This window comes from Prorops nasuta, unplaced genomic scaffold (assembly GCF_024137725.1).
Source record: "Prorops nasuta isolate Cenicafe-Biocafe unplaced genomic scaffold, Cenicafe_Pnas_1.2 PNAS00003, whole genome shotgun sequence".
NCBI classification, from domain to species: domain Eukaryota; kingdom Metazoa; phylum Arthropoda; class Insecta; order Hymenoptera; family Bethylidae; genus Prorops; species Prorops nasuta.
This window is the reverse complement of record NW_027116800.1, coordinates 11,377,085-11,438,175: the sequence shown is the minus strand read 5'-3', so window position 1 is coordinate 11,438,175 and position 61,091 is coordinate 11,377,085. Positions and strand designations below refer to the sequence as shown.

Here is a 61,091-nt window from a genome sequence, read left to right as displayed (position 1 = left end):
ATGGTGGGTAGAGCACTTAGGTATCATTCCGACAACCCAAGCTGGATTCAGAACCGATCATTCCTGCTCTGATTGTCTATCGGCTTTGACATTGGAAATCGAGAAAGCATTTTCTATGGGTAACGAGGTGTTGACATGCTTTCTTGATGTTAAAGAAGCCTTCGATAGTGTTCTCCCTGACATACTAATTAATAAACTTAGCGATATTGGTTGTCCGACAAACCTTCTGGCTTTCATTCAATTCATTACCTATGAAAGAGAAATTATCTCTACTGGAATTGACTCTTTTTCTGGAACAAGGAAAGTATTCAGAGGTCTCCCTCAAGGAGGTGTCCTCAGTCCGCTGCTGTACATAATTTATGTAAAGGACATTATGAAAAACGTCCCCAAAAATATTCATAATGTGCAATTTGCGGATGACCTAACGATCTATACTACGGTCACTAATCCTCGCCTTGCTAAGAAAGGACTGGAAGTAGCGCTCTGTAGTATCAGCAATAACCTTCTAGATTTGGGCCTTGAGCTTTCGCCAGCAAAATCGGTTCTTCTTCATTTTAACAGAAAGGGTATCAAACCAGGCACTGCCAGCTTGTCAATAGGATGCCACACTATTAAGTCGAGCCCCTCATCTAAATTCTTGGGAGTATGGTTGGACTATGAGCTCAAATTCTCTAAACATATAGAATACATAAAAAACAAATGCTTCCAAAGGTTGAATGTACTGAAATTTATTTCTGGCATAAAATGGGGAGCTAGCCCTACCACTTTACTTATGGTCTATAAGGGTTTCATCAGATCAATTATAGATTATAATAGCTTCATCTACTATCCCTATTCGGAATCGCTCTCATTAAAGGTGGAAAGAATTCAATTTGCGTGCTTAAGGCAGGTCATGGGATATAGAATTAGTACACCCACAAACATTCTACTTGGTGAATCTAAATGTATGGATATTAAAGAAAGAGCGAAGCTACTATGTAGCAGATTTCTGGCTAATAGGCTCTCCAACCATAGTTCTCTTTTAGCTCAAATTGTAGCTAAGTTAAAAATAGGGGAGACAGGGGCTAGTTGTTACGGGGGTAAGAAGTTACAGATGAAAAACAGGTAAATAAACATATTGTAGAAGAGCATCAATACAAGTAAATGCTTCTTATAACGTCCGCTAATGGATTAAGTATCTTAGTCGCACTAATATTGTCGATGAAGGAAGATATAGGAGTAGCTGCTGAAAATACTAGGTTTGTAAATTTTTCTTGTAAACCTTATTTTTTATTTTTTAATATTATAAATTATTTTATCATATAGCAATTGTGTATATTTATATAAATTTGAAGTTTTTTAATGATCTCAGTATATAATAGAAAAGCCAAATCTTCTTTTACGACTTTTTTTATGCATTAAAGATGTAATTGTGTAGTCGGGGCAAAATGTTATAAATTTTCGGGGCTAGATGTTACGTGTCACAATTGACCTCAAGTTATAGATACCTAGACTCTTAAATTTCTACGCTAAAATTGGTTTATGTTTAAGTCATCGTGTTAAATTATAGATACTTTTATTTAAAACCATAAAACTATTATTATTAATTTATTTTATAGAAAATGCGAGTATATAAGAGAAAAACTGAACGTGGTACACAACCAAAAGAATTATTTGAAAAAGTTGCTCTTATTATACAGGAAGACAATACAATGAAAATTCGCAGAGTAGCGAAAGATTTTGGTTTATGTCACATGACTCTGGCAAGATATTTAAAAAAAAGAAAAATAGCCTTAGATGAAGGAAAATCCATAGATTCTGTTACAATAGGGTATCGGCCAAACAGACAGGTCTTTGATAAACAGCAAGAGAAAATCTTGACCGATTATATAATTAAATGTAGCCAAATTTATTATGGGTTAACTCCAGAAGATATTAGAAAAATTGCTTATGAATGTGCGCTTAAATATCATATTGAAATGCCACAATCATGGCGAATTAATAAAGAAGCAGGTGTAGACTGGTTTACTGCTTTTTTAAAAAGACATAATTCTATGATTTCAATAAGAATTCCTGAAGCTACCAGCTTAAGCCGTGCTACCTCATTTAATAAGACAAATATTGATAATTTTTTTACAAAATTAACTTCAATAATTGACAAATATAAGCTAACTCCTTCTCATATCTGGAACGTAGATGAAACAGGAGTTACTACTGTACAAAAACCGAGAAAAATTATAGCAACAAAAGGAGCTAAACAAGTCGGATCTGTAACTTCGGCTGAAAGAGGTTCTCTTGTTACTGTTTGTGTAGCAGTCAATGCAACTGGAAATTCCGTTCCTTGTATGTTTATATTCCCTAGAATTAGATATAGAGACTATTTTATACGCGATGGTCCACCAGGATGTATCGGTGCTGGGAATAAGTCAGGTTGGATGACTGAAATAGAATTTGAATTATTTCTAAATCATTTCATCGATCATGTAAAGCCATCTATTTCGAACCCTGTACTTTTACTGTTGGACAATCATTGTTCGCACTTAAGCATCAGTGTGGTTGAAAAAGCAAAGAATAATAATATAATATTATTATCATTTCCACCGCATTGCTCCCACAAATTGCAACCACTGGACGTAAGTGTTTATGGTCCTTTTAAAAATTATTGTTCCAATAAGCAAGATGCTTGGCTAAGAAACAATGCCGGAAAGACAATGAGTATACACAATATTCCATCCATAGTAAAAGAAGCTCTTCCGATGGCACTAAATCCGGTTAATATTATTGCTGGATTTCGCAAAACTGGAATTTTCCCATTAAATAATAGTATATTTCAGGAAAAAGATTTTCTTTCTGCCTTTGTCACTGACAGGGTATTAACAGAACAAAATAATGAACAAAGAGATCAAATTTTACCAGTTGCAGGTCCATCTAATCCAGATAAAAATTTATCGCCTGGCCCTATTAATTTTAATCCAGAAGAAATTCGACCGTATCCAAAGGCACCTCCTCGAATTAAGAATACATCACGAAAAAAACGAAAATCTGCTATTTTAACTGATTCACCAGAGATACAATTATTGAAGGAAGAAGAAGATAAAAAGTTAAATAAAAAACGAAAGGTTAAAAGCAAAAAGGAAGTGTGCGTGAAGAAAAAAAAAGTAAAATATAATAATGAAAAAAAAGATGATGAATGCTTTTGTTTAATTTGCTATAAATCGTTTAATGCAAGTAAGCCTGGTACACAGTGGGTTCAGTGTATGCAGTGTGGAAATTGGTGTCACGTTAAATGTGTGAAAGGTGATGTTTTGCATTATATTTGTTTCAATTGTAAATCTGAAGACGATTCTGATTAATTGGTGCATTATTTTTGATCTAATATGTTTAAAACTTTGTAATAATCATATCTTCATTCAAGTTAAACAAATAAATTAGTTAAAAGTTAATAAAGAAAAATATAATTCTGTTTTATTTTATTTACCTTTGCATCCAATTTTAAAGAGACAAAATTTATCACTTTTTACCCCCTATGATGTAACAACCTACCCCAAGACTGGGGCAATAAGTTGCAAGCAATATTATTTAAAAATTATTAAATTAAAGACAGCCTAATAGGTATATAAGAATTGCTTATAGCGGATAATATAGTGTTATGATGTAGAAAGAACAGCATTTGATTTTAATTTAAAATATATGATTAATTAACTAGTTATTTTAAATATAATATAAAATGTCACAACTATCCCCTGCCTCCCCTACTGGAGGTTCAAGGCAGCTCCAAAACATTGCTACTGAACCAAACTCACTCAATTTCTCATCTTCTCCCATTGATGTATCCAAATTGTCCTATCTCCCGGGACCTGATGGAGCTCAAATGTAAATCAGTCCATATTAGGATTAATCTTGACCTAGGACTTGAAATTAAAGATAGCAAGCAACCGTCTCAGGTCTTTCTAGAACACTGTCACAATCGGGTAGGATCAGGTGTTTCCTTCTTTACGGATGCTAGCAAGACACAGCCTGAATCTGTCTTTGGGTCAGAACCTGGTGTAGCGGTGGGTTGTGCGGTCTTTTCCCCAGAATTAAAGCTATCTCTCAAATGGAGCATCAACAATGAAGCCTCAATTTTTACGGGTGAGGCTTTTGCATTGTTGAAGGCTCTTGAAATTCTGACTGAAGCCAATCTTTCTACAGCATATATATACTCTGACTCTTTAAGCGTGCTACAAGACATTGCCAATCCAAAATTTTGTACTAAATTGAACCCTTATGTTTTGGAAAGTAAAAAATTGTTGAATGGACATCTGAAGAATAAAAACATTCTACTTTATTGGATCCCCTCACATGTTGGTATTAAAGGGAATGACATAGTAGATAGACTGGCTAAGGAAGCCTGTAAGACTCCCCCTTCTAAGGACATAACTCTGCCATACTCTGATTTTTTCAATAAATTTGGTAGGAGAGCGGCAGCAAATTTCAAGAATTATCTTTTCAAGGAGGCCTCTTTAAAGGGAACCATATATTTCGCTAATTATTATAAACACGATAGTACACCATGGTTCAAGGGGCTTAACCTTAGCAGGGATTTCATTACGTGGGTTAACCGAGCCCGATCAAATCACTATCACTTGAATTCCTCCTTGGCCAGGATAAAAATAACTAAGGATAGTTCTTGTGACTGTGGGAGTCCAGTACAAGATCTTAACCACATTCTGTGGAACTGTGCACTAACGGAAAATTCAAGAATACAATTGGTATCCAGATTACAGGTTCTAAAATTCTTTCCCCCATACTGTATAGAGGAATTTCTTTGTATGCCCAAAATTAAACCTCTTTTGCTGCTTTTTGGATTCTTGAAAGCTTCCGGATTGATTTGCTAACTTCCGTTTCTATATTGTATATAACTTATGGTAACTCATGTAATACAGTGATAGTACTTTAGACTAAATTAACTTAAGCATTGTTATCGTTATGCTAATAATCCTATATGGATTCTAATGCATTATATAAATAAAAAAAAAGCGTTACCATAGTACGTGCGTTAAATTAGGCTGCTACTTAAATCTTCAAACGCTTTTTACATTAACTTATCTCAATGATAAAATTAAAATGCAATAATTATTTTATAATGTAAAAATTAAATTCCAATAGCTTAAATATATACTGTAAATATAATCTAAAATGTTGATATAAATATAAAAGTTTTAGTACAACAAAAAGAATAAAGATAGACTTATTTCCGACTATCTTACATGTATTTTTCTTTTATTTGCTATAGATGCAACTAGACACGTATCGAAAGTAATATATTTGTTTCAGCATTGTAGTACTAATGTGCTATCTCCTATTTAAAAACTGTACTTGCTAGTATGTTTCTGGTTCTCATCTATAAGATATGAAAATGTTTTTAATAAACAGGGATTTAATTTGATTAGTGTTATACAGAATGAAATTTGACTTTACTAGTGCTAACATAATCTCAACATTCGCAACTACTCATTAGTTTTGTTCTGAGTAGATCAAACGTATTAATTTGTCTTTATAATTAATATAATAATATTATTAAATAATTAATCTATATTAAAAATAAAAGTTTCATTATATCAAATTAAATAAAACAATTAAATTTATTCAGTAATAATCATTATTTCCATTTAAATAATGAAATCTTAATTCTTTTTTCATATTATACTAATATCAGGAAACCGCTCTACCTCTCATTGTTAACATTCATTACTCTTTTTAATCGTCTATTTGTAGTACTTAAGATACATTGGAAAGGAGAATGCAATGTACTCTGGAGGGGAAAGCGCAATGGCAAATCCCAGTCTTTTTCGTCTCACGAAAAATACTTTTACGTTGAAACCATACTTCAAGCTCCATTAGAGGGTGAGCATATCATGCATGAGAATTCAATTTCAGCTTACGTTTTAGCTTCAATTCAAAGTTAAAATTTGTTTTCAGGAATGTTCCTATTTATAATTCCCAGAGGGAGCAGTACGTATCAATTTAATTTTCGACTACCAAAAAATATTCCTTGCAGTTTTGAGAGTAACTTCGGCAATATTAGGTATACCGCCAAAGCGACTCTCTACAGGCCTTGCGCATATGGCTACGAATTCAAAACAGCTTTCAGCATTGTAGCCCCACTGGATCTAAACAACTACTCTAAGCTTTCTGTTAGGAAATACTAACAATATCTTCGATAATTAATATAATAAAATATACCTATAATATTGTTAATTTAAATTAGCAAAACAAAAATTAAACCAACGCGATTTTTTCAGCTAGGAGTTAATGATGTTATTCATAAGCAACTGCGCCGGTATCTTTGGTGCAATGATGAAGATATAATGATTAATGTGATAATTCCTTTTACGGGGCTCGTTCCTGGTCAAGACTTAAAGGTAATGGTTCAGTATGACATACGATCTGACGCCACGAAGGTTGATAAAATTAGTGTTGCGCTTTATCAGGTAAATAGGACTATTTCTCTTGATAGAAAAAAAGGTATATTAACTATTAATGTATATCCACACTTATGTTGATTATTCATTTTAATTCTTATAATTTAAAGAAGCTAATTTTTCGTGCGGACAATGGTAGGGAAAAGCAAGAAAAAAAACTTCTAACAATGGAAGAAAATTTTAGTCAATATACGGATGTTGGTATAATGTTAATGAATTTGAATATTCCTCCTTTACCACCATCTTTCTTGCAACAGTGTGGCATAATTAATTTGGACTACTATACCGAAATAGTCATTAGTTTTAAGGGATGGTAATTATCTTAAAAATGTACGGAGAGATTATTTTAATTAATAAAGTACAATATGTAATTGTTTGAATTTCAGGCACAGTGAAATAAAAAAAAGATATCCTTTATTGATGGGGACCGTTCCAAATTTGAATAAAAGTGGGATTCCAAATTCACCGAGAATCGAATTTAACAAGCGAATTCCCATGCTCACGATTATACCAGAATCAACTGAATCAGCTGAGCCTCCGTCAAATACAGGAACACCTGTTAGCTTCTATTTATCCCCCAACCAGCCAAATACTTCCGCAATCAACAGAAATATCCGTAAATATCTGCTTATATGTTGTAATCATTTAATGACTAACTCGTGTATAATACAGAGAATTAAACATTAACTATATTGATTAAAACATATGGCTTTAGCATCACCATCCTATCAGCAATACTTTATGAAAGTAAACAATATCAAGGAAGATGATGATTCTAAGTATATTCTTGGAGCGGATATTCCTTTCGCACCAAAATATCCAGTATTCAGTGGATTACCAGAACGTATGTTATTTTTATTTAACATAGATGCATTGTTAACTGATTGCAATTATCGATGTCAAGTTTTAGTGACATAATGTAACGTTAATTAAGAATGTCTCTCTCTCTCTCATTGAGTTTCTAAAGAATAAATATATTGCTTTATTTAAGTACCTTCGGTTGGAATGAATGAGAATCCGATATTTTTTCCTGGCAAATAATAAACATTGAATTAATCCATTTTTTTTTAACAATTAGGTTTAATATTGGTATAAGAGTTCCAACAATCGGTTAGTCTGATTGTAATTTTCGCTTTGCAATGATTGAAAAAGAAAAACTTTTCTGTTTAGCAATCATTCAACCGAGGAAGTGAAGCATGAATGATTATCATATTATATATGTTAACTACAAAAGGAATATATTTGTTTAGATTACGTAATCTAATAATTTTAATGGTACTATGAATATTACCTACTGTGAAGGACTATTACACAGCTTTCTTTAGGATACTCACTATATGAGAGCAAAGTAGTACAGGTACATATCGTGCTCAACATAATCTAAGTATGAAATATATGTTTACTATGGACTGCATTAATTATTATGACCCTGATTTTAGAAAGAGATCTGTATATCATGGAACCACATGCAAAATTAACCTATAGACAATGCATGAAATTAGTAGAAATGTACATGTGATTTGCCGGTTAGATGGCTAGTAGAATATAAAAAAATAAAATTATTGTGCGAACAAGAACATCGCATTTATAGTTTGAGCTAATGCGAGTCAAATTCTGTCTATTTCCTTACAATAAAATAGCTATAATTTATTGTTAGTAAATGTAAAAAAAGCAATATAAAATAAATGTATTTTGATGTGTTATATATAAGTGTATACAAAATGAACAAGACATAAATATATTTTAATGTAAAATAAAGATGTTTGAAAACTTAAACGTAAGTTCTAGTTTTTAGCAAACGACAATCTAAGAAATATATATGCATTGCATTAATATTCCAATAATTTCTTATTGAGAATTTCGAAAGTATATGAGTACCGGATCAAGGATTCTGGACACCGGGCTTCTCACTGTAGAGTCTCTCTCTCTCTCTCCCTCTCTTCTACGGCTCCCACTATATCCATTCTAACAATGCGGGACTCGTATAAAACGACGGATCCTGCCAGCCCGTATCCCACCTTTAGGATAATTTCATGGTTGGAAAATTGATGCACCATTGCCTTTTCCATAAAGCAAATATGGGAACTCTCTTATTGTTGTCAACCCTGCTTTCGGCATCCGAAAGTTACTCACTTTGAACGGCTAATTGTAGGCCTCATTACGATCAACCGTCCTTCCAAAACCTCGCACATAGTGATAACAATCCGGGGCCAGGATTTAAATCTCTGGAAGCGCAAGTTTTCACACTTGCGCTATATCTGTACATATACAGTTATCACGCTCTTCGCTTTTTGTGAATCTTTTTTAGCCGGGACGGTCCAGCATATTGCGCTATCCTTCTAAACTGCGGACATATTAAAATAGGACAGTAGGACAATACAACTTTAATTTCTTTCTAATAGGAAATTTCGGCATTTTGATTACAAGTACTTGTTTCTTCTTCTTGATGCGAATTGTATTTATATATATCACGAGGTTGTTGACTCATGCAAGCATACTAGCTGATTCGTATAATAAAAAATTAAACGTTTTATTAAATCGAAATTTTTATATTCGAAATAGCTTTATAGAAATGACCGAAATTATTTCGTAATTTCAGTTGCACTACTCATGTACATTTCTTTATTTTAATTAACACTTTTAAAAAATTCGCAAACTTTTATAACACAACAATGGTATTAGAGTTGAATCAGGTTTTTAAATATAAATTATACATCTCGTTAAATGCTACCCAAATTTGGAATGTGTATTTTAAATTAAACGTAGCAAGACGAAAAGACCTGATCTACCTTTAGAGGATTGAACCCTTCAAATAGCCTAGTATTTCAATATCAAGTGTGAAACATAGCAAATGTGGTTTAATATCAATTTTCGTATAGCGTGATAGGGTTACCAAACAGATGGTACATTTTTTTTTTATTTGATTGATATGACTCAGCTGTTTTTTTTATCCACTGTTTCGGTTTCTTTTTTAATCAGAATTATACTGTCGTACAAAGAACCGACGAGACAACCGCAACCGAAAACCCAAAATATTCGATAGATAACGTAAAATCCAACATGGATTTTACCACATTCCAGCTGATCGCATCGAGTGACACCGAGCGGACATTGTTGTTCGTTGCGGTTTCCATATTGTAACGAAGACGCTTTTGTACCACCCATGATTCAATAGAAGAACTTTTTTTAGTAGAATCGGTTGGAATCTGCAATGTCCTTGCGAGAAGCTAAAAAATACACAAATATTTTTGGCACTGCGTAGATTTTGATATAGACGAGTATAGTCAGTGTGAAACGAATGTTGGTGTTTCGCATCAATATCGTAACACTAAATGCTAATAGAATTTGATACAAATAAAATTTCACAAGCGCTAAATAGATACCGATAGCACATTACCATTTATCAAACATATACATTGCCTATAACAAAATTTAAAGAATTTAAGGTAAATTATTTTAGAACTTAACCGAATAATGGTTAACTCATGTCAGATCGATCAATTTTAATAGAATGAGTGATTCAAAGAATGAAGTTCTTTTTAAATTGAAAATTTCTATTGGTAGAGCTAACTGACGGCCCTCTCTTAGTGATCACTTATTGCTTGGAGAGTTCAGAAACTAAGAGGCAGTTTTACACAGAAAGGATTTTTCAAAACTCTTAGTGATTTTTTAATTAAACACTAAATAAAAAAACTTATATAAGAATTTTATTCTTAAAACGATTTAATGTATATAAATCTATAAATATGTGTCATGAATTAACCAGATACTATCTATAAACTTTCAAATGTTATGAAATTTATACAAGGATTTCTAAGTAATTGAAATACTCTCTCTACTATAGTACTTACATGATGTCTTAAACGACACACACATCGCTGAGACTCTTACAATCTCCAATTATTAAATACAGATCAAGTAATATAGTTATAAATGAGGAGCTGCTTAACCTTATTCTCTCCATTTGTTACCAGAATAACCCAATCTAAGACGATTAATTCTCTTTTGTCTCAGTAGATATATAATTCGGCGAGAATATCTTGTAAACAATTTAACGATAAAATCATGTAAATCAAACCTTATCAAATTATCTGTTCATCGTGGAAAGCTATTATATAATATGTAAACATACTTAAAAATCAATAAGCTTAATATAAAAAAAATTATCTTACTAAGCTGAGAAAAATGATGGCTATTGAAAACTTCATATATCATAATCGTACACATATCACATTTAAAAAAAATTTCTGTTGTATGATTGAAAGCTTAAATATCTTAAAGTATAAGTAATAAGGAGCAAGACATTAACAAGTTTATCACTATCATATGGAATTTAATTTATTTACGTTCTTTTTTTAATTCAGTTATTCTCGTACAAAATTAATATTTTTAATACAATCTACAAAAAGTAATCAGGATTTTAATGGTAAAATATATGTGAATTAAAGAAAGATATTTTAAGTTTTTATTAAGTAAATACAGTAGATAACTATATTAACTTATAGGAGAATATTTAAATATAAAAGTTAATATCGGTTCCTCATTTCCTTTCTTCAAAGAGTTTTGATGAGTTATTATGTGAATATGAGTTTAAAAGTAGAAATATACAAAATTGAAAAATAAGATTACAATAAAGCAGAAATGGAACAAGAAAATAGAGAGTATAGGGACTTTTTCGAGGTTAGTATACTAGTAATTGCAATTGAAGGGGTTAAAAGCTGCGCGAGGGCTTTATACGAGTCTCCCCTCCACTCTCCAGCACCACCAGGCACCACCACCACCATCGATTTAGTCTGCAGAGACAGTGCAATAGGGTAGTAGGTCTACTGGCTTGAGCCTATAATTTCGTGCTTACGAAACTCTTTATAATACTAGAAAATTGTTTGTATTAAAATAAATTAAAGAGCCACGAAATGTCATTGCTGTTAACATTTAAAATCATGTTCGATCGATGTGACGCTATATACTTACGCACCAGGCGAAAACGTTACTGGACAAATCTTTATCGAATTGCCAAATCCGAAAACAGTCAGAGGTAAGTTCCAGTTCACACTTATACGAAGTGCTCCACACATACAGGGTGTTTCACGTAAGGCGCCCCAGCTCGAAATGAGGACTCAGAGGGCATGGTGGGGGCAGATGCATCTAATTGGCCGCGGAGGGAGAGAAAAGGATTAACGTGGAGAAGGATAGAGCTATCCTTTACTAGACGATACGCCTAGCGTATCGCTGCCCCTCCCTTCCCCGCTCACATCAGTCATGTTTGGTCAACTCTTATCCTCTTTCTCTTACTCTCTCTCTCTAACCGCGGCCAATAAGATGCATCTGCCCCCACCATGCGCTCTAAGTCCTCTTTTCGAGCTGGGGCGCCTTACGTGAAACACCCTGTATATAGGATTTAATTTTTTTTACTGCACTATAGAATTGATATAAACGGTAACGTAAAAAGCAAGTATACGTTTTTCTCAATACGCAATTTGGGCTCAACTTAATCCTCCAGTGCAGCGCAGCAGCAAGCGAAAACTCTCTCGCCTTTATTCACTCGCTTGACCAAAAATAATATACCAGTTTAATTAGGGATGGCGATTCCAAATTTGGTGACCTAGTGCGTAATTTCAATCTGTTGCAAATAGATGAGTTTATCAGTTTTTTTTTTTATGTATCAGTGTTCATTTATAAACTTTTCGATTGATTATTTTGGAGAGTATGAAAGATATAAATATTTTTGTTTAAAGTACGTATTTCATGGAATCATGAGGGAAGTTTAACCTCAGCAATATTTTTTAATTACGTAGAAAATCTTAAGATTACTTGAAGATCACCTTGATTTTTTTAAATGGAACACCCTGTATATACACTTTTACATATTCATGTAGCTGATCATAAGAGTTTTCCAAAACATTATATCAATGTACCATTTCATTAAAATATACTTACGAGATATTTAAATTTGAATTTATAATATATGAATCTATAGGGGGAAGACTTGTAGTTTAAGCCTCTTTATACCTTGAGACAATTTTTAATTACTCTTCAATCAAAAAAATCTTCTAGTTGAATAAGCATACACCAACTTTGCCAATGAGATTTGAAAGATAAGGTATTCTATGCATAATATAAATATAAAGAATATTAATAAACTATTTTCTGTAGGTTATAGTAATATGAAAAAGATGTCCTAAGTTACACGAGACTTTTCTACCCGTGAGGTGCGTACACTGAACCAATACACAACTTTGAAGAAGTTTATACAAATGTACAGTTGCAAAGTTAAGTAAGAACTTGTATTAAAAAGTAAAAGGGTTTTGAAAAGCTTTTCAGGTCATTTATAAGAATATGTGAAAATAATGGAGTGCTCCTTTCAAAAATAACCAAAGTGACCTTTAAAAGCTTAACAAATTTTATCGTTCTATTTTTTTTTTACTTTCATTAACCTTCCTTTTTAATATCATAAATACATATATGTCTTTTTTTTCTTTCTCATATTCTCTCCATATTAATCATCTGAAAAATGTTCAGTTAAATTTCTGGTTTGGCGCTTTTTAATAAAAATTTTATTTATAGCGTGCAATATTAATATCAAAATTGTAATGCCTTTGTTGAGAACACAGTGACTATGATTCTTCGTATGAAGATTCAACGAGGCATTTGAAGTTTGTACATTTAACATCTCACTTTTCCATATTATATGTCTCGATAAATTTGTACGCGTGATAGTTGTGTAACTGATTCACACATGCACATATACATTAAACGGTCCAATTATATCGTCATGTAGCTTTATTAAACGTTTTGTTACGACAGCACTGAAGATCTGCTTCAAAGGAGAATGTACTCATTGGACCATAAACGGTGTTAAAAAGCAATATATGTCTCACGAATGTTACTTTTACACAGAAATTATCATTCAAGATGCACCAGACGGTAAGCAAATTAGAGAATATAATTTCGTGTCGTCTCACAATTAGATAAATGTCCAAGCTTTGTTTAGGGAATTCATAAATTGTGCTTCCTCGAGGAAAACACACGCATCGATTCATATTTCTCGTTCTACAGAATTTACCTAGCAGCTTTAAAGGTATATACGGTTATATCAGATACATCGCTAAAACAGTTATATATTGACAGACCTTGGAGATTTCACCACGAATTCAATCTAACCTTCACCGTTGTATTCCCATTGGACCTAAACTTGTGACCTGACCAATGTGTAAGAAAATGCCAAAATTATCCCTATGGTAAACAATTGTACCAAAATAAAAAACAATCAAATGAGCTTATTATTATCAGAAAATTCTTTAGCAAATGTTTAGATAGGAATAAATGATGATATTCGTAAACGACTATGTTGGAGTTTTCTTTGCAATAAAAGCAAAATAATTGTTAATATAATAACTCCTTTGTCTGCTTATGTGCCAGGACAAGCAGTACGAATTACAATTCATTTCGAAGTTCAATCCGAAGACATCTAGCGTAACTAAAACAACTGCATATTTCAAACAGGTAAATTAAAATAAAAGCATATTTTTCTATTTGTTATAATTTCATAATTTCTTTACTTATCGAAGAAACTGCATTACTATTCGAGTAATGGTAAGAAAAAAAAGGAGAAAGTTACCCTAACTAAAAACAAAGATTCTAGCCCATTCAATAAATGTGGAGTGGCCCTCTTAGGGTTAAAAATTCCGTCCAAACCGCCTTCTTTCTTGAAGCACTGTCGTTGTATTGATTAGAATTATTACCTTCAAATAATTATTTGTTTAAGTGGATGGTAATTGATTAAAAAAATATTTATAATATTAAGTAATATAAAGCTAATTAAATCTCAGCCATTGCAACGTGAAAAAAAGCTATCGTTTATTAATCGGAACGGTTCCTTTTACGATAAGATCAAGCACACCGAATGCAGATATAATTGATCATCCAAGTTCATCGTTTCCCATTCCCTTCGCTCCTTTTAAATCAGATGAACCCAACATAACTAAAAGTACCCACTAACTTATCCAGGATCAACTATTGGCTTCAATATACCCTTCATGACAAGATAGAATATTCGTAAATCTCTCGATATTGAATCCTCGTTCAATTCCTATGTTGGAATTAAACATTCATTATATTAATTCCCATTTGTAAACATAGCACCGCCATCTTACCAGGAATGTCTTACTAGAGCCGATAGTATCAAAGAATATGACGATTCTAATCATGTTCTTGGAGCAGAAACTCCTTTCACATCGAGATAAAGAGTCTTTAACGTTTTACGCACATGTAAATTTGATTAAAAAGAATTAGTAATGCTAGAATATATATATAATTTTTTTTCGAAGGCTTTTCCCAAAAGAAAAGAGTAAATTAAGGACGTCAGTTTCTGGTTTAAAAAGCTATTTGGATAATAAATATGACTTTGACAAACTTTAACTATCTATATTCTGTATTAAGTAGATATGAAAACATATTTTGCCTTACGTAATCTGCGGATGAGTACAATATATGTGATTCTTGTTCATCCTTTTGTACAGACATATTCTAATCTATTTATAAATATATAGTAATCATATTTGATAAATGTATATTATACGTAAAATATTAATTTTTTAGAATGAATTATTATAATCAAATAAAGAGGAAAAAGGTACAGTTTGTATTAATTACTGTAGAAGAAGCTTCTATTTTGCTATAAATTGATGTACTGTAAATATTATGTTGCAAGCGCAACCAACTCGATACAATAAATATCTATTATTGTTAAATAAAAATGTTTCAGAGACTTGCGTATGTTTTATTTCTCACAGATCCTACATTTTATCCTGTATACATATAAAATCATATATCTGATGTTTTAAATAATAAATTTAATTATAAAATTAAGAACGAAGTTGAAATATAATAGTTAATCAATTGGAATGTATTATAAGCTGATTGAAATAAGGTTTTCGTTGGGGATACTAAAATTGGCAACCACAATTATAATAAGTTCTGGCAATTGAAATTTACGTCGTGATTTGCAGATCGATAGTGGGAATGATGGATGACAAGCAGAAATTTTAAATCTCGCTAAATATTAGTGGGTACAAAGCAGTATCCTAGGTTTGAACATATAATATACAACAGTTAGTGATCGCTAACAGTCCTTTTTTCAATTGTTTACCATATTCAAAGACAATAAAAACAATCCCAAAGAGTTTTTATGATAAACGTTGTACAAAAATGTATAATAATAAGTGGAAATCTTGAAGAAAAGCCAACAGGTCATAACAGAGCGTAAAACACCGGACAAGGGACAAAAGGGCAACGGGGCTCGATAAATAAGCCGTCGAGGAAGCTATAGTTCCTCCTGTTTATGGTATATGCGCATTACCGAAATTAGTCCCAATCAACTCACAGTTAAAAGCCAGAAGGCTCGTTACATTATTAAGAATTTTACCAATTAAAAAATACCTTTTTGACTGTCCGACAAAGATAATCAGCGATGCTAGGAGAGTCTTTACGCACTATGCGTTTCGAATGTTTTACTACATTTATGACATTAAACATATTTTAAACGCAATGGCATTAACGTCCAAGGCTAACAGGCAACGTGAACGCTATAATAAAACAATAGAAACCGCAATGACCACTACTCCAGCGGAAAAGGATCCACTTTATTAGGATAACGATGTGAAATAGGTACTAAGGGTAATGAATACAAATGTGAATAAAAGCATATGCGTTACACCAACACAAGTGTTTATTGGAAACGAACTGAAATCTCTGGCTGAAGGATAGTGGGTAAATGAGGTACGGGAAAAACAGAATGGGTTGATCTGAAGCAACTAAGATAGATGGGGAAATAAATAGAAGGATCACAAAGAAGCAAAAATAATATTATGATAAAATGAAAAACGCTATATATTAAAGCTTTTAATAAGAACGATCTAATTATGGTAGAGATAACGATCGAGACTGTTACTAGGTGTAATAAAGAGCTGCATCGTAAGTTTCAAGGATCCCTTTTCGTGTTACCAAGATTTTAACTAACGAAAGGTAACGAAGTGGAAGATTTGAAGGAAGAAACACGAGGGAGGAAAACTCTGCGGTTGAACGGATAAAACCGTGGATAGCGGTAAAAGGGGATATAGCTGGTAGCTTGGATAGTCTTACGGATGAATTTCGTCCTTGAGAATAATTTTTAATAGAAGTCAAACATTGCCTGAGCAGGGTAAACGATACTCAATTATTGAAACAACAAACGTTGCTAGAGAGGCAAGAAAACCAAAGGATTATTGGGGAAATAATATACTTTTAAAATAGTGACGTCAACGTCATTCAGGGCATCAGTGATAAACGTTACTATGACAAATAATTTCAGGTTAGATTAAATTCGAATATGCCATATCTACGCGAAAATTTGTAATAAGCGAAGATTTCAAAGGATACCCAATAGGACATAGCAGAGCGAATGACGCCGAATTAAATACGAAGGGGCCCGATCATCTTAGGGAGGGGACGAGGGGGCATAGACAAGCACGACAGCCGATAGCGATGTCTGCTGGATAGGCATTCGAAATTCGGCATAGCGGTTAGCCTAGTAGTCACGTCGAGACGAGAAAAGCTCGCTGTCGAATACGAGATAAAGCTTTTCGATAAAAGTTAACATTGTTACACTTTTTTTATTTTACACGTGATATATAAGAAATTTTAATATAGAGTTTTTATTAAAATCGTAATTTCTGTAAAGCACCTACATAGTTGATAACAAGTATTGCAACAGTACAAGTGAGACTTTAATAGAAATTAATTAAAATGGATCCCACTTTATTCCAAATTGAACTAGACCGGCCCTCAGCTTGTTACGCGCCAGGAGAAATAATTGAGGGAAGGTTATTGCTGGAATATGTTGGCGTTGGGACACAGCAAATTCAAGGTAAAGCGTAAACTTTTCTAACGCTATATTATAAATCGAGGTAAATATATATATGTATATATATACTTTTAATAAGTTAAATTTAAAATAGTTTCTCATGCGCAAATTAATAGAAAAGGTCAAAAATTCATAACTCACCGAAAGGTCTCTTTGGCATATCCTGCATTTTTTATACTCTCTTCTGATATAATATTATTAATAATTCACTATTTATTTATTCAATATTCTTCATGTGGTTCTAAAAGGTGTGGATAAACTGTTTAAGTTCGGCTTGAATGCTTAACGGGCAACCCGTAGAAATGTTGTGTTTGTGTTTATCTTCCACTAACGCACATAGAGACAAATGATAAAATCAAATAAGCACGGATATCTAGTAGAACATCGTTCCTAATAGAATTATATTGTCCGTTGAATATTTACATAAATTTGACGAAACAAAATAATTGACAATGTTTTGAATTTATCCAGGGCTCAAATTATATTCAAAAGGAGCTGCGAATATCCTTTGGGTAAAGTCCCCCGAACCTTCCGATGCACTTCATCAGGGCTTTAGAAATGAAAATTTTACAGCAAATGAAGAATATTTTACTATTTACCATTACATACTGATTTCTCCAAATGGTAGGTTTAAAATTTATTTTGCTTTGAGAATTGAAAAAAAAAGAAAAATAAAACGGAAAGTAAACTGAAATAAATAAAAAAAAATTTCAGATCACACAAGTATCGAAATACCGTGCCGACGTACAGCTTATCCTTTTAGGATGCAGCTACCGGAAGATATACCATCATCTTTAGAAGGGGAGCATGGCTCGATCAAATACCATATCAAAGGCTTAATTGAAAGAAAGAATGCACCGGAATACGAATGTCAATTGTTTTTCACCGTAATCAGGCCAGTTGACTTGAATAACTATCCCCACGAATGTGTAAGTTATAAATATATCGTCTACAATAAACGCATGTTATCCAATGCAATATTAATATTATAATTTATCCACGAAAGTTGCCAATACATGACGAGTCCCAGGAAAAGTACTGTTGCTATTGCTTCCACCGAGGTCAAATTAAAATGATCATAAGCACCGATTCTGCAGGTTTTGTTCCTGGCCAGACAATGAGAATTTCAATTAAATATACGCTGAGTACGCGGAATGTCCATATCACAGAATTCGGTGCTAAATTGGAGCAGGTATTAATAGCAAATGATATAATTATTAGAGTTTCTTTAAAAATAAAACAATGATGTTACAATGATTTCGCGTTTGCTTGAAGATATTAACGTATAGAGCAACTAATCCAACCGAAGAGGAGATTAATGAAAAAAATATAATTCAAAGAGAGAAAATCAGAGGGATCTATAGGAACGACGGAACGATGGACTTACATCTTTTAATTCCAAATCTACCCTCATCGATTCAAGAACATTGCCGTCACATATCAGTAGACTACAATTTAAACGTGAAAATCTTACTTGCTGGGTAATAATCCAATATTGTTTCAAATGATTAAAGGACTCTGATGCCCAATGAAGAATATAATGAACAAAATATCATTGATTAAATTTGTGGAAAGAGTTGTCTTCAATCATTGATATTTCCATGCTTAATATTCTGTTCCTCGTGACTTTCATTGTACAAAGTCCTTAAGGTCTACGAGTAATCTTTTCTAACTACCATTGTTTCCTTTTGCAGCCATACGAACGTGTACAAATCATACCCTATACTTATTGGTACCATAGCTCTAGGACAAACAGCTGAAAGCATGGGAAGCTATCAGCCGCCACCCAGATATATGCCTCCGCAAAGACTCGATCCAAATGCACCAATCCAACTGTCAAGTTTGTTGCAACGAGTTGAGGGAGAAGGGAGTGAGGCACAAGCATCATCATCATCATCATCAGGACCACAACCTCTACAAGGTGCAGACAATCCTCATTATAATCCAGGGCCCTATCTTGATCCACCTGCAAATACTGGGCCCCCACGAAAAGGAGCAAGTAAGTTACTACAAAAAAGAATTATAGTCATTTTTAATTATATAGGGTACTACAAATGATTTCAGATCCACCGACCTATGATGAGGCCGTATCAGCGACTACACGGCTAACCTAATGATTTAATCTCTTTTTTAATCAATTGTGTAATTTCTTCTAACCTTTTAATTTCAATGACGTATACACATCTTGCTGTATAAGCAAATAATAATATATTTGTACATTTGATTCCGAATGCAATTAGTGCAATAATGATTTTAGCGCGAATTTTTCAAAAAAATAAATAATATAATAAGGATTTTAAGTCAAATCAAATTTACTACCTCATAGTCTTAAAAGTACTGTTAATTATTCCTTAACTGATTTTTCTCAAACGAATAGTTTTTGAGATATTTTGCTATTCCGGCTATTCTGGAATACACTGTATGTATCTATGTAAATTTATTGTTTTCTCTATTAATTTTGCCATAAGGCTGGTTTCTGAGGTTGAACAATTTTTAAGAATCATAAATTATATAATGAACTATGACAAATGTTTATTTCATCATAAATACACCACCAAAACATATCAATATATTGAAAACTATTTTTTTAGGTCTGTAATAAGGGTTGGACTTTAAAGGGTTGAAAAGTTGTATTATACATTTTATGTTTGATAATATGGTAAAATATTTATTCTAATTGTATAAATGTTATTTCAACCGATGAAATGCCTGAATTTTATTTTTTTATTCCGAAGGGTTCTTTTCAACCCTTTAAAAGTAAAAAACACACCAAGAGTATATGACTTTTATTATGAAGAGTAAAATAAGCTTATTCCTAAATTTTCAAAAAAATCCAACCTTTCCTCGGAATTCGGAGGTTTAGGCCTTTTTTTGGATCTACTCATTGGACTATAAATATAATTAATTTAACATAGATTTTAACATGTTCGGTAAAGATAATCATTGTAGTAGCGATTTTGTGATAAAGTTTATGACATTTTCACGTTTATAAATGTAATTTTCATTTTTTTTTAACCTTAGACTGCCGGAAAGCTACAACGGTGACGTTAGACAAATCTCGATAGATCATTCACTAAATATTTCATTAAAATTGATAAAGTTTTCAGAAAAAAGAATCATCTTTTACCGGTTAGGTTGCTGAAATCTACACGTTAAAATAATGGTCCTTTTTTCTCAAAACTTTATCGATTCCAGTAGCATATCTAGTTGATAATATATCGAGGTTTTTTCTAACGCCTCTATGTAGTGGCTTTCCAACAACCTAAAAGTTAAGTCATTTTTATTAATCCTTTAATTTTAATAACGTATACACATTCTGCTATATAAACAGATGAAAGTATAATCATAACATTATCTCTAAATATAATTAGTCTAATAACGACTTTAGCGTATTCACTAATGATAATTAGCATAATAACGATTTTAATGTTTTCTCTAAATGTAATCAGTGCAATTACGATTTTAACATTTTCTCCAAAGATAATCATTGTAGTAACGATTGTAATATTTTCTCTAAAGATAATCATCGTAATAGCGATTTTGTAATAACGTTTATCTACATGTTTCACGTTTATAAAAGAAATGTTTGTTTTTAAAGAAAGATTGAAGAAATAAAGCACTATTTAGCAAAAGGATAATTTATTAAGGTTATTGACAATACGAATAGATAAAACAGAGATATATTTACATGATTTATTTTATACTTCAACACCGTATCATTATCATCATCGAGTCATATTATGCGACAACAGCATTGGAAAAAAAGAACAAATACTTAAACTTTATAAAACCGAAGGAAATATCAAATACATATAAAGGAATTAATTTTAAGAGATTTAGTGTTTAGAGTGCCATTCAGATAGAGCTTTAAACAGATTATTTTTAGCGTAATATTACAAAATGGCTATAGCGTCGTTTTTCATTCGATAGAGCAGATCGATGATAGCAAAAAGCTTGAGTAAAAGCTTTTATGACAGATAAATTTCAGCTATTATGAACGATTACTGTAACTTTATGAAGTATATAACGTCGATTTTATATAATAAATCTGCATAAATCGACAAATGCAAATTAGATGTCATCCGGTCAATGTGTCTATAGGAACTGAACCAAACCGCTTAATGCGAAAAGCTATCTTAAATAAAAACTATGATCATTTGTATTTGGGCCAGTAAAATCAATTGTCCATAATTGCTCATCTTTGTTTCCCCTTTAAACGTCATGTATAAAATTTCGTAGTTTTCGACCATTAAGTAATGCAAAGCCAGCATTTTCCTGATACCTACAGGTACAATCTTAAAAGAAAAATACAGATAATCAAAACTGCAAAAGAGAAATAAAATTAAAGATCACTCTTTGCTTAGTAAAATTCACGAATTTGCTTATCTTTACGAGGCTGCCCTCAATAATGATATAGAATAATAGAATCTAACAGCGTGTAAAGTTAGCTGGCGTGTGCTAAAAGGTGTTGCAAAAATTTATGCGAATAGAAGATCTAATTAGAATAGTGTATATGTGGAAGCCTCAGCAATGTAGCAAAAGTCCGTAATCATAAAAATTGAAAAAACTGTAACGTTGGAAAGTCAAAAATTTGAAAAGCAGCATTATTCGAATGCATGATCGCATGCACAAAACAATTAAAAAAGCTCGGGAATTGTTTAGCATTATTTAGTTCAAACGAATTCAAATGTTCCTGACTCGATAATGTTTCGTGACTTGTTTTGTCTAAAATTGCAATTGTCCTGCGATTTTAACCGAGAGGGCTTTAAGGGAACTGTGCGCTCCAACCTTACAAAACTTTACTTCGCTTATATTACAATAATATTCCCTCAGTTGAAGACAATCAGTTCTTAATATATTATTATCATAAATAAATTTGGTCTATCGGTAATAATGTGAATACGCCGGTACAAATACTGGCAGTATTTGGTTAAGTAAAAAATCACAATCACCAGAAGATGTAGCCATGAGACTAAAAATTGTGTAGAAAAAAAATTGCAAAAAACCTGCCATAATGACATAATAAATATAGTGCTTTCATAAGTATTGAAAATATCCTCACACATATCAGACAAGTCACAAAGCAAAAGGAATGTGTCGTACATGTTACGTCTTCCAGTAAATCTGATTAGACATTCTTTGAGTATATGGCCGGGGTATTTGCAATCTCATAATAATACGAGGTACAGTCTCTCTTTCATATTTTTCTCTCTTTTTATACATACTCTCTGATAAAATCTAATGCTCCGATATTAGATTGGCAATTACAACAATAACCATTGAAACCTACATATAACTCACAGCAAGAACAATCAAGAATCTTGCACCTTGTGAGTAAATGTGTGTCGAAAAAAGGGAAAAACCAGGTAGAAAATACTGTGAGCCAACGTTTAAATCTTATCCACTTTTGGTTTTGATAATTTAGAAGAATCCCAAATTTTTAACTGATCTACGAACATTCCCCGTCACAGCAATTTGTTGTAAACTATTATGTGACCCACATGTTCATTTTTGTAAAACTTTGCATTTTTTCTTTTAAAAAAATAATGAATGTTGTTGCATCCCTGTGACGCATTGGTTTCAAGACAAACATCAACATTTAGTCACTACCGTATTTCTATACATACGTTTGGTACAACGATAACATTAACTGAGGTTATGAAAAGGCATAATTTACATTGTCATTGTGTTGATCTAAGTCATGAACCAGGGGACACTCTGAGCTGTGCATGATTAGTATATGATTGTGTACATGTATATGTGTGTGTGTGTTTAATATGTGTTTGCGCAATCACTTTACATTGTTACACTTTTCTCAGTCCACAAGCTTCCCGAACACCTAAAAATTTATTTCATAGATTGTCAATTTCTTTTTAGTAATATTTCCATAAAATAATAAATACTTGTATATTATATAAAGCTTACCATGGCTATAAGTATAAGTAATTAACCTTCTCTTTTAATGGCACCTGGAGCTTCAGCCAAGCCTTTTACTTTAAGCCGATCGGCAGTTTTAAGAAAAGCTGGTAATTGGTCTTGTGAAACATTTACTTCTCCTGCATACATGAATTCAAGGATTGCTTGAAGATGACTGTACGCAACATCTTTCAAAATGATAATTGGATGTTTGGACGGATTTTCCTTCAAATACATATAATAGATAATGTTTAAAACATGCTCTAATAATATTATATTCTAATATAAGAACAAACTCACCTCTAATAATGATTTGAAATAGGGACTACATGCTGATAATACCATTTTATGTGCTTTACATGTCTGACCATCACATGCGAGTGTTACATCCGTAAAACTTTTCTCATCTCGCAAATGTTTGAAAGATGACACCATGTTAGATTGGAAATCATTCCACTTGAGAAAAAACTGTTGCTGTTCACCAGCCATCTTCGTCGATATAATGTCACTATTAGTTGCAAAAGTAGACCCTAAAGAGATTTTACAGATTCAGTTTAAAGCTGGATCTAATCTCAAAACAAAATCATTAAAAATAATAGAAATTTCGGAACAAAATTTAATGAAAAGTAATTGGTGTTTGATAAGAAAAAAAAAGACACGTGTAAATTAATATAAATATTTCACGCAGATTTGGAGTTACGTATTTTTAGGTTAAACGAACTAAATTTTTATATAGCTGAACTGAAAATGGATCGGGCGTTATATTGATTAAGAGAGGAAATTAGAAGACATTTGGTTTGCCATAGCCGCGATAATTAACTCGATGAAATTGTATAATGGATGCTAGGACGTATTATTTGGATTTCATCACAACAATACGCGTGCGTCCCTTCGTCTGTCCCGTCAAAACGAATAAGTCCCAAGACGGACCCCTGCTGGAATAAAACGCGCGAGAAATTTGCTAAAGTCCTAGTTTAAACTTACCTCAAACAACTGGAGAGCAAAGTTCGGTTAAGCAACAATGAAGTAACATAAAACGCCAAAAATTGTATGCGTCGATGAAAACTCTTTACACGAGTACAGGAAATTTTTTGTTGTGGCTAATACGGCTAATACCACGGCAAGGAAATTCGGCTGAGCTCGGCTGCGTCCGTCATCATTCGTCTTAAAATGTCTCACTCGTAGGTTACGTTACCCTCATTACACACACTTGTACAGGCGCGCGCTACGCACCACAAATCATACCGACTGCCAAGTTCGTTTAGAAAATTCACGATAGATGCCGACACCAATATCATGAATCATCCTTACCGATCATCAATTTATTGATTTTTCCCTCTTTCCCTGTTTGTCTAACGGGTTCTATCTTTAAAGTTTTATAAACTACCCGTAATAAACAGTAATAAAACATGTCTTTTTATAAATCAATACTAATAAAATATCTATTATATTGTGTATTCTTTTTAACCACAATATTTTCCTGTAGAGTTTCTAGAGAACAATAAAAATAGCTAGAACAAACAACGAACGCTAATTTATTTGTATAAATAGTATATTTAAATAACTATATATAATTATCTACATACTAATTTCTATAGGTTTCGCTTTCTGATTTTCTATAATTGTCGATAAGTATCAACAATGCTTTGGACGAGACTGATTAGCTGATAGTACGCCTTTCATTTTCTGCTGGGAAAATTTGGTGGAATTTTTGGATTGCAACGTGAAACACACTAACCGTTAAATGGCGAGAGTGATCCAGTAGAATCCGTAAGAAATAATTAAGTTTCCCAAACGATTATTTCTCGTTTGGTTGCCATTGATTGCGCAATCTCGCGTAAGCGATTCAGCGACACACTTAATTCCGTTACTGCTCATCAGCCGATACTCAACGTTATCTGGAAATAATTTCTTCTTTCGCGATTATGCTCGCGTGCCAGTCTTGCATGAATCGATCCGGTAAATTTAATGCAATGTTTTTGGCAAAAATTGAACTAAAAAGTAAACAATAGGAAAAGCCAATAACTCTCGAAATTCTTGTATAGAAGCAAATGGAGGTTTGCCGGTAGGCTGTAAAAAGGGTCGGCGTAGCTTGATCCGAAAAAATCTAGCGAAAGCAGCGGTATTTCTGTCCAAACAAGCATCGCTCGCGCGTACTCAATTAACCGATTCAGCATATATCAGGCGGACGGAGCGTCGCCAGGTTGGCTCGGAAAATTCGACCGTTCGGAAGGACGCGTCGGTCTTTTAGCGCGTATTCTTATAAATAGCAGCGAGAAAGTCGAGCCCAGGAAAATTTTCGTTGTTTTTAGTTCCCGCGCGAAACGTCCGATCTTCGAAACTCGACGAAAATCAACGAAAGAAACGAGAACGATTCGGGCTGGCAGAAAACTCTTTAAACACACAGAATATAATCGCACCGCGAATATTGCGATAATGAGCAAGATGGAATAAAAGAAATTTTGGGGGAAAAAGAGAGGATAGTGGAAAAAAAGTTTCTCAGGAAGAAAAGCTCGGATTGGAAGGGGTAAGCGCGCGGCGCAGCGTCTTGGGCTCTCGGGCACTCTTGGCGCGTTTTCACGCCAGCAGAGCGGAGTGGGATGAGTGAGCGGCAGGGCGGTAGGGGGCAGGAGTTCGGCGCGCATGCGCGGTAGATCACGGAGTCTCGCGCGATGCGCGCCACATTGAAAGCTTACGACATGCCGCCAAGCGGCTCAGTCGCGCGCCAACTCTTGTCGAGGTTGCTGGTTTCCGTGGAAATCCCATTGACCCTCGCGCTCTTTATTCCTCTCCGGTTCTCTGCGCGTTCGTCTCCAACCGCGTGTGTCGAGTGTCGAGTATTGACGCGTAGGCTGGAGCGAGGCAGGAGGAGAGGAAGACTTTTGGGGCAGAAGACTGTTTTGATTGTATAAAAAGAGAGAGAGAGAGAGAGAGAGGGGAAAAGCCGTGGTGCACCCCTCGCAAACTTTTGAATTCTGAGGAGAATCGCGTCGGGAGACCTCGTCCTCGGAGTCGGAATAACACTTGGACCGGTGTCAGCCGGCAGCCGCTAAATCGAGCAATTTTTTGGCTCGCGCGCCACAAAATAGTGAGTGCTTCGCCAACTGGCGAGGAGATCGATAGTTGGAAGTTTCTAGCCGATGGAGTTGGAGATCGAGCGGGGCACACTTGTTGATCGAAGCTGTTTGTAATAGAGAGAGAGAGAGAGAGAGAGAGAGAGAGAGAGAGGAAGAGCGCGCGCGCGCGCGCTCCCGAGGTTGGTCCCGATCGCGGCGGTGACGAGCGATAAGAGAGCGGAGGGAGTCGTGATAAGGAGGTTTTTCTTTCTTAAAACTGTGATGTGCGAGTGAGCAATGGAGTCTCCAGTTATGTACGACTCCGCTGCCCACCAGGCTCAGGCCCAGGGTAACGCGGACCTGAAGAAGGCTCAGGTGCTTAATAACAACAACAATACAGCGCAGAACAATAACAATGCAAATAACACGGCTAACAACAACAATTCGCTTCAGGTGAATCACAACCACAATCAGCAACAGAACAGCGCGGTTGTCAGCAAGGTGTCGGCGAGCAAGGCGACCGTTCACCAGCAGTATGCGGAGCATTGCGCAGCGGCTGGTGAACTGACGGATCTCAACACGCCCGAGATCTCGCTGGACCTGCAGCACCTCATAGACGACAGCCACTTCAACGACGGGCTGCTCGATATGCTCGGGGCTAGTAACGGGGCGGTGAAACACGTGAGGAACACCGGTTACCCCCGCACCACCCTGGCCTACATGCCCCAGCCGGTGCACAGCGGGGCGAGTTATCACCAGGGTAGCAACAGCTGCAGCGACAGCAACAGTTCGAGCTCGGAGTCGCCGAGCATCAAGGAGGAACCGCTGGACCCGGCGGATTACCGACGTCACTGTCCCCAATACGCGCCCAGCGGCTACAATCCGGCCGCCAACGGTCCGTTCGCCAATGGGGGACCGACCTTTACGACCCTCACGCCCTCCACGGTACCGGGCGCCGGTCATCCAGGCCAGGGCCCCGTTCACCAGCAGCAACCCCGACCCGCCACCAACCCCATGAAACCGCTGATGACCCATCAGCACCACGCGGCAGCCGCGGCTGCCGCGGCCGCCGTCGCCCGGAAGCAAACCAAGGCCATCGACAAGGCCAGCGACGAGTACCGCAGACGTCGAGAGCGCAACAACATCGCCGTCCGGAAGAGCCGCGAAAAGGCAAAGGTCCGCTCCCGCGAGACCGAGGAGAAGGTCAAGTTGCTCGTCAAGGACAACGATCTCCTGAAGAAGAGGATCGAGCTGCTCACGGAGGAACTCAACGTCCTCAGGTCCCTCTTCAGCAGCGTCGGCGTCGTACCGGAACAACTCCACCGCGAGATCTCCAGGCATCTCGATCAGTTCCAGCAACACGCGGTGGGACCCATGTAGCCAACGTTCCATCAGAGTGTCTCCTGCACTTCTAACCACCCCACTACCACCACCACCACCACCTCCCCCACCATCCCCATCACCAACACCAATGTCACCTCCGACTCCACCTGGGCATCCTCCGTCGACACGTGGCTCCAAAAGTGTTCTCACCAATTCTCAGGATCGTCCTTCGCTCCGGAGGATCTCACTTCTGAAAACGTGTTGAACTTTTAATGTGCTACCTGAACAAACACACGAAACAAACTCTTTTCTCTTTCTTCCGATTCTCTCGCGATGCTGCTTCGTCGCACGTGCAAGGAGGTCGAGAAACACAACCCGAAGACTGGCTTAGCTATCCCTCGAGAGAAAGAGAAAGAGAAAGAGAAAGAGAGAGAGAGAGAGAGAGAGAGAGAGTACCGAATTACTTCTCGGAGGACCTTGAGAGAGCTCGCGCAGCCACGCGTGCAGCGTCAACTTTGTTTTACGTTGCACCGATGTCTTGTGAGAATATATACTATGTACTTTCGGTTCTAAATCTCGAGAGATTCGTTTAGTACACCGTCGTTACCAAGTACCTATAGCAGATCGTTGTGGCTTCAGTTCTGGCAATTAAATCTGAAGAGAAAGAGAAAGAGATATAGAGACAGAGACACAGCTGTCCAATCTAAACATTGCACATTTCTTCTCAGATAACTGACTAATCATTATCTCAAAGGGTTTTGACAAATTTGCTGCTCGAGCTCTTGCCTCTTCGACTGCTCCATAAACAACAAACTCTACACGCCCTTGTATTATAGCTATTATTAATTTTATTATATTTGAGATGTATGTACATAAAAGCTAATATATTTTCCTAGAGTAAAAGGGCACGAGAGCGCATGACTGAGAATGTATGCCTCGGTTTCCATGTCTGGATGTTTGTGTGAATGTGTGCGTAAGCGTGCGAGGTACGAGTGTTCGTCATCGCGACAATTGTTGTACACGGAAGAAATACGATGCGAACAATAATAAGACGCAACGGATGCTGCTTCAATTGTAGATTCCACATAGCTGTACACACATACGTATATATATATATGTATAGTATATATAACATATACATTCTTCCAAGTAGATGCGTAACCAACTACTTACCACGGAACGACTGAAAGTCGGAAAACTCGTGAAATTTCGGCAAGACATGGAAATAAATTGACAAAATTTCTTGGAATCGTCGTACATGGTTGAGATCATTTTTATTGGAAAGACGAACGTGATCGAAAAGCGAAGAATGAAAGGCCAATTATTTAACTTGTACACTCTGTATATGTATCGATAAATATTTGCTATTATTTTTTGTATCTTTAATAGAGTTGAAGAAATAATGTATAGGAGAAGAGAGATAGAGACGATCGTTAAAATTGTTGATTTTTTTCATTTTATTTTCATCGGATTACGACGATGGTTAACCATGTACGATAATGGCTTGGTATGAAATACCAATGTTATTTGCGGCTTGTAGCAGCTCCTTCCGTGTAACTGAATATTTTAAGTCTTGCACCGCTGAAAGCGGTTGCCTTCTGAAGTTACCACGAGGCTATCCCTTAAACCGGATACCTCGGAACCAGAGTTACCGTAAAATGCGTGAAGCGGGCTTCATTTCTATCTCAACGAGAGTTCTGCGAGAGTCTCGAATCGTATGTATGAGCGAGAGATAATGATATTTTTTAGAGAGCGAAGATGTAGCAGCTGTAAAAACGAGTAACTTTGGCCAATTTTTATCCTGAACGTATGTCTGACGTATGTTGGGTACAAGATTACACGTGTCACGGTTGTCTTCTTGTCTATGCACAAATATATTTTGATATAAAACGTACTTGGCTTATGTTTTCTCAAATATTTACCCTACCATTTCTCTCCTCGTCAAAATTTCACTCAATCCTCGTGGTTTTTTTATTTGTATTCCTGCAGAGGGTGTACTGTTAACTAAAACGAATAATTGAATGTTGAGTTTTTTATTCCTAAAATCAACAAGCTGGGTCGTTGCAGTGATTAACGACCGCTATGAGTAAATTTGATATCATCTCAATATTTTCTTCTTCGTCGTAACGTACAGTGGAGATCCAGTGAATAGCCAAGAAAATTTGTTTAACCCAAGGAAAAAGTATATTTGTACAAGTTCTTCGTGTACCTATCTCTTTTCATCAAAGAAAAACAAATATTCTTGCGCGAATCTTTCTGTAGATTTATTGTACTTATTGCATAGACACGCTTTAATATTTATTTGTATAATTGATGTGTCTCTGTCATAAAGAAAAACATTATGTATCAAATTTAATTCAGCAATATTATTACCGAACGATGAATATACGTACAGGGATCAAAAGGATTTCCTCTTTCAGAAAACTCAAGTGAGCTAAACGTAACTTGGAAATAATATTGACTCGGTTGCAAAAGTTTAATGGACGAAAAACTAGCAATTCATTTTTATCCTATGCAAATCAGAGTTATAAAATATCGATAAAAATACGAGGTGTTCACTGGTGCTCGAAGCACATATACCAAGGAAACTCCCCCTTTTTTCTCCATTTCATTTATCAAACTTGACGAAGAGAATATTTCATCGATGATCGAGGAACGTTTTTAAGACGATACTTGAAAATTATAAAAAATAATGAAGGAGTTGGATTTGAACAAACTTATATAATATATATATGTATATATAAGAAGAGAGACATTTATTATAATTATTATAATAACATTAAAAACAAATACAAGCATATAGTTTTGAGATGCTGGAAACGTTGACGTTTCGATGTTAAATTCATTTTAATAATACTTGAATCCAGTAAAAGTGATACGGGGAAAGGAGGGGGGAGAGGCTACTGAGTCACGAGATTAGTTTGCTGTTAGTCAGATAAAATGGATTATAGCAGCGTTATTGGAAAACCGAGGCTCTCCCACGGCAAACGGGATACAGGTGAACGTGTCCTCTTTGTTGTGTACATGTGTACGCGTGTAAACCGCTTTTCCAAACCACGTATGCGCTAAAACAAATTTTCTTTTTCCCTCGATTACAATGCTACAAAAAAACATTAATTTTCCCTCAAGAACCGTGCTTCCAGATAATCAGTGTATAAATTTAACACAAATTACAAGTTTAAGCTAAGTGCATTAACTTTTGGGAATTAGAGGCGTTTGTTTCGAGTCAATATTTATAAAATAAAAATATTTTTCTCCAGTTATTTCTTTCAACTCTATCTGAAGTGAAAGACGCGGTGAAAATGAGAGACGTAATGTGGCATAATCGAAGTTGCATTTAATACCCACGCGGGGCAGCAAACAATCGACTGGCCAAGCATCATCTCGCCCAAGTAAAAACAGGTTTTCCACGAGAAGGAAAACACGGGGAAAAGACTGGCGATTGTGCATTCGAGCGCGCAACGGGCCAACGGATCGCTATATTTTATTTAACCGGCGGTCAAGAAATATTTATCGCCTTCTTACGTGACAGGCTTGACTATCCCTATTGAAATCGCGTCATTCACCTTTCCCTCTTGGAACTTGATGAAACCACCTCCTAATCTCCAATCAATCTACAAAAATCTCTTTTCCACGTATGTTTTTATTACAGTGCTATAGGTAAATCGACTCTCATCGATTTTCCTCCTGACATTAGAAAGAGAGAGAGAGAGAGGGTCATTATTGATTGAAACTCTTTAATCGTAAATTTTACTCAATTGTAAATAGAGACGTCTTATTGATTGAAAAGCCTCGATCGCCATTTTTTGGCAGTAAAATCAAAACAAGTCAGTGTATACCATTCGTATATAGAATTTTATCGAGCTAATCGCGATGAATCCAATCCAGCTACTGACACTTAATTCAGTTACTCGAATAGTTTTCTCAATTATTCCAAAACTATTCCCGGAAGTAAAAGTCTCAGGAGTGCGAATAATTATGAATTTGGCGTGGTGCTGGGTAAGTTTGCACGACGAGTCAAATATTTGCGCGGGCCTGGTGTCAATATTACCGCTGCTTTGCTAATTTATTCACGACAATTAGAAGAATAAAATATATGATATAGGTACTCATCGCTTTCGTGAGTTTGCCTGCGATCTTTCTCCAAAAATTCCACGATTTTCATGAAAGAAAGAGCAACGAAAGTTTCTACGTTTCCTTGCTAAGTTTAAGGCGCAGTTTAATTAGCGAAAAGATGCTATGAGCGAGATGACAGAAAGAGAGAGAGAGAGGATATGAGAAGAATCATTGTAAGAGAAAATAATAATATCCGTTTATGGTTTGTTTTCATCGATCGTCTGGCCTGACTGGCTCGTTCTATTGCCACTTGCTCGCACCACAAATACGCGATAGCACAGATTTGATAAATCGTCTCGATAAACACTAGGTTCGATAACTTCACCAAGCTGCACGCGTCCCAAAGATCGATCAAACTTTTCAACCAATTAGCTAATCCCTTTAATTATTATTTTATTGAATGTTAATTAAATATCGTAAGTTTCTCAAATTCTCCTTAATTTATATTGTTGCATTATTCAGAATTTAATAAAAGAACGAAAGAATAAAGTACTAGGATTGAAAACAAAATTAACAACGGAAGCATGAATATTAATTATTATCTAGGCAAAAGAACGTACATCATTTACATATGAGTAATTATATACTAGATGGAACCAACCCATAATTATTAAAGTCGTGACTAAGTCAGTTTTTTAAACTATATTTTCTAAAAATAAACGAAATTTAGTATAATAAAATTCTATTTCTGATCCCATTCAACTATATTTGATACTTTTTGTTCATCTATACAAAATGAGGGTTGGTTTCCTTTTGAATAGCTACGTTCGTATTGTATAAGGCTGATAAGCATGTATAACTCGTTAATCAGAAAAAATACACAAATGATATAAAAAGCCTCTACTTTTCTGTTATCGAATCAGATGATTCCAATATGCTTATTTATAGGCACAAACACCGAATCCAATCTAATAAGAGCAGTTCGTTTTTTTTTATATATAAAATGTCGCAAACTGAATACTCAACGTTCAGTCTATAGCCTACAAACCCAACAGGGCGGAGTAAAATTTCGTAACTAACTATTATGACTTTTTTAACGATTTACACGCGATCTAGTATTTTTGGCAGCAATAAACTCGTGAATTTGTAAATTCGTCATTCTCGTTAGAGAACCATGTGCAAGAATTGAGGTGGTCAAGGAATGGACTCTACTTATTTTCGAAAGCTAACATCGAATCATTTGGGATTAAAACTTTGAATGGATCAATGGATTTTTGTCCATCGAGTGAAAGTTACGTCTTCGAATTAATATTAGTTCTCACAAATCTCTCCCTTTCCTTTAATTTCCCTTTCGGAATTCCAATGATTTAAAAAAAGAAAAGTTTGGCAGCACCACACACATAAAACGCATAATCAACAATAGATAAAATACTCAAACAAAATTTATACTATGAAGCTTTCTTATCTACTAATAAAAAAAAATGACAAGGTTAATACATTTATAAATATTTATTGAATTAAATTTAATATTATTAAATAGTACCCTCTCCAAGGGATTAATAATGGAAAAACATATGCACGTCTCTTTTTTTATTAAGAATAACATATAACTTATATATTATTTATATTTTTTTGAACAACTGCATAAAAATCTGAAGGAAACTGGATATAACATAAATCGCTTATCTGCTCTTTATCAATTAAATAATCTAATTGCGTTTAGCACGAGCAAATATTTATGTAACAGAACAATTGGCTTGGTAGAAATAGCTCTTGTACTGTTAATTTTAAAAATGACGTAAGGTAGAAAGAAAAGGTAGAGGTTATTCTTTTAAATAAATTCGACATTTAAGTTTTAAAAATCAGCTGATAGGATTACACAAGTATAAAACTAATTATTATTCGTCAGTGCATCAGCCCTTTGAAGAGTTCTAAAAAATTGAAAATAGAAAACACGTTAGTGTTTTCCTCAGGAGATGTGTTAAAACTAAAGTAAAAAACAAACGTTAACTTGTCTGTTTTGGACAGCACATGCGACAAGTGTTTTGTTCTATTTTGACGAGATTGGGAAATTTACTAGATTCTTGATTAATTAAAAAATTAGCATTGCTTTGTTTGCTATAGGAATTTACACATTTGCCTAAACGGAAGTTTTATCGATAACCTGACTAGTCGAGCCTGATGTGAATATTATGTCAGCAAGTATAGTCAGTCTAGATTCAACAAAGCTTTATTGCGTCTCAAAGAGCCTACGAAACACGAATCGGAAGGGAGAGACACACTGACGAAACCTCAAAGAAGGAATACAATATTCCCTTTCTCACTTCTGTCTGCTACCAAATTGACATTTGCGACAATAATCTAATCTAATTTATCACTTAGCATTAATAAATATTAGATAAGAAATTCAAGTTCGTATATATATACACAAATTTGCACCTAATACTACTCTCATTTCAAATTACCCTTAAAGAAAATTGTCCAATATCCACGTGTTTATCAAATAGACGCATGCATATTCCAAGTAGACACTCCAGCTATACAATGTAATTTATTGTTAAACTGCAGATAAGGCATCTAGGCATAACGTTAGAAAATATTGCCAAAATTTACATTTTTTAAAAATGTATAATTTCACTTATCATTGAAATGTTGTGAACTGGAAATAGATAACAGATAACAGCTTGGAAGTATAAAACGAAACAGAGGAAAACTAAAGGGAGAAAAAAGGAGTTTCAATGATCAATTGGAAGTGTATATAATATAAGGATGAATATTTATTGTTACGAGGAGAGAATAAACGAGGATGATTAAGAGAGTCCACACGAGGAGAAGTATTGGCGTGGCAGTTGTATAATTAATGGAGATGGCACTAAACGATTAAGCTTCATAAATGATGCGGGAAGCAAATATAGCTGAGATTCGTGGAACGCATAAAATAGGAATAAGCGTGCCTAGAGTTGTCTAGCTGGTTTCCCAGCATCGCACCCGGTGTAACCGTGACACGGTGCATCGTTGATTCGAGCTTTCAGTTTTGACGTCGCGCCACTTGGTCTGTGAAGAAGCTTCCTATTGGACGTTAACTATGCCAAAGGAAAAACTACGCTTTTCAACGTTATATACGGAACCTTCCAAAATACGTTATACTCTTCCATTTAATCATTCCTATCGCGACAATTAAAAACACTACAACTATGCTTAAAACCTTCAATTCAATCACCATCAACATAAAATTAACGATCAATTACACCGAAATACTCACCACCGATTTTTCACAAGTTTTTACGAAAGATCGATCATAACTCGAGACGTTGAAGGACCCAAATTCTTCGGGCTCTGAAGATAACGCGAAGACGCGTGGTTGTAAAAATAGAAAGTGCACAGGAAATATTCGTCTCCGTTGAGAGAAGCTCGTAAAAATTGTCCAAACTCTTTGGCGAGTTGAAAGATATTTTTAATATATAAAAGCTGGAAAAGTCTACTCTATTAATTTTGTTGTATAAGAATAAAAAAGTTAGGACGTATGAATGGTGGGTATTTCACGCTTGCTCGTGTTCGATGCTCAATCATAAAGCGTGTCAAGCTTGTTGGGAGTTTCCCTTAAGGCATGGAGGAGGCGAGTTAAAAGCGAGGAGTTCCCAATCTAATCTTTCGCGCTGTTGGCTATATATTAGTCCCTGTCATCCGCTTGATCTCTATTCTGGCTCCGGCGTTATATGGGTTAGGGCCAGCCTGTCGATGTAGCACCCACGCGCAGCCGCGCCCGCACATACACACGCATACCAAAACTCATGCACGCACTGATTCACCCTTAAGCTCGAGCGAACCTCCTATCATAAAAGATTATCTTGCTCGCTTTAAAAATATTAATCGCGCTAAAAATTATGGATTATTTATATAAATTTGTCTCTCTCTCTCTCTCTCCCTCTCTCTCTGACAATTTCATTTGCCTGTTCCAATACCACGTGCTTTCCGATGCATGGACGTTTCTCGTCAGTCAAAAGAGCCGGAACGTTCTTAGAAAAACATCGTTTAAATATATATATTCCGTCGTCTCACGGACGGCGGGATGCTCCGAGAAAAATCTATGCTACGTCTCAGTGTATATGGCGCATGTATAGAGATCGTGCATACTGCTCGATATTATTTATACACCGAGAGACAGCTATGTATATGTATATATATATATAGTTGCGGATATAGCAAAGCTGATTAAAAGTATAACCACTGGTATTCGGTGTGTCGATAAATCAGCCAATGCTTTTGGCTGATGCATCGAAATAAGGAATCCTTGCCAAGCTGCTATTTTCCTACAAAAAATTGAACCGGGACAAAGAAAAGCAGAGTTTGTCTGAATTGTTTGGAAAGAGAGTAATGAATATTAATTAACGATCGAGATGTTAAAAATTCGCGACTATGTGGGACAGGTTTTCAGGGTAATTTGGTTAGAATGGAAGGCAATTGTGATTTGGTTTTAATGAATGTATATGTACAGGATTGTTTTGAATGAATGGAGACTGACGGAATCCGAGATTTCGTGGCAGATATTTGGCGAATTTCGAGTATAGAAGACTAGATGTTTCTCAGCGATTTGTCAGTGACGTATCGTGCGTATAGCGATGTGGGTGTGACCTGGTTTCCGTGAGTTTCACTTTCCTGTAACATCGCTAATCGTACTTACGGAGGAGGTAAGGAAGATTCGACCCCGGCGTCTTACGTCATGCATTGTTATGTCGGCCGTAACGGACTGGCAAGTCGTAGTACGTGCGGAACCCTTCGGCAATTGGAATAATTCCCATTCTTCCCGTGACTCTGTTATTCCCCCCCCCCCCCCCCTCTCCCATTCCTGAGTATAAACGAAAAACCGTTGCATCGATTCACCTTTGTTTTCGATTTCCCTCTCGAACCGAATAAGGCTCGGAAAATATATAAACGATACGCGAAAAGTACACGCGGAAGAAAATGTAAATACGATATAACAATGAGTCGACGAATAGGACGAGTCGAGTCGAGAGAAAATTTCCTTTTATGCTGAGATAAAGGGTAAAACTCGTTTTCCTATAAAATTGCCGTAATTGTCGTTAAATTGCTTTTAATTAATCCATAATTGACTTCCAGCTTGTGCTTCGTACAACTATCGCTTACAGGCCATGCGTTATTATTCCACTAAAACAAAGATATCAATTATGAAAATAAAGGTGGTCTGGGAGATTGCTGGGAGAATTCGGCAGTGGGGCTCGCAAGTAGCGCCAGGTTTCGCAAAAGCTGAGAGAGAACAAAAGGAGAATGAAAATGAATGAAAACCAACTTCCCAGCTGATTTTAGAAAGGATTTGGCGCGAATAATGTTAATGATTTTTGGCCAAATCTGTAAATAGTCTATGTTTCGTAGTGTGCAATTATTGGTGAGAATTGTTTATTCTGCAATAATTATTTATTCAGAAACGACGGTGGTACGAGATGGTGTAAAATGTTGCTGTCTACATAGAATTTTCATTCGACCCGCGAGCACTCGGTCAGTAAGCTAACACGAGCTATCATCCGGTTGAAGTCGTAACGAGACGCGTACACGTGCTTCGTATGATCTAACGCGCATGCGCAGAGAAAGACAAGCGGTATGTACAAAAGAACGTTCTGTAGTCGACCTATATACCGCTGCACCGCTATATTAGAAGCGACGCCTCAGGGACGCTTAAAAAACGCTTCATCTTTCACCTGACCCCCCCCCCCCCTCTCCCTTCCTTCCTATTCACTTCTCAATACACCTAAGTCATCAACGCCGATATCATCGAACAATCTTCTTTATAACAATTTTTAATAAAATATCTTTTTGCTTCAAGCAGAATCTTATATAATTGAACAATATCCTGATAAATTATCGATGCATTATCTTCATCGATCGAATTAATCTTCTAGCGATTCAAAAATCTCTTGGATCCAATCGCTGAAGAATATCGTCACGATAAAATTATCGAATTTATAGGGAATGGAAATGCGTGGGATACTCGAGCTACAAAATCATTTGGCGTTCGTTCAATCGTCACTTCCGCTTCTTACTACTCCCTCCGGAGAAATTTGAATTGACAAAATTTGTTCTGGGCAAACATGACCTATATTCTTGTATCTATTAAAATTATTTCTTTATTGACTGTCACTTTGGGAGTTTTGTTTTTATTCAGGATTAACGAAGGGACGCGCGCGCACACACACACACACACACACACACTATATTCCTTTGGACACGTAAGTCGTGTTTTCGATTGATAATAGACTATGAAGATTATAAACTTTTGATTTTTCAGGAATAGTGACACGTGCCCTTTTCCTCACACCCTCTCGTAAACGCCAATGGGCGTACGTACGACATTACTCTTCTCGCGACTCCTGACATCTTAGTCCCGTAAGTAGGTTATCCCGGTTATACCAGTTACAGCGCTCGTAGAATTTAGGTTGACCACATGGCGAGCTTGTAGTCCCACGTTTCTTTCTCGCGCGTTTATTAATAACGTCGCGAACTGCACAGCCGCATCGGCTGCCAATCGTACGTCGATCCCTGCTCTGAGTCTAACCTAACCTCCACACTACTTGAACCACTTGTGCCTCTTTCGTCCCTTGATACAAAAAATCGGCATAGTCCACTACAATTTTTTCTTCAATATCAAAACAAATCATAACAAACACACGGTGAGATAATTAATATAGATAAGCAGTTCTAACCACCGAGTTTCTAAAACCTAAGATACGGTCCTCTTGACGTCATCGTGATCCTTTCATTTAGATTAGAATGCTTCGCAAAGAGAAGAATGGAAAATAGCATTAAAACGTAAATTAATACTATAAAAATTATATTTTTAAAAATAATAGAAATTAGGGAGGCTGAAAAATAGAGAAGGAATGTGCGAGAATAATTTTTGGAATTTCAGCATGAGAGAGAGAGAGAGTGAGAGAGGAGGAGGGGGGAGGTGCATCGCGCGCGGCACCTTGCGTTCACTGCGGTCTCTGGTTTACCCATTAAATCACAAATGAATGACATTAGCGATGCTATAATATTGTAGCACTATTACCGCGACGGCTATTACGTGTCCCGAGTGTCTTTTCTCTCTCTCTTTCTCTTTCTATTAGATTTACCTCCCCCCTCCTCAGGGCTGTCTCACTTTCTCCTCCTAAACCACACTCCTTTTTCTCGTAGCTCCTTCGTATCTTGTCTACTCACTCTCGCGGCTCGCTATTCCTCTCGGAGGAGCGGACCCCGGCCCCACAGTCCCCTCCCCCTCCCGGCCCCCTCTTCGCTCACTCTTACCACTGCACGCGAAGAATCAGGTCACTGCGCTGCAAGAAAGCAAGCCGCGCTCCGTGCGCGGATTAGAATTATCGAGTGTACGTATATCCTCCGGAAAAGAGCGATGACTAAGCGCCAATTTCGTAATGACTTTCGCGCCTTAACCCCCCACCCCTTTGCACGCCAAATTAAACTGGCGTAGATAGAAAAATCTACAGGTGCGTGCTAAATTTTATGGCTCAACATATTCTATGCACTATTTCCTCTCCCATTGCCTTTGTCCGTAATATATGTTTACTATAATCATGGATAAAATCTATCTCAATTAAAATATCTTATCACAGCCCCCTTTATTCTTTACACTCCAAGACTCGCTAATTATCAATTTTTCTTTATTATCTTTTATTTATTTAGTAATTTAATTACCGTAGCGAAGGTGGAATTGTTTGGAAATTTTACTCGGTTTGTGGAATTAAAGTTGATATATCAGGATTTTGGGGTGGTTTGGCCTTTGTTTCCCAGTATCGAGTTTACCATTAGCAAATAGACGCGGTATGGATCTGTTGCGGTTGTCGTGGGTGCTCGCTACCGCACGCTGCTATTTTAATTAATTAGAGAATTAAAGCAATTACGTGCCAAGCACTCGGCGCAGCCTGACTCTCGCGAAATCATCGCGAACAGTAGCCAACTCGTTACATAGACACACAATCCTGTCCTTTTATCACGTATTTCTTTTAAGCGTATTTATCAGCTCGAAACCAAATTTTTTTATATAATTATCTTAAATTAATTTTTCTAAGATTTCGCATCACCAGACGATGGTCTGTACATCGCTTTAAAGTAAGTAAAAAATCGAACAATATGGAAATTCTTTTGAGATATTGTTAGTGGTTCATGAAAAAGAGAATCCTTTCAGGAGCATCGCTCCTCGAGAAATTTGTCCAGCTGAATATAAATTCTTTGTACAGCGGACGGTGAATTTCCGAGTTGGACGGCTCACGGAAGGAATGTCGCTTCCTGAATTCCATAGTTGGAGGACAAATAGATCGCATCCTTCGTTCTTCCTTCAGACTCATGACATCGGCTCGAGGACTCTTTGTGTCCGATCATGTCGCATTTTTCTACTCTTACCTTCCCCGTTAACATACGTCACTCCTTAGAGCTATTCAGTTGTCCATTACAAGCCCATTACATCCCTTTGCAATGTTCTACCATTGAAAAAAAGCTTAAAATATTTGTTATTATTGACTGAAAAAGAAAATAGATTTTATTAGAATTGTATATTCGAATTTAGATAAATTTACTGTATTTTAAGGGTGTTTTATTTATAAAAGATTTCGACGAAGAGAATTATAGTGGGGAGACGGCGATAATAACTGGGAGAATAACGAAGCGATCATAATAATTATTGTGTAATACCTTAGCGAAGGAGTCCTGCCTACGGCGGCGCACACTTTCCTTTACTACTGACCTGGATCCACCTATCCTTTTCTCTCTCACTCGTTGTTACCTCGACGAACCTTCCAACTCGTAATATACATTTTATCAATGTTATCAGCAAAACAGACTCACTTACCATACAATTTCCGTTTCCCTCTATTAAATCTCTTCTTATATATATATATATATATACAAATACTAACAACAAATCATTACCTAATTTTATCTCCTGTCAACGACTACCCACGTACATACCCACCAAATGCAATTAGGGATCGACGATTAATTATACGGGGAATCACCACAATACGCTATATTTATCGATCCATAATTGCAGTGCACTAGTCTTCCCCACTCGCAATCGCTTTATTATTTCAAATGAAAAACAATTTAACTCACCTTTTTTATTCCTCCGTTAAAAAGAGCTATTCCTATAATCCTATTTCGCAACCGAAGGGTTCATGGTTGATTTAATCTATGCGAGAGAAGAAAAAATAGGAGGCGAATTGAAAGGAGGAATAAAGGTGGAATAGTGGGTAAATGAGGTAAAGTAATGTATCAAAGTATATATATAAAGTTGGAAAGAGGTGAGGTGAGTGAGAGAGTATAGAGGGAATTTATTAGCTGGTTAGGGGAAAAATCGTTGTTGGTTGGGTTGCATTTTCCTAGAAAGAGCTGTGTATATAGTGGGTTAGTTGGTTATTCGACCTATTTATGCATGCGGAGGAGCTAAGGGATCAGGGATCAAGTGACGTAGTTGGTGGAAACGTGTGAGGCGTAGGTATGTGTGCGCGCGTTCACGCGTGCCCACGTACGTTTACTACGTCCACCTACCGTGTGAGTGTCCGCTGGCCAATCTGGCCGATGCTAATGTTATCCCTATCCTATGTCTCTCTCTCTCTCTCTCTTTCTCTCTCTCTCCCTCCTTTTACTTCCGCCAACCATAAAAATCATTCTCCACTCGATTCCTGACATTTCCATCTCCATTACATAACCTCGACTAATAAGCTACTGTTCATTTATCTTACAAAATCCTACCAATAAACTTGCAATTTTTTCCAGAAACTATTAACAGCTCCTAATTCAGCATTCGTTGAGTTTCCGGTCGCACAAAACTTACAAGAAGCCGTAAGATAGCAATTTTTTCAAGTATAAAATTGATCGATGCTTTTGTTTAATTATCGAGGAAGCAGCAGAAATAAATGAGTAATAATTTTTCCTAAATAACGGTGAGACGCTTCGAAAGCGAAACAATATAATCATGTCTGGCTCGCGTGAGGGGCACGTGCTCGCTGAGAAACGCGAGTGCCACTGCGCCTGCCTCTAACGCTGACTCGTGCAGATTTCTTCGACAATTTTTGGCCACCGTGAAAACGTTGACCCCCTCGCAATGACTTTCGTACCTACGATGCACCAGTCCATTCCAAAATTAAGCGCGTTCAACTTTTAAACGACAAAAACGATTCTTCCTTTATAACTCGAACACAGAAACGTTAAATTTCTGTTTTTAACTCGATAATTCGTACAATTATGTTCGTAGAATATTTTTGGCTTGATCAAATTTATATTGCCAAATCAATAATCTACCAAAACTATTGTTTCGCCACCTTATTTAGATTTCTGTGCTTGCATCCGCATTAGCCCGAATTTATCTGCCTTGATGCCATTTTGACAGTACAGAAATTTCCATTTGCTTCACCATCGTGTTGCACGAGTGATATAATAGATAGTGATAACTAATCAGGTATAGGAAAGATGATTATTACGCTTCTATTTCAGCAAAAAAGCTTTTTTATCCGGTTAACGTTTAATTATCCCCGGTTATTATGATCCATTGTACGGTCAGTCAAAGCTCTCGGCTTTCCGCTTCTAATTTTATCCGATTACATTTTTTATCCGAAGGTTTAGCGCGCGCTGCAAATTATCTTCAGCGGCTCCCAATATCGCTGGATTTGTTCTAGCTGGTATCGCGGCAACGCTCGATAACAATTTACATCGGTTCAAAATTCTAGGGCAGGTCAAAGTTCGCCAATAATAAGGGCGGGAAGAAAAAAAGGAAGCGGAAAAGCGGATTCCGAGCGGAGGATAAACTTTCTGATAAAAATATAACGTGGCATCAATAAATTATCTATTTAGATCCTAATGATAGCACCGAGCGATCGATCTCCTTTCGTCTAATCTCTTTAAAATCTCTTCAAGAAAATTCCACCTCTCTCTCCCCAAAGCAAAAGATATGAGTGAAGAAAAGAAAAAAACGAGGGAAAACTGAATGAAAACTCACATTTTTTTAAACGTTTCTCCTCAAAACTTTGCTTCGCTTCATTTTTGCTTATCTGAGAGATAAGGGCTCGGTGTTCAAGATTTACGAACGAAAAATAAACTATAGGATTATTCTTCAGAAGCAGAAAAATAGAGCCCAGAAAGAATTATGGATAGTTAAAGAAATCACGAATAATAGTGGAACGAGCACGTAATGTCGTTTAATTCCGGCGCAGTTGGTGAGACGAGCAGGCCTGTAAGATGGATCGAGTGAGATCATTGCGATGATATGCGACGATAACTAGAACCTCTCACCCCCCCCCCCCCCTCTCCACCACCACACAGTAGTAGAAGATACCAGTCAATTTTTCCTTCATTTTTCATTAATTCAATTCATCGTGACCTCTCAGCAAGTCCAACATTTAAGATTAACTCTATATACATATATGCATGTACTGCAATATATACGTGAATTATCGTAACGTATCAACGAATTTTATAGTACGGACACGCGTCAAACATTTTTACTGACGAGCACAGGCCTAACGATCCGTCGATAAGCTCACTAACACAACGCTGGGCCTATTCATAAATTTCTCTCGAGAATTGCATCATTCGGTGCGCGAGATGCTCAAATTCCACGAGCGATAATTTCGCATGGGATAATCAATGGGATGACGAGAGATGAACGCGGCTAATCGGTCCAAAGAGTCATTGGCCATCGTGTAAAACATGAAATACAAACTGCGCAGAGAGGATCAGTCACGCTGGAGCTTAGAAACGACAGGCTTTGGGAAGAAAAAAGCGTCACGGGCGACCGAGACTGATAAGAGCTCACGTGCTCCAAGTTTATCATTCGGTGGTATGATATACAACTATGCCGTTATGACTATAGCCATAATATTATCCCTCGAGATCCAAACTTTCCCTCTTCTTCAAATAAAATCTACGGACGTGTCGGGATGATGGAAATTTTGGAAAATTAAGAAAAAATTGAATCGACGATTTGTCTTGCATGAAAAACACGAGGAGCAGGTGGAAAATATAAATTATAAATATAATATAGAATTTTGGGTGATCGCAAAGGTCAAGTATTTTCTGTATTTATATACTGGGAAGTTTCTGAAGCTAATACGTTGTATGCGAGCAGAGAGAATTTCAAGTGTCGTTGATCGATGATTTCAAGTTGTTACAAGAAGCTCGATGGAATTATACTCGCGAGTATATAGATTAGCGTGGAGAAGTTTGGCTCGCGCGCCACGCGCTTTAAAGTGACCGATAAAAAGAGCTCTACCATCCACACGCTACCCGAGAGAGAGAGAGAGAGAGAAAGAGACCTCATTTTCTCATTCAAGAGAATCATTATGATTTCATTTTTCAGTGGAAACTCACAGCCTCTTGTTTCATCCTTACCAATTTTTTATTGGCACTTTTTCCGACTGATTATTTAACGCGCTGTAAATATTGAGAAGTGGAAAGATTTTTGGAAACGAAACATTTTTATCTGAACATAAGGAGCTTTTGTGTAATAAGCATTTAATATCGAAGAATTGATTTTCTCGTTGGAACGTTAAAAAGGCTTTTGCTCACAGAAATTAAATAGTCAATACTACTCTAATGGCTTTTAATTAGGGAGTTTGATCTTTTTGATCTACTTTATAAAAATAAAATCATTTTATGTATATTTATAGACGCTTTATTTAGTCGATAATAATTAGTAGATCAATAACGCGACTAGGGCTAGTGCTTCAACAATAAAAGTACATACAAGCTAGAGGAACAATGGAATAAACTTGAAATATAATAATACCGGAAATAAACGATTCATCATTTTCTCTTAGAGGCTCTGAAAATTTCCATGACATTGTAAGACCTTTTACGAAACTAATTACTTGGTATTATCAAGCAATGATCGTTAACCCGGCAAAAACTTATTTATCATTGAGTGGAAAGTTTAACAATCTCCCTAAATAAGTTGAAGTATGGTTCGGAGTAGACAGCGTTCGCGTTAAGATTATATAGAATTCTCAGTCGCGAAACATTAATTACAGGAGGATTGATAAGGCGCGAGCTAAGAAGGAAAGATTAAGAAAGCAATTATAGACAATATTGTAGAAAATGTTTAATGAAATATATGGGATTCTTGAATAATTTAATTGCTGCAATTTATTAGCGAAATTTTCCTCTTTAGCATCAACATAACTGCTATATTATTTATTTCTTTGTATTGTTTCCTCGGTCTCTCAATTTATCGCACTGTTTACAGTAGAACTCTTACAATAGGGAAATATCATTGCTGCCAGGGTCATTCGCACGTTCGTAGATCTAATTATGCGAATGCAGGTCGTGAAGCTCGGGAACTCTCGTCGCATTCTTTCTCGATGCTCCATCATCAAGCTCCGATAAATCTTTATTGTACAACTTTATCGCCCATTAAAGATCCCAATAGACGTAAGATTCACTTCTGCAAATTAACAAGATAACCACTGTAATTTCTATTTCAATAATAGAAACTTTGCGAGACTCACACGCATTTTGCGTTCATCACTCGTGAAAACTTGTGCAAATGCCAAATGTACAAGGCTATCCCACCATGGGATATCTAATTATGCAAATGTATAACCTATGCAGGGAGATGAACGAAAGGTTCTTATAAGTGAGAATCCTGTGGAGAAAAGAGACGATGCTAAAAAAATTTGAAATTAAATTTCGAGTTTTAATCTTGACTAAGCTATTTCTAATAATCAATTGTAAAAAATATATATTAATTCAGTAATGGACTAATTCCTTTACGGATGTAGGCACAAAACTAAAACTATGAGGGAGAAATATAAATTAAAAACTTGTTCTAGTATATTTCAAGTTTGAATTTCCATTAAGCTGTTTCCAGTAATAAATAGTAAAAAATATACAAAAATTTAGTAATGGACTAATCGAATTAAAACAAAATCCACGAGGGAGGAAACCAAACTAAAAAACTTATTAAGTAAATTTCAAGTTTAAATTTCTGTTAAGTTGCTTTCAATATGATTGATAAAAAAAACAAATATAAATCTAGTAGTACAATAATTGGATTGTGGATGCAGGCGCGAAACGAAATTCGCGAGGGAAGCACCCTATACGTGTTGAATCTCGCGCAATTCCAGTCTAGTTTAGTGAGTCGGAGCACGCACACTAGGCAAAACTCCCGCAAGGTCGCGTGCAACGCTTCGCGATACTGGCATACGTAGTGCACCAGTTACACACTTGTGCATTTCCGCTCTCTCACGTTAATAAGTTTATTCTCCAATTAATTGACATTCCAACCAAAATCCCCATAAAACAAATCTGCTTTCGTATCTGTGCATCGATAATCCAACTACCCAAATCACTTTAATCTTTCGCAACGAAATGGAGCATAGCTTATACAAAAGTAAATAATAATCTCATTAATTATTTAACCAACTAATTCGGTTCGAAACTTTGCCAAAGTAAATTACGTGATAATTACATGGCTTGACCATCAATCCAAGCTACAATATAGTTTTCCACCAGTGAAATATTTAACCAGAGCAAACATATTAGGTATGCACTAAAATTAATTAATACAATTAACGATGACTCACACACGCACACACATTTATTATTCGATCGAAAGTACGTAGCAGAAAATTTCCAGCTAAATTGGGAGATTAATCCTTGCAATTTTTATCGCGTCGGGATTTCGTTGAATCGAAGTGCGTGTTGGTGTAGTGAACGGAAAAGAAAGGGAAGTTCGACTCGAGGCGGTAAAGGGGAGGGCTGGTTCGTTGGCCGATAAGCGTAGGGTAAGAATTCGGTCTATTCGCGATGGATTTGGGATGACAGGACGAAAAATTCGCTGCTCTGCAACTGGTGGACACGGAAGTAGGCGGTGTCTCAGTGAGGAAAGACGATCCGATAGCTGGTCACCGTGAAGCAGATGAAACGTCAGCTCGGAACCAAGGAAAAAGCTGCAAGTGCTAAAAGTGACTCATCGAATTATTAAAAGGTAGGTGTACCATCGCCAGAGTTCAATGACCTTGCTCTCCACGATTGCCCATTATAAATGATTAGCGAGAAATACGTATACCGATAACGAGCCTCTTCTCTCTATCTCTTTTGTTCGTTCCTCCCTCCACAAAAATCCGCCAAAACCCTTCTTTATTTCCAATCAACATTGACGAATATATCCTTTTGTTCCATAAATTTCAACGAATTTTCAGAAAATTTCATTAGAAATTATATTCTATATTATCATTTGGAGATGGTTTCAAAATTCTTTGCGATTCTCATTATTTACACTAGAACCTATGTTTGTTATTACACATAAGTATATTTTTTTATTGTTAATTAGTTATTACTAAAGAAGTCTAAAATTTTTAGAATTTTGTGCAATTGAAGGATTTTTTTAATTCGATCGTACAAGTTTTATTGCAGACATTTGCATGGCTGATAATACGGTACGCTTTGGTTTAATAACTCCTTATGATGCCTGAAACTATATTTGGCAAAGTAATGAGTTTCATGGGAAAAATGATATAACATTTCCCAGCGGGACATCATAGCTTTCTCTTCTGTACTTGAAAAGTGTATCATGACTATTATCCTGATGCAATCATCAATTCTTGCATAATTTCACGATATGAAATTTACTCGAATCGTTTCCGCTTTGTAGCTTGGTAATAGTTTTGCGTGTTACATTAAAATAGCTTAACCGAGAGAAATGATGTGCTGTGGATTGAAATAAAGCATCAATTTTCTCGCCGCTGTACGATACCAGGGATTCTCAGCTTGGATCAATTATTTCGAGTCCTTATAAGAATTATTAGGCATTTAAATGACAATCGTTAATAAAAAAAGCTTGCAATTGGTAAAAACGTTTATTCAGAATAGTAATTCGCAGATGTTGCAAATTGAGGCACAATTTTGATACTGCTCGAAGAATTTTTGTCCACGTAAAGGTGATTTGAGAATCACTGCAAGGGACATTAGAGTGCAAACACTGGATAATTTACAGGGAGAGAAGCGAGGATAAAATGAAACGGAGTGCGTGGGTGCTAACGTACCCACGTTTTATCCCACGTGTGCAACATCCATTGAGAGTTTAGTGTAACCCATGGATGATCACCTCCTGCAGCTTCGCTCTTGATCGTTATACCATACAATACTCGTTCGTTATTGCGACGTTTATCATAATTCCCGCATTTATGCTTATATGTCAACCGATTTACCTATGCACGAACTAGTACGAAATGTGAATAAAGAAATGAACCAGCGTGTTATCTTTGTGAAAATCAAAATTTTCTGAAAATTACTATAGTTGTGTCGTAACAAATACACGAGTAGATGTTCCTTTTTCGTGAAAATGAATATTCCGAGTGAATGATCGATCGGTTTAATCGATCATCCTATACTAACGACATTTTTCAAGGAAATGCACTTGAAGGGAAATTCTTAAAGTGTTGTTAATTTTTTAAGTACTTTGTGCTTCCTTCTAGATTATTTTAGCGAGAAATGAATTTTCAGAAGAGATAGGTAAGTTTGTCGATATATAGAAAAATAAGAGCTAGACTTATGGAGTTTGAGCTGGTCATGGCTTGGATCGAAATCAGAAAGAAATTTGCTGATGCGTGAGCATTGGCTGTTCGCATCAGTAGCTTGGCATTTCGCTGATTGGCAAATAGCGTCTAACGATGGTGAATCCCGATGACTGCACACCACCTGAGCCACGACAAATACCTAAATCGTTGCTGGATTAACGCGCCGAGTCATCAAATTTCCAAGAAGCCCGTGGCCCCAAGGGTGCACTGCACTTTTGCAGATAAAAACGATCAAAGAATTTTCCCTCGCTCAAAACCATCAACAATTTTATTCTTCTTTTTCATTTCCATTCACCAATTTATTTTTCTCTTCTTTCAAACTTTGCAGCAAGTCACCTTCTTTCTATAAACATATATGTATATATATATATATATATTAACTTTAGTCACGATTCAATTTTTCCATATGAAAAAATAACTTTATTATATTTCAACATCTAGAACTCGTCAATTTCTACACAAAATCACATTATCTTCTCAAAGATAAGTAAATCGCTGTATATAAAAAGGTCTCTTCGGATTAGAAATCAACGAAGCTTATCAAATTATTCGTTATGTTTATAAACAAGCTTGAAATTTTCGTACGCACTACTCTTCCCCTCGAATTCTCTTTACGTTCCGAAAAACTTATTCGAGTAAACTGAATTTTAATTTCTCACAGTTTTGTCCACCTTTCCATCATTCTTTGCCAAGAAAAAAAAAACTTAAAACTATCATAATATTTCAGTCGTGAGGAATTCATTCATAAGCTGATCTCGACATGTGCGATCAAAGGGATTATCTCGAATACGTGAAACAGATAAGAGGCTCGTATCATGAACGGCCGGCGCGCACGTATGAAGGAACTGAAATTCTTTCGGAGGGGAAAAACGGGAAAATTGGGTTAGACCCGCAGCATCGTAATCGGTGCAAAGAGTTAATTCTTGCGCCACTTTTACTTTCGATCGCTGGCACGGCTGACAATGCGACTTTTACGGGTCGCGAGTGTCACGTGTAACGAGAGAAACTAGAATAATTTGACGTGAACTAGAAATGGTGTAAATAGAGAAAGAGAGAAGCTGCAGATCGTACGTTGCGAGGCGATGAGGTGGGAGTAGGGAGGACTTTCGGGTAAATTCGGTGAAAGTTTGAAAAACGACCCGGCTCCTCTGCAGATACTTTTGCCCATTTTTTCCAGCTTATAGTATATATAGTGCTATATATACGTAACTGGAGAACTTTTGGGGGGAACTTTTCCACGAGGAGCGGAGCTCTGCTACGGACGGACGACGGTTTCACCGCGAGTTTCACCGTTCTGCCGCGTAGTTTTTGACCACTCGGCGGGCTTATCATTATGCAACGATTGACCAATGGATAAAGCGAATTAGGTAATTCTTATCCGCCGGACACTCGATCGATTTTTAGAAGTATATATATATATATATATATTTATACTTTTGTAAAAATCGATCTAACTCTATGACGCTTTTCTTTCACTTTATCTCTTAATCCGGTCGATGCAAACGCCACCGAGCATCATCTGACTCATTTCCTATGACTCGGGAATGTTCTAGCAAAATTTTACCAAACAACGATGATTCATTATCGCTACAATCATATCTTAACCTTGCCATTCTCCAATATAGTAGATATATATGCTATATATATATTGGCCAATATCCATAGTGCACAAGCTTCTGTTCAATATTCTTCGTCGTCTCATTATGTATATATTATATGCCAGGTATTCCAAGACAAAATTCAGATCAAACCTATACAAATGTCCCAATTTAAAACTGGAACGGTTCTATTTAATTATTGTATTTACAAAGAGACGGAGAAGTTACGTGGCCTACTTTTTCTCGAAAGACGAAAAGTTAAAGAAAACATGGTGAGCGTCTGCAATGACTGATATAAAAGTGGTTCTTGAACTTAAACTCGGGCGTCGCATAAAATACGATAAGGCGACAGACGCTCGCTTTGTCTATCGTGTGGAGTCTTACCGATTTTTATTGTATCTCGTTTACCACCTGAGAAGCGACGATTAATTTATTATTACAAAAATCAATTATCGCGAAGACGCTGTGAAATACGGTCCTCCGCTATCCAATGGCACAGATCCCATGCAAGCTCTTCGGAAGACTCGTCTGGAGAAAAACTTTAAACAAAAAGCACACAGCAAACAAACAAATCCTTAACATGGATTTGTTTGACAAGTTTATCAATTTTTTCTCTTAATACTCGGTAGTCTTATCATTTTTATTTACCCATGCATTTGTCAATTCCTTTTTTTTTCTTATCACCGTCTTCTTTTCATGCAGAGAACAAAAATCAACGTTAATAGGGTGCGTGAATGGGAAAATACTGGGGTGATCTTGGAAGATGATGCAAATGCTGAAGAGACGTAGTGAAAATGGTAGTAGAAGAGGAATGACATTTAGTTGAGGTTATTTTCACTTGTGCAGGAATGGCGTTGAGCATAAAATCGTGGTTATAGCGTAAAAGTGCTTTGGTCCGAGGAGATTCGTCTCGGTGGGTGTGAGAATGAAGATGAAAAAAGAGGAAAGGGACTCGCGCTCGGCGAGTTGCGTTATGTAACCGAACGATTCTCGGAGCGCGCGAGAGTGAGGTCAATTTGTGCGCGGAGCCCCATTCATGCCACGTGCGTGTGTGTTTATGTCCCCGACACACGCGAGACTCTGCGTATATGCAAACAAAAATACTTGAGCATGAGCATACGTGTATTGGGCTACAAGAAAGTGAGTTGGATTTGAGTGCTGAGAGAGTGAATAATAAAACACGAGCCATATGTGTGTGTGTATGTTATATTTACACACTATAATTATGTTAGGTATTTATATTTATACACGTGTACTTAACGTAGCTAGAACTTATAATTTCAGGCTTAATTTCTAGTAATTCTTACCGATTTTTCAGTAAATTGGTATCACGACTGTTAGAATACCAGAGAAACAGTGTAGATTTTAGTATAGAGTCACGATTGGAAGTTTTAAACCGCTGTTTAGTTCGGTTGCATCGTGATAGTAGGAGGAATTCGAAAAGGTAAAGGGCGATCACATACGAGAGTCCACTTATGCGCATAATCAATTTACCACCGTTAGCCATCAGAATCACGCAGTCGTACGTGGCTCGTTTACGATATAATACGCCGGTTTATTAGAAAACGGAACAAGTATGTATATGAGACGTAAGGAATAAAGAGTTACACTGAGCTAAAGGGGGGGAAATGGATAGTGAATCAAGTTGATTGACGAATAAGGAAAAGCTTAAAAGGAGGTTCAAAAGAGAAAAAAATATGTGAGAATGAGAGCAAAAGTGGCGAATTGGATTATTAACCAATATAATTTATCATAATGAGTAAAAAAAATGAGGTGCTGTTGGATTGAAGAGAGGAAAGAGGTTGAAAAACAGCGGAGTTGACTGACAAGTAAGAAAAAATTGCAAAAAAGTTTGAAAAGAAATAAAGATTATATACAATTCAGGGAAAACCATAGTTTAAATTATTGTAGTAACGAATACACCTGAGAATTACTTGATTAAAAAGAGAGGCTACAATAGAAAGAATATCAAAGCTGACTGACGAGTAAGGAAAAATTTTTACGAGGGTTTGAAGAGAAATAAAAAAAGACGAAGAAGATAAAAAAACTGGTATGAATCATAGTACCTACATTAGAAAAGTAACGAATACCAACGTACACGAGGAGCTACTGGGCTAAAGAGAAGGGGTAGGGATGGAAAGAATATCAAAGTTAATAGAGAAGTAAGAAAAACTCGTATAAAAGGGTTGGAAAGGGAAGACGAGAGAAAAATTACCAAGTCGTATTGGAGTATAGTATATATATAGACGCGATAATGCGTAGATGAAGTGTACGGGTAAAGAAGTTGGCGAGGCGAGGCGAGGCGAGGTGCGGTGAGACGAAGTAGAGTTGAGTTGAGTTGAGTTAGGCGAGGAGTCGCGAGGGACGTACCGGCGTGGGGTTGTTGCTGCGATAAGTGTGCCAAGGTGCACTTCTCGAGAAAGCCGGACCGACCGGACCGGCGGTGCGGTGTTTCTGCTGCCCCGCTCCGAGTCGAGACACACGAGCGAGAACGGCTTTTGGGACCTATTCCATCCTGCCTAACCCCCCCCCCCCCCCCCCTCCCACATACGCACACACTCTATCCATCCTCTAATTCCTTCTGGCAACATCACAAGAACCACCCTGAAAAAACCTCATCCTCGCTATTCAGCTACGAAGAATCATCGGACATTTCTCCAATTGATCTTGGAAGGCTCTATATTTATATACATCAACTAGTAGACGAAAGCAAAGTGGAGCGATCCCTGAAACACAAAACAGATGGCGAACTGATTACTGACTTGAAACGTTCGCTCCATTTAATTACTTCTAAACTGTCCAACAGGTGGTCCTGTCAGAGTCTGCCAACGCGTGCTCGGATTTTACAAAATGCAAGGACTCGACCAGGCGAGATTCATAGGGTGGGGGTAAAATTATCGAGTCGAAGGGTTAATGACGAGCCGTTGCGAAATACCTCGCGCGAATTACGCGTGTATCGATAGATTACACCGAGTGAGTGGATTACACGAATACTGCGGAACGTTCGAGCTGTTCGCCTACCGTAACATAACAGAGAGAACGCGCAAGGCGTGAGCGATGCCAAGATTTTTCTCCATTCCAAATCAGTGGGTCGATTAAGCACATTTCTGTATTAGTCGTGAGAAATATACCGCAATGAAATATCGCACTCCGCGATAACTGAGAATCATCGTCGGATAAACCATCATATATATGAAATTCTTAGAAAACTTGGACACTATTTTCACAGTCCCATTATCCCTTTTTCTGCACGCCTCCAGCATCTTTTTTCCTCCTCGAGAAGCAGGTCGGCATTATCAAAGTTCAGCGTGCACAGTTTTCCAAGCAGTCGTCGACTCGTTCTATGCAAAAGTATACTCGATATAAACTGGCACACCGAGAGCGTTCAATTATTGTTATTATTATTATTATTGTTAGGTTGAGTCACGAACGATCGCAAGGTCTCGCGTGGAAAATGTTTTTTCCTACCCTCCATTACCATCTTTGTTGAAAAGTATGCGAGATGCCGGAGATTGCAGCTGCGGAAAAGTCAAGGAAAAATGGAGTAGCGCCGCGATCGAGGAGGAAAAATTCTCAGCATTTTCGACGTTTCGTGTTGATTCGATATATATACATATATATATATAGTGTACCGTCAGACATTATATTGTTGATTGTTTGGAGGATTTTCCGGGGGATTTTAGCGCATTTGGTTCGACGCACGTGCTCGCATTCTGAAGAGACTGCGACGATTGGGGCCATCTGCCCTAAAAATAGAAGCGAAGAAAATTTTTAGCCCTTGACGCCGGGCTGCATCGGTGGATCTGGGTCTCGGGTGTCGGACGATGGATGGTAAGGGATGCCAGGAGGGGGGAGGGTCCACTAAATAAAAAGGAATTTTTTCTCTTCGAAAACGGTTCGGTTCGACGGAGAAAATCATCGATTGCGATAACGAGAAAATCCTATCTTTATATATATACGACCACAACGATTATTCATTATCGGTTATTCACATTTTGTAAAATTTCATTCGGGGTTTGATTTTTCGATAAGAAAATGAAGAAGAAATTTATAAAGTCCTCTGGTAGAGATATTTGCTCGTGGAAAACTCAGCATTTTTCTGTAGATTTTATTTGACCGAGAGCTCGTGAGTCACGCTGCGAGATCGGGCGGGCAATTTTGGGAAATCCGAGTTGATTCGGTGGCAATAGGCGCCAGACTTGTTTTTTATCGTGCGCAGGTGCGATATGCGCTACGATAAAGCCAGAAAAAATTCGAGCAGCCCGAGTTGTGCTCCACTATCTCGTCGTTTCGTCGAACGGAGCGCATTCCCCGATTCAGAAAACTCGTGGAATTTAGTTGCGGTATATGTATACAGTTACACGCTATCTTATAAACGAATCAACGTCTTGTGGCAAACTCGATGATCGAGTCTTTAGGAACAAAAGCTTGGTCGATTAAGTTTCCTCCCTCTATTCTGAATTCATTACGAGTTCTATTGTTATCGGCACTTCTGATGTATCTGTCGTGCAAACTGCACGTATCGAGCTTATCGTATTGAAATGTTACAATCGACTATTAATTAAACTGCTGCGTTGTAACACAATAGAGTCAAAGCAAAGCGTACAAATACCGTTTGATCTTAAATTGACTCGAAGAGTCGAGTTACAGAGGGTATTCCGGAGTTCGATAAGACATATTTGCTCCCAAGGAAGATCTTGAGAAGCTATTCAATTGCAAACTTCAATCGAAATTCTAATTAAAATCTCATAATAATCATTCTATCTATATATACATAGCGAATGTAAAAAATGCTTCAGGATGAAAGCAGAAGGAAATTTATCGATTGAACAGATTGAAGCACCTTTGTTGAAATACAAATAATAACGTATACGCGTTCCACAAGAGATTTTATTGAAATTCCTTGAAGCAGAAATTTGATTCACGCGAGATTCTCTTTGAATAGAATAACGCTTATATTAATATTTCATAAATGGGAAGCTATAAAAATGAGGAAGGAGGGTGAGTTCTGAAATGAAGAAGTTCTGCGATCGCGAATCGTAAAGAATTTTTCATCCGCGCCGTCAGAGTTTCCCCGATACGAGTCATCGTCTGCATGGTTTATTCTGGCGCGCTTAAAGATACTCGTCACGATAAAATAAAGATAGCCGTGTGAAAATAAGATAACCACGTTCGGCCGTCGACTTGGAACTACTCTACGCTCTTCCGCCCAATTCCGTCAAATCTTTCTCGTTCACCACCGAAATGCCAAATTGCTTAGAATCGTTTTAAAGACCATTCGTTGAAGTTGAATTGAAAACAAATTCTGGATCCTAGTGGAGTCATTGTGATGATTAGTAAATGTGGGGGGAGATGTTCGAGATAATTGTAAGGCAATCGCGGAGCGTGGACACTTAATTGGGATACTAACAGCGTGCTCGGGCCAAGAAGAGGCCTCGTCTATTCATAGTCGTACTAGAACTAGATTCGGAGTGTCGCGACTTTGATACCAAGCCCTGCTCCCTCACACCCAAAATATATACCCCCAAAATAATATAATTCACTTAGCGTTACATCCACGAATTAAATTGTAATTTCATTAATTCGTTTTTTACTTTGACCTTACTCAATTTATTTAGAGCAAAAATTTGTTTGCTCGACGAAAAACCACGAAGAAGGACCTATATACGCTTTGTAAACACTCGCTCGTTCTGGGCGGTAAACAAAAAATTCGGTATCAAACGGGAGGTATTTCGCGAATATGTTTATTTCACAAACATTCATTACGAAATTGCTTCGTAAAAATTTACTTCGGACTGTTTGTAGAAAGGATTTTACTAGAAGGATATTTTACAACAATATACAAATAAACTATATCAATATATATATATATATATATATATATGGTAAATGTAAAGCAAAAGAATTTTTAACAACGAACATTCATTATTACTTAATTCCGGTGTGCAAAGCGGAACTTGACAACTTTTTGGTTAAATTTCATTAAAAGTGGTTTTATATTGAAAGAACTGTCCATTTTGTAACATTATGAAAAATAGTAATTTTCAAACTAAATTACAGTAGGGTCGTACTACTGTTTAAGAAAAATATAGAAAAATTGCTGATAAATATCGATGATAAGTTTGAAAGCAAATAATATATATAGAAATGTATGGAAAAAGTGAAAAAAGTCAAAGTTTTATCGAGGATGTTGGATGGAATGAAGAGGAATGAATGTTGAGTCGATCGGTGGACGAGGGGATATTTCTCAGGAGGGAAGCTCATCGGTCAATTCACTTTCCCGTCCTTGATCGTCCCGCTGAGTAGCACAAAAGCGATTGAGTTCCGGCTGGCGTGAAGCGCCGATTACACGAGTCTTTGCGGTGTACACTGATGAGGGAGAAAGATACTTGTGTGCGTAGGATAAGCGGATGGACGAAGGGGAGCAGGTGGAATAGAGCAGCAGAAGAGAAGAAGAAAAATCTGAAAAGAAGAGGAAAAAGTGGGTCGTGGCGGCCCCGGACCATCCTCCATCGCTATACCAGCCACTAAACTCTCTTCAGGATACACGAATTCTCCTTACAGCCTTAGTCATAGATTTCTTATTATTCCTCCAGCCGCCTCCTTTCCTTTTACAGAAACCGCAGTCTTGCACTCCAATAACGGAAGCTTTTCCAATATTTTATCGACGACTCCAACAGTTATATTCTTCCCGAGTGGCTCCTACCTGTAATAAAATACGTTACGTCATCAATGATGAATTTCATGAATTTTTTTTTTATCATGTCGAAGCTTTGGCAGTAAGGTGAATATTTACTTTATTCAAAAATAACGTAAAATACGTTGTGCAAACCTGACGAGGTCATCGATAGGCTCTCACTAAATTTACGCACGATAGCCAATAGAATCATTTCGGCTGATCGACGAGCGATGCCATTCAAGTATTTTAATTAAGAGCTTTCGACGAAGCCTGCCAGCCCGAGAGTCCCGAGTAGCGATTCCGCTAGGAAAAACCTCTCGATTGGAGAAACCCATCAATTCGACGACTGAATGGCGCCCATTAAAAAATCTAATTAGGGTCTTAACTAAACAATAACCGTTCTACATTGCGTAATATTTAATGGACGAACGAAAATATAATTTGTCGTGAGATAAAACCAAAGTAGCAATTTTCTATATCGGCCTGCGAGAGATACCGAAACTTTCGATGCAGATGGAATATTTTCCTTATTATTATTTCTCATCTACGCTGACATTACCTCGATCGTCATTATTATTGGTAAACGGAACAGACTGCGATGATCAAAATTATTCGTTTTTGGGACTAACGTAGGCACGTATAAAAAGAGAAATGACGTTTTGACATGGGTGTGAGTACGGGATTGTGTGTTTGAGCTCGCGAGTAAAACAGTCGTAGACAGAGTGTTACGTGGCTCGGGAACTCAAGAGTCAGTGTGTGGGTGAACGACGCTGGCTCAGCCCATGCCTGACCGCTGTGCCACTTTCACTGGATCGTATTTGGGCCACCACATCCACTTCATCACCTCCCTCATAACTTAACCCCACCCCCTTTAACTATCCAGGGTTGAAAATAATTTTCTTACAAAAAATTATTTTCTCAATTTTTGTTGAATTAAAAGCAGTGTATCCCCAAAGTTTATCGTTTTATCACTTTTAAGCTGAATATCCAGGTTAATCGATTGATTTCGAAGTAAATGCATACTAGCGAAAGAAAATTATGATTAAATTTAATATGAAATAAACAAGAATTGAGGTACGTAGTGCAGACATGCGTGTACACACGTAGGATGAACGTATATAATTACGTAGCCAAGATAGGTAGGAGCATAGATCGAGGTGTCCTAGGGAAGGAAAAATGACACTGTGCGTGTATATATATATATATATAAAACCGTTTGCTTGTGCGTACGGGTGTGCGAGTGCGAGCAGCGGGCCATGCCTGACCAATGTGCCACTTTCACTGGTTTGTATTTGGGTCATCGCATCCACTCGAGTGCTCCCTTCTACCCCCCCCCCCCCCCCCCCCGCCTTTGCCTATACTTCATTCCATCTACATAAACCCTAAACCGCTGGGGGTTGCAAAAAGCTTCGCTTGAAATTAGAGGCAGACCGAGACTCTCTGCGGATATCGTTTTTCATTCATTGGCACCAGAGGCTGCTCATTAAATTATTTTGCCACTAATGAAAATATATCGTTTTCAATCTAAAAAAACTATTCTTTCCTAAAATTTTCTATTGTTCATTCCCATACGAAATTAAACAGCTTTAAATAATTATGATCATTAGCGCGAGTTATGTTTTCTTTATTTATTTATCGTCCATCCCACGCGAGGGTGAAAAGAGCTTTGCTTGAAAATGAAAGGTAGAATGCGAGTCTAGGATTTCTTTTGCAAGGAAAATACAGTACAATGAATGAAATTTTGAACCTGAACTCCAATCATGCCATGTTCGCCTTATGCTTTTAATATTGGTTTCTACCACTCGAATAAAGTAGTGTTTTCGAAGTTATTTTTGTGTTAAGGAAAATTATATATTGTATATACACACATTTTCTTCAGAATTTGTCCTAAACTTTTTAAGAATCATCCAATGACTTTTTCCAAAGAAGTTGTACCAATTTTTCATGACTAAATGTCAGGTGCGATTTCTAAAATATATTTTGGAAGGTTAAACAATAAATTGTAGTGAGGCATTTAACCGTGGTGACTTATCTGAACATGGAGTACAAATGGAGACCCCAGATTCTTAAATGGGCTTGAGGGATAGGACATGAATGACGTGAAACTTGTGCTATAAAGTTGGAAAAGACCCAGATAAATTGACAGAATTTTTTACCAAGTCTCTGCTTACTCCAGCAGGTTTCTGGCGCGATCCGGTTCGATAAACGACAGCTGCTTGGGATGTTGATTCTCGTTTTACTCTTTTAATTGCACTGAATGTTTACAGCAAATTTATATGGAAATAATATAGCTGCCTGTCGCTGAGAGCCTGCTTGGTCTTCTTTTCCAACGCTCTGGTGGTAATTGCCACAATTTCGTCCAGAACTTATTTAGCATTTTAATTAATTTCTCATTAGTTATTGCTACTTAGTTTGCGTTAAATGATACTTTCGTGTATTAATGAATTAAAATATTGGCGCTTTTTAAGGTGGTTGTTTTTGTGAGAAAATAATAAAAGTAGAAAGCGTCAAGGAGTACGGGTAGGCCGGAAATGGGCCTTGTCAACAGAATGGAAGATAGAGGAAGCGTCAATTGTCAAATACATATCCAGAAAGAGTCAAAGAGCCGTGGACACGTGTAAGCGTTCTTTGTCGTGGAAAACGAAAAGATCGGATGAAGAGGAATTTTAAGGTGATTCGAGATTGTCAAGTTTAATTGTTAAAACTAGTCAAGTACATCATAGTATTTTGATGAAAGAAAAATTAATTCGTTCATTACTGTGATTTTAAAAATTGTTTCATTAATTATTAAAATTAGAAGTACATAAGTTTCATCTTTACGGAGTTTCCAGGAATTTTTATCCTTTTATACGTTAAAACCCACCACGTCTCGTAAAGTATTATTAAAAAGTATAAATGATCGAAAAGCGCAGAAAAGTTACTCGATATAATTATTATAATTTTATAAATCATCATTCACATATGCCAGGAGTTTTTAAAAGTAACCCTTGATTTGTAAGATTTAGAACCTTAAGACATTTCTCGTTTTTTTTTTTTTACATATTATGAAACATAGATTTAACTTCAAGGGATTTTTGTGAAATGTGCCAGTCCAAAAGTAAAGAAAAATTAATTTATTAATGATTGTAATTTTAAAAACATTGTTCACACACACGTGGTATTTTTAAAAGTATAAGCAAACTTGATCTATAGAGTATAAAGCACATCGAGGTATATTTTTTATTCTTATACAAGTTGTAAAATGGACGAAAGCTTCCAAGAATTTGGTAAAATATCTAAAAAAAGGAAGAGAAGTTTACTCTTGCACGATGATGATTTTAGGACTCGTTATTCGAAGTTTCTAACGTGGAGAGTCGTAAGGTAGTAGAGGAGAGTCCCGATGGGCCTCACGGTGAGCGAGTAAACGAGTAAACGAAAAAGCAGTGAAGCGAGCAAGCGACCAAGCGCAGATTGTGGTTCTCCCATTTACCCAGTTCCCCTCGCTACGTGCTAGCTCGCGCGCGAGCATGCGGATTATGTAACCAAGTGAAAGTGGCACAAGCACCGACATCGAACCACCGCGCGCACACCATCCACCTAGCCCGACGACCACGACGAGCCTTCTATGCCAATTTGATCCCCTAACATCAAATTTATCCTATATAATATAATATTACCCATTTCGTTCAGCTGAAAAACCTTCGCTTTGCATTAAACCGACAAAATAACTCACCACGTCTCTCTGTTCGTCCCGAATAAAAAGCTCGCTCTTCTTTGTGTTCCTTGTTGTTTCTATATTATGTAAAGTAAAATTTGCCATCCCCCCCCCCTTCTTTCGCCAAATATATAGTGCTTTCCTTGACAAATAGCCAAAGCTCGAATTTAAACGAGCGCCCATTAATCGTCGATTTGACAAGTGGATAAATGTGAGTTATTAACCGACAGGAATATTCTATTATTGCACAGCAGAGTTTTTCTCTTGGCTATCACGATCCTGTTGAAGTTTCAATACCCCAGCAGATTTTAATACGGCGCCGTGCCGAATCCACGAATATTTTGCACAAAGGCATGACATTTTCGTTTCCAGTTCAAGCATTGCGAGAAGAACCATTCACTTTTTCTTAGCCGATCGTGACCGGGGCTTTGTATATATAGTGTATACGAAGCGTACCCTGGCTGTGCCTTCGGGAGTCCAAAAATGACGAGAGGAAAAGGAACTTTGATTTTTCACTCGAGTTTACTGCGAGCAATTCTCGAGGTTTATGCTCGTTGCGAGAAGAGTCATTGTTTCTTTGTTTTTTTCCCTTTCTTCTTTTTTCACCCGACGATTCTACAAAGTTGGAGAAAAACGAGCAAAAATGATTGTAAACGGCGTAAAATTGAAAGAGGATTGGAAAATATTTCGTATTAGCGTTTTGCGTTCCATGGTGTGGTGGTATATCGGCAGTTTTTCCGGTGGTCATTGTTCGCGGATGATGACGAAATGGTTAAAGGGGGAAAAAAGCGTACAAGTAATATTTTCGCGGAGTGAGCGTCGATCGAGTGAAAAAAGGGTTCGGAGGTG

The 61,091-nt window shown here is 36.7% G+C and overlaps 4 protein-coding genes across 6 annotated transcripts; 3 read left to right on the top strand and 1 right to left on the bottom strand.

The window, feature by feature from the left end:
* The first annotated feature begins 1,601 nt into the window (after window positions 1-1,601).
* On the top strand, window positions 1,602-3,332 carry LOC136784674 (tigger transposable element-derived protein 6-like). The gene has a single exon (XM_066745523.1). It carries the CDS (start codon window positions 1,602-1,604, stop codon window positions 3,330-3,332), a length of 1,731 nt encoding a protein of 576 aa, XP_066601620.1.
* A 13,670-nt stretch (window positions 3,333-17,002) lies between these two features.
* Window positions 17,003-19,868, top strand: LOC136785610 (arrestin domain-containing protein 2-like). 2 transcript variants are annotated; one of them, XM_066746757.1, is made up of 7 exons: window positions 17,003-17,346; window positions 17,815-17,967; window positions 18,058-18,272; window positions 18,350-18,535; window positions 18,619-18,824; window positions 19,038-19,342; window positions 19,408-19,868. In XM_066746757.1, the coding sequence occupies exons 1-7, from the start codon at window positions 17,226-17,228 to the stop codon at window positions 19,455-19,457; spliced, it is 1,236 nt and encodes a 411-aa protein (XP_066602854.1). In that variant the 5' UTR covers window positions 17,003-17,225; the 3' UTR covers window positions 19,458-19,868. The 2 variants fall into 2 exon arrangements, with proteins under 2 accessions (XP_066602854.1, XP_066602855.1); XM_066746758.1 differs by having other exon boundaries at window positions 19,388-19,868.
* Window positions 19,869-21,022: 1,154 nt separating this feature from the next.
* Window positions 21,023-24,400, bottom strand: lolal (lola like). The gene is made up of 4 exons (XM_066746759.1): window positions 24,244-24,400; window positions 23,560-23,789; window positions 23,269-23,484; window positions 21,023-23,182 (listed from the first exon to the last, which is right to left on the bottom strand). Exons 2-3 carry the CDS (start codon window positions 23,746-23,748, stop codon window positions 23,290-23,292), a joined length of 384 nt encoding a protein of 127 aa, XP_066602856.1. The 5' UTR covers window positions 23,749-23,789; window positions 24,244-24,400; the 3' UTR covers window positions 21,023-23,182; window positions 23,269-23,289.
* A 1,561-nt stretch (window positions 24,401-25,961) lies between these two features.
* slbo (slow border cells) lies at window positions 25,962-29,532 on the top strand. 2 transcript variants are annotated; one of them, XM_066746437.1, is made up of 2 exons: window positions 25,962-26,690; window positions 26,769-29,532. In XM_066746437.1, the coding sequence occupies exons 1-2, from the start codon at window positions 26,613-26,615 to the stop codon at window positions 27,693-27,695; spliced, it is 1,005 nt and encodes a 334-aa protein (XP_066602534.1). In that variant the 5' UTR covers window positions 25,962-26,612; the 3' UTR covers window positions 27,696-29,532. The 2 variants fall into 2 exon arrangements, with proteins under 2 accessions (XP_066602534.1, XP_066602525.1); XM_066746428.1 differs by having other exon boundaries at window positions 25,962-29,532.
* The last annotated feature ends 31,559 nt before the right edge of the window (window positions 29,533-61,091 follow it).

Coding starts and splice junctions, on each gene's coding strand:
- LOC136784674 (XM_066745523.1), top strand. CDS start 1,602: ATGCGAGTATATAAGAGAAAAACTGAACGTGGTACACAACCAAAAGAA.
- LOC136785610 (XM_066746757.1), top strand. CDS start 17,226: ATGGATCCCACTTTATTCCAAATTGAACTAGACCGGCCCTCAGCTTGT. Junction 18,536..18,618: donor TCGGTGCTAAATTGGAGCAG/GTATTAATAGCA, acceptor GTTTGCTTGAAG/ATATTAACGTATAGAGCAAC. Junction 19,343..19,407: donor GCCCCCACGAAAAGGAGCAA/GTAAGTTACTAC, acceptor AAATGATTTCAG/ATCCACCGACCTATGATGAG.
- lolal (XM_066746759.1), bottom strand. CDS start 23,748: ATGGCTGGTGAACAGCAACAGTTTTTTCTCAAGTGGAATGATTTCCAA. Junction 23,485..23,559: donor ATTTCAAATCATTATTAGAG/GTGAGTTTGTTC, acceptor ATGTATTTGAAG/GAAAATCCGTCCAAACATCC.
- slbo (XM_066746428.1), top strand. CDS start 26,613: ATGGAGTCTCCAGTTATGTACGACTCCGCTGCCCACCAGGCTCAGGCC.